Here is a 72,089-nt window from a genome sequence, read left to right as displayed (position 1 = left end):
TAGGAGGCAGAGACGAAGACCACCACCACCATCGGAGAGGTCTGGAGATGGGAACTCATCCTCCATCCATACCCAGCCTGAAGTTGTGAACTCTTCCATGCTCACACTGCCTACCTCCATAAGATCGGTCGAGGACCCACCAGATACCTGCTCTATCTGTCTGGATGACATTTTACCTGGGAATCGAGTCAGCTTCATGCAGTGCACACACTTTTTCCATACTGCCTGCATTGGAAGATGGCTGCTAAATAATACCACCTGTCCTCTCTGCAGGCACAATCATAGCCAGTCAGAATTTGGGATATTTGCATATCTGGAAAACATCGGGCAGATTTTGGTAATAACCACTGACCCCAATATCCGATATCATCCCCCATTTCCTGTTTATGTAAATGGAACGTGGAGAAGTATGGTGTTCCGTTGAGAAAATGTATTTTTCCACGAATAGATTGACAGGCTTATATTTATAGAAGAACATGGCAGAAATCCATTGGCCATTGCAGTTACAGCTTCATGGGTCACCGGACAACTGGATGCCAATCTCCAAACATCTACAGTATTTCATTGGCTGTTGCATTTATGGCTTTATAGGTCACCTGACAACCGGCTGCCAAATCCCATCACATCTCAACAGCTCTATTGGCCGTTGGACATACAGTGTCACACATCACTAAGCAGGCAGATAGTGATACTGTTGATACTTGTGAGTCAGGGACAACTTTATTTTATCTTTTCATTTAAAAGGTTTTTATCTTTTATGAACTTGTTGTCTTGTGTGTATTGTTTATATTATCGTTCTCATTTTATCATTTCCTGTGCATCCTGTAATAATGTCCTCCATCCTGGCCCCCATCCTATAACAATGTCCCCCCATCCTGTAGTAATTTCCTCTACTGAAAAAAAGAGAAAAGAGGTATGCAAATACAGGGATCACCCAATCAATAAATTGTATTTATTAAATACATAACAAGCCAAAAACATTAAATTAAAAACAATTAAAAAAGCCCATGGCTGTAAAATCAGACCATACAAACCTTAATGGGGTTGTGGGCTACCCCAGCTAACCAGAGATGTGGAGGAAATATTTAGTACACACGGAGGTACACTACTAAACTATTATTTTAGAGAGTCAGTCTACTCATACACAGATCATGCTCACAGACAAGAAAATACAGTATACTGTGCTATAAAAGAAATACCTTTATTAAACAGAACTACCACAACATGTAGCCAAGTAATCAAATCACATTAATATCAAATACCAACAGGTATATTAATACATCAGCACTACTTGATAAATATAGGAAAATGCATCAACGTAATCTACCCTATCATCCATGAGAAAAGTGCACAGTGTTGCTATCACTTATGACCCTGGTGGTGTCCTGACAAAATAGACATCCGCATCCTTAAAGGGTCAGATGGAAACATATCTGATGGGCACTTACATAGAGAGATGATCAGATCTACGTGGTTTTCCCTAGCGCCCCAACGCGCGTTTCGTCCCTTCGTCAGGAGGCGAACATTATAGGGAGAGTGTGTGCATCCTTTATAAAAGCCAATATCAAATGAGGGAGCTCGTTTCGTTTTCACATAGTTACGCCCATCTTAGTCCAAACATCATATCCGCTGTACACTGCGCGTGCGCGGCCGGCAAAACCCTCCGTCCAATAGGCGCCATGGTTTGCGGCCGTGGAACGCAAGCACATACCCAGGCTGTCATAGAGACAGCGCAGGCGTCCTGCTCCTAGTGCCCGCTCACCATCGCGTTGACGGAAGTGACAGCCGCCCACACGTCACAGCGGAATGAATGAATAAATACAGGTAAGAAATCCATCCCAAAGTTTAAAGTGCAATAGTGCATAATGAAGAAGTGCGGAATTGCTAAGACAAGCTGGTGACCGATGGTGATTCCACTTATTAACAAAGAATCCGTCCTAATGTGCCTATCAAGATAAAAGTGCTCACATGTAAGGCTGCCAAAAACTGACAACATTAAATAACAATATAAATACATACAGAAGTTATTATAAAATCATGACCCTACATAAGAATATAAAATATTAACGACATATGCAGCTTTTCATATAGTACAGAAAGTGGCTACTAAGAGTGAAAGACTACAGCTATATGAACTATGAAATGACCAATGATATGATGTCTGGTTCAAGAAATATATCGCTGTAGACACATGGATAAGAAAATTATAAACTGTCAGATAGTGGACGTTTTCTTCCTGTAACAATAGATGTCCAGATCCAGTATGGGCGCCACATGGTTACTTCCCATGTGTGACAGATGGAATATGTGAACCACCAACGATATTGGTATAAAGTGACCTATAACATGATTACAACAATAAATAGTTAAAAACAAGACAAGAAAAAACAACATCATTAATAAAAATGCAGTCCCAGTATCCTCCAGGTTATCTGCAATAAAAACACCCACCCTATGAATGAGAATAAAAATACCAACCCTGGACTACTTTGGTTAACCAAAAAAGAGACTTTACAAGAAAGAGCTGAATCCAAAATTCTCATTTAGCCCCCTTGGTGTTACTGTTTTTAGACGATAAATCCAGCGACTTTCGATCTGCGCCAATTTTTTAAAAAGGTCCCCACCCCTCTGTCCTACTGATACCTGATCAATTGCTCTTATTTTCAGAAGGCTTGAATCCGAGTTATGAAAGTCCTTAAAATGTCTTGGTATTGTTTTCAAGGATTCCTCACTGGTATTCGTTTTTGATTTGGACTTCTCAATATCCCGTACGTGTTCCCTAACACGGATTTTGAGTTCACGGGTTGTCATGCCCACGTATATTTTTGCACAAGGGCATTGGGCATAATATATGACACCCGTAGATGAACACGTAAGTCTGTGCCATATTTTGAATGTCCGTGTGCCCTCCGAATTTTGAAAGTCCCTACATTTGACCAAGTTCTTACAGGCCTTACACAGACCGCAAGGGAAAAAGCCTTTTAATGTCACCCGATCAGATCCTTTGTTTTGATGATCTGCCACATAGTGGCTATTTACCAGGAGGTCCCTGAGATTTCTGGATCTTCTTGCCGTAATCAGTGGTTCAGAGGGAATCACCCTTCTTAATATAGGGTCTGTTTTTAAAACACTCCAATGTTTGTGAAGGATTTCCCTCATATCATCCCACTGACTAGTGAAAGAGGTTATGAACCTGAGTTGATCCCTTTTTTTGTCCATTGGGGGAGAGGGTTTGTATAAGAGGGTATTTCTAGAGGACTGGTTAGCTCTCTGATAGGTCTGGGCGTGATTGCCACCCTTGTATCTACTGTTGTTACGCCCCTGATTATGTGAGTGCAAGTATGCAATTTCCATTCATGCTGTCACGTGCTGACTAGATGTTCACGGCCTCGCTCAATACAAGCGAAATTAGCAAAGCCGAGTACAATTAGTCAGAATGTGGCCGGAGGTGTGAACATCGCATACTTGTGGTCACACGACAGTGTGCGGTATGAGGATTCAGAAGGCTAGCGTTACATAGACTTTAACCTTAACCCCTATAGCAATCAGTATGGTGGTATTATCAATACTGTATATGTTGGTAATATTTGGTCATGGTTTGTTGGTATTTGTCGGTAGTATTGCAATGTTATTATTTTGATATTATAATTATTTAATCTTATATAGCAATATTATTGGTATTATTAGAAATATTGGTCTTGTAGTAAATATTGCTTTCCCCCAGGCAGAGTAATATTATTTATATAGGCTCATCTGGTGCTTGGGGATGGGGACACCATGGACCTGTGTAATTTTAAATGCCAGGGCTGAATTTCAGTCCCAGTCTGTCCCTGGTGGCATTTAACAGGTCACCCTTGGGCCGAGCTTCACTTCACCCGCAACTGTTAAAGGCACAGGATGGCTGATTAAATAATGTGCCCACATTAAAATCAGGGACACGATTTTTTACGTACATGTGGATCAAAGGTCTTGAGGTGGTTAAACGAGAACATTTTGGTGGAAATTTTAATATTTCATACCACAAGGTTTGAGCACATGGGCTTTCTGTTCATTTCAATTTCTTTTTTTTTTTGAGGGGCAATGCAAAAAAATAACCATTTCACCTTATTTAATGCTATTCACCATGTGAGAATAAAAACATGTTATTTAACTATTGATTTTTTTGTTTATAAAAGCTTTTTTATGTTTGTTTTTTCCCTTTCTATAAACGATTAGTTCTTAGACTATGTATAAGCACAGTAATATGCAGAGGATCAGGCATATACACCGTGTATTACAATGTGTGCTGCACATGTAGTATATGCGTTATGGGGTAGGCAGCGAGGTGGGCATTAGGACACATCACGGAACACGGACCATGGAATGTGAGCTAATGACATTGTGACACCATAATTGCCTCACCTATCTGAGGGGCTGCTGTTGTGTTGATCGGTGGATTCACATAGGAGAAGCATCTCTAGTGTGTGCCCCTTTTCATAGCTTTATTTTTTGGCTAAGACCAGAAAATATTTACCGGAAGTTTCTCAAGAAGTCTACAACTTCGCGTTCTCCAGCATCTTCAAGACTTACAGCATCTTGGCCCGCTGAGAGTAACATGTCCTCGCGGGACATTTCTAATGTACCGAACATCTCAGAAGAGCCTTCTGCAAATGGCATTGAAAGGCCTTCTATACCAGGTAAGACGGCAAAACACATAAAAAGCCACTAACACATCCATCTACAAGTCTGTAACAGTACTTTAACACTTGTCACTTTGTCTGATATCTTTTGATCCATTGCACATGATCTTATCCAATTATATTTATTTATTATTTATAGCTAAACACCTTCTGCACAAGCTACTTTTTATAATCCATTGATAACCCAAGAGTTTGTCTGTGTGTTTACCATGCATATATATATTTACTTTTTTATATTATATTTGATATATTTATTACTGTGGTACACCCTTATATAACACTTCTTTAACCAGGGGGAATAATATTCCACAGGGGAAAGTACTTATATGTGTCTTATTTCCCTTTTTTACATAGAAATATGGAGATATAGCAGAGAGGTTTCCCCTATTGCACGAAGGACAAGGAGCAGGTTCACCCGCCAAAGAAGGCTGGAGATAACACCAATAAATACAAGAAGTAGGAGGCAGAGACGAAGACCACCACCACCATCGGAGAGGTCTGGAGATGGGAACTCATCCTCCATCCATACCCAGCCTGAAGTTGTGAACTCTTCCATGCTCACACTGCCTACCTCCATAAGATCGGTCGAGGACCCACCAGATACCTGCTCTATCTGTCTGGATGACATTTTACCTGGGAATCGAGTCAGCTTCATGCAGTGCGCACACTTTTTCCATACTGCCTGCATTGGAAGATGGCTGCTAAATAATACCACCTGTCCTCTCTGCAGGCACAATCATAGCCAGTCAGAATTTGGGATATTTGCATATCTGGAAAACATCGGGCAGATTTTGGTAATAACCACTGACCCCAATATCCGATATCATCCCCCATTTCCTGTTTATGTAAATGGAACGTGGAGAAGTATGGTGTTCCGTTGAGAAAATGTATTTTTCCACGAATAGATTGACAGGCTTATATTTATAGAAGAACATGGCAGAAATCCATTGGCCATTGCAGTTACAGCTTCATGGGTCACCGGACAACTGGATGCCAATCTCCAAACATCTACAGTATTTCATTGGCTGTTGCACTTATGGCTTTATAGGTCACCTGACAACCGGCTGCCAAATCCCATCACATCTCAACAGCTCTATTGGCCGTTGGACATACAGTGTCCCATATCACTAAGCAGCCAGATAGTGATACTGTTGATACTTGTGAGTCAGGGACAACTTTATTTTATCTTTTCATTTAAAAGGTTTTTATCTTTTATGAACTTGTTGTCTTGTGTGTATTGTTTATATTATCGTTCTCATTTTATCATTTCCTGTGCATCCTGTAATAATGTCCTCCATCCTGGCCCCCATCCTATAACAATGTCCCCCCATCCTGTAGTAATTTCCTCTACTGAAAAAAAGAGAAAAGAGGTATGCAAATACAGGGATCACCCAATCAATAAATTGTATTTATTAAATACATAACAAGCCAAAAACATTAAATTAAAAACAATTAAAAAAGCCCATGGCTGTAAAATCAGACCATACAAACCTTAATGGGGTTGTGGGCTACCCCAGCTAACCAGAGATGTGGAGGAAATATTTAGTACACACGGAGGTACACTACTAAACTATTATTTTAGAGAGTCAGTCTACTCATACACAGATCATGCTCACAGACAAGAAAATACAGTATACTGTGCTATAAAAGAAATACCTTTATTAAACAGAACTACCACAACATGTAGCCAAGTAATCAAATCACATTAATATCAAATACCAACAGGTATATTAATACATCAGCACTACTTGATAAATATAGGAAAATGCATCAACGTAATCTACCCTATCATCCATGAGAAAAGTGCACAGTGTTGCTATCGCTTATGACCCTGGTGGTGTCCTGACAAAATAGACATCCGCATCCTTAAAGGGTCAGATGGAAACATATCTGATGGGCACTTACATAGAGAGATGATCAGATCTGCGTGGTTTTCCCTAGCGCCCCAACGCGCGTTTCGTCCCTTCGTCAGGAGGCGAACATTATAGGGAGAGTGTGTGCATCCTTTATAAAAGCCAATATCAAATGAGGGAGCTCGTTTCGTTTTCACATAGTTACGCCCATCTTAGTCCAAACATCATATCCGCTGTACACTGCGCGTGCGCGGCCGGCAAAACCCTCCGTCCAATAGGCGCCATGGTTTGCGGCCGTGGAACGCAAGCACATACCCAGGCTGTCATAGAGACAGCGCAGGCGTCCTGCTCCTAGTGCCCGCTCACCATCGCGTTGACGGAAGTGACAGCCGCCCACACGTCACAGCGGAATGAATGAATAAATACAGGTAAGAAATCCATCCCAAAGTTTAAAGTGCAATAGTGCATAATGAAGAAGTGCGGAATTGCTAAGACAAGCTGGTGACCGATGGTGATTCCACTTATTAACAAAGAATCCGTCCTAATGTGCCTATCAAGATAAAAGTGCTCACATGTAAGGCTGCCAAAAACTGACAACATTAAATAACAATATAAATACATACAGAAGTTATTATAAAATCATGACCCTACATAAGAATATAAAATATTAACGACATATGCAGCTTTTCATATAGTACAGAAAGTGGCTACTAAGAGTGAAAGACTACAGCTATATGAACTATGTAATGACCAATGATATGATGTCTGGTTCAAGAAATATATCGCTGTAGACACATGGATAAGAAAATTATAAACTGTCAGATAGTGGACGTTTTCTTCCTGTAACAATAGATGTCCAGATCCAGTATGGGCGCCACATGGTTACTTCCCATGTGTGACAGATGGAATATGTGAACCACCAACGATATTGGTATAAAGTGACCTATAACATGATTACAACAATAAATAGTTAAAAACAAGACAAGAAAAAACAACATCATTAATAAAAATGCAGTCCCAGTATCCTCCAGGTTATCTGCAATAAAAACACCCACCCTATGAATGAGAATAAAAATACCAACCCTGGACTACTTTGGTTAACCAAAAAAGAGACTTTACAAGAAAGAGCTGAATCCAAAATTCTCATTTAGCCCCCTTGGTGTTACTGTTTTTAGACGATAAATCCAGCGACTTTCGATCTGCGCCAATTTTTTAAAAAGGTCCCCACCCCTCTGTCCTACTGATACCTGATCAATTGCTCTTATTTTCAGAAGGCTTGAATCCGAGTTATGAAAGTCCTTAAAATGTCTTGGTATTGTTTTCAAGGATTCCTCACTGGTATTCGTTTTTGATTTGGACTTCTCAATATCCCGTACGTGTTCCCTAACACGGATTTTGAGTTCACGGGTTGTCATGCCCACGTATATTTTTGCACAAGGGCATTGGGCATAATATATGACACCCGTAGATGAACACGTAAGTCTGTGCCATATTTTGAATGTCCGTGTGCCCTCCGAATTTTGAAAGTCCCTACATTTGACCAAGTTCTTACAGGCCTTACACAGACCGCAAGGGAAAAAGCCTTTTAATGTCACCCGATCAGATCCTTTGTTTTGATGATCTGCCACATAGTGGCTATTTACCAGGAGGTCCCTGAGATTTCTGGATCTTCTTGCCGTAATCAGTGGTTCAGAGGGAATCACCCTTCTTAATATAGGGTCTGTTTTTAAAACACTCCAATGTTTGTGAAGGATTTCCCTCATATCATCCCACTGACTAGTGAAAGAGGTTATGAACCTGAGTTGATCCCTTTTTTTGTCCATTGGGGGAGAGGGTTTGTATAAGAGGGTATTTCTAGAGGACTGGTTAGCTCTCTGATAGGTCTGGGCGTGATTGCCACCCTTGTATCTACTGTTGTTACGCCCCTGATTATGTGAGTGCAAGTATGCAATTTCCATTCATGCTGTCACGTGCTGACTAGATGTTCACGGCCTCGCTCAATACAAGCGAAATTAGCAAAGCCGAGTACAATTAGTCAGAATGTGGCCGGAGGTGTGAACATCGCATACTTGTGGTCACACGACAGTGTGCGGTATGAGGATTCAGAAGGCTAGCGTTACATAGACTTTAACCTTAACCCCTATAGCAATCAGTATGGTGGTATTATCAATACTGTATATGTTGGTAATATTTGGTCATGGTTTGTTGGTATTTGTCGGTAGTATTGCAATGTTATTATTTTGATATTATAATTATTTAATCTTATATAGCAATATTATTGGTATTATTAGAAATATTGGTCTTGTAGTAAATATTGCTTTCCCCCAGGCAGAGTAATATTATTTATATAGGCTCATCTGGTGCTTGGGGATGGGGACACCATGGACCTGTGTAATTTTAAATGCCAGGGCTGAATTTCAGTCCCAGTCTGTCCCTGGTGGCATTTAACAGGTCACCCTTGGGCCGAGCTTCACTTCACCCGCAACTGTTAAAGGCACAGGATGGCTGATTAAATAATGTGCCCACATTAAAATCAGGGACACGATTTTTTACGTACATGTGGATCAAAGGTCTTGAGGTGGTTAAACGAGAACATTTTGGTGGAAATTTTAATATTTCATACCACAAGGTTTGAGCACATGGGCTTTCTGTTCATTTCAATTTCTTTTTTTTTTTGAGGGGCAATGCAAAAAAATAACCATTTCACCTTATTTAATGCTATTCACCATGTGAGAATAAAAACATGTTATTTAACTATTGATTTTTTTGTTTATAAAAGCTTTTTTATGTTTGTTTTTTCCCTTTCTATAAACGATTAGTTCTTAGACTATGTATAAGCACAGTAATATGCAGAGGATCAGGCATATACACCGTGTATTACAATGTGTGCTGCACATGTAGTATATGCGTTATGGGGTAGGCAGCGAGGTGGGCATTAGGACACATCACGGAACACGGACCATGGAATGTGAGCTAATGACATTGTGACACCATAATTGCCTCACCTATCTGAGGGGCTGCTGTTGTGTTGATCGGTGGATTCACATAGGAGAAGCATCTCTAGTGTGTGCCCCTTTTCATAGCTTTATTTTTTGGCTAAGACCAGAAAATATTTACCGGAAGTTTCTCAAGAAGTCTACAACTTCGCGTTCTCCAGCATCTTCAAGACTTACAGCATCTTGGCCCGCTGAGAGTAACATGTCCTCGCGGGACATTTCTAATGTACCGAACATCTCAGAAGAGCCTTCTGCAAATGGCATTGAAAGGCCTTCTATACCAGGTAAGACGGCAAAACACATAAAAAGCCACTAACACATCCATCTACAAGTCTGTAACAGTACTTTAACACTTGTCACTTTGTCTGATATCTTTTGATCCATTGCACATGATCTTATCCAATTATATTTATTTATTATTTATAGCTAAACACCTTCTGCACAAGCTACTTTTTATAATCCATTGATAACCCAAGAGTTTGTCTGTGTGTTTACCATGCATATATATATTTACTTTTTTATATTATATTTGATATATTTATTACTGTGGTACACCCTTATATAACACTTCTTTAACCAGGGGGAATAATATTCCACAGGGGAAAGTACTTATATGTGTCTTATTTCCCTTTTTTACATAGAAATATGGAGATATAGCAGAGAGGTTTCCCCTATTGCACGAAGGACAAGGAGCAGGTTCACCCGCCAAAGAAGGCTGGAGATAACACCAATAAATACAAGAAGTAGGAGGCAGAGACGAAGACCACCACCACCATCGGAGAGGTCTGGAGATGGGAACTCATCCTCCATCCATACCCAGCCTGAAGTTGTGAACTCTTCCATGCTCACACTGCCTACCTCCATAAGATCGGTCGAGGACCCACCAGATACCTGCTCTATCTGTCTGGATGACATTTTACCTGGGAATCGAGTCAGCTTCATGCAGTGCACACACTTTTTCCATACTGCCTGCATTGGAAGATGGCTGCTAAATAATACCACCTGTCCTCTCTGCAGGCACAATCATAGCCAGTCAGAATTTGGGATATTTGCATATCTGGAAAACATCGGGCAGATTTTGGTAATAACCACTGACCCCAATATCCGATATCATCCCCCATTTCCTGTTTATGTAAATGGAACGTGGAGAAGTATGGTGTTCCGTTGAGAAAATGTATTTTTCCACGAATAGATTGACAGGCTTATATTTATAGAAGAACATGGCAGAAATCCATTGGCCATTGCAGTTACAGCTTCATGGGTCACCGGACAACTGGATGCCAATCTCCAAACATCTACAGTATTTCATTGGCTGTTGCACTTATGGCTTTATAGGTCACCTGACAACCGGCTGCCAAATCCCATCACATCTCAACAGCTCTATTGGCCGTTGGACATACAGTGTCCCATATCACTAAGCAGCCAGATAGTGATACTGTTGATACTTGTGAGTCAGGGACAACTTTATTTTATCTTTTCATTTAAAAGGTTTTTATCTTTTATGAACTTGTTGTCTTGTGTGTATTGTTTATATTATCGTTCTCATTTTATCATTTCCTGTGCATCCTGTAATAATGTCCTCCATCCTGGCCCCCATCCTATAACAATGTCCCCCCATCCTGTAGTAATTTCCTCTACTGAAAAAAAGAGAAAAGAGGTATGCAAATACAGGGATCACCCAATCAATAAATTGTATTTATTAAATACATAACAAGCCAAAAACATTAAATTAAAAACAATTAAAAAAGCCCATGGCTGTAAAATCAGACCATACAAACCTTAATGGGGTTGTGGGCTACCCCAGCTAACCAGAGATGTGGAGGAAATATTTAGTACACACGCAGGTACACTACTAAACTATTATTTTAGAGAGTCAGTCTACTCATACACAGATCATGCTCACAGACAAGAAAATACAGTATACTGTGCTATAAAAGAAATACCTTTATTAAACAGAACTACCACAACATGTAGCCAAGTAATCAAATCACATTAATATCAAATACCAACAGGTATATTAATACATCAGCACTACTTGATAAATATAGGAAAATGCATCAACGTAATCTACCCTATCATCCATGAGAAAAGTGCACAGTGTTGCTATCGCTTATGACCCTGGTGGTGTCCTGACAAAATAGACATCCGCATCCTTAAAGGGTCAGATGGAAACATATCTGATGGGCACTTACATAGAGAGATGATCAGATCTGCGTGGTTTTCCCTAGCGCCCCAACGCGCGTTTCGTCCCTTCGTCAGGAGGCGAACATTATAGGGAGAGTGTGTGCATCCTTTATAAAAGCCAATATCAAATGAGGGAGCTCGTTTCGTTTTCACATAGTTACGCCCATCTTAGTCCAAACATCATATCCGCTGTACACTGCGCGTGCGCGGCCGGCAAAACCCTCCGTCCAATAGGCGCCATGGTTTGCGGCCGTGGAACGCAAGCACATACCCAGGCTGTCATAGAGACAGCGCAGGCGTCCTGCTCCTAGTGCCCGCTCACCATCGCGTTGACGGAAGTGACAGCCGCCCACACGTCACAGCGGAATGAATGAATAAATACAGGTAAGAAATCCATCCCAAAGTTTAAAGTGCAATAGTGCATAATGAAGAAGTGCGGAATTGCTAAGACAAGCTGGTGACCGATGGTGATTCCACTTATTAACAAAGAATCCGTCCTAATGTGCCTATCAAGATAAAAGTGCTCACATGTAAGGCTGCCAAAAACTGACAACATTAAATAACAATATAAATACATACAGAAGTTATTATAAAATCATGACCCTACATAAGAATATAAAATATTAACGACATATGCAGCTTTTCATATAGTACAGAAAGTGGCTACTAAGAGTGAAAGACTACAGCTATATGAACTATGAAATGACCAATGATATGATGTCTGGTTCAAGAAATATATCGCTGTAGACACATGGATAAGAAAATTATAAACTGTCAGATAGTGGACGTTTTCTTCCTGTAACAATAGATGTCCAGATCCAGTATGGGCGCCACATGGTTACTTCCCATGTGTGACAGATGGAATATGTGAACCACCAACGATATTGGTATAAAGTGACCTATAACATGATTACAACAATAAATAGTTAAAAACAAGACAAGAAAAAACAACATCATTAATAAAAATGCAGTCCCAGTATCCTCCAGGTTATCTGCAATAAAAACACCCACCCTATGAATGAGAATAAAAATACCAACCCTGGACTACTTTGGTTAACCAAAAAAGAGACTTTACAAGAAAGAGCTGAATCCAAAATTCTCATTTAGCCCCCTTGGTGTTACTGTTTTTAGACGATAAATCCAGCGACTTTCGATCTGCGCCAATTTTTTAAAAAGGTCCCCACCCCTCTGTCCTACTGATACCTGATCAATTGCTCTTATTTTCAGAAGGCTTGAATCCGAGTTATGAAAGTCCTTAAAATGTCTTGGTATTGTTTTCAAGGATTCCTCACTGGTATTCGTTTTTGATTTGGACTTCTCAATATCCCGTACGTGTTCCCTAACACGGATTTTGAGTTCACGGGTTGTCATGCCCACGTATATTTTTGCACAAGGGCATTGGGCATAATATATGACACCCGTAGATGAACACGTAAGTCTGTGCCATATTTTGAATGTCCGTGTGCCCTCCGAATTTTGAAAGTCCCTACATTTGACCAAGTTCTTACAGGCCTTACACAGACCGCAAGGGAAAAAGCCTTTTAATGTCACCCGATCAGATCCTTTGTTTTGATGATCTGCCACATAGTGGCTATTTACCAGGAGGTCCCTGAGATTTCTGGATCTTCTTGCCGTAATCAGTGGTTCAGAGGGAATCACCCTTCTTAATATAGGGTCTGTTTTTAAAACACTCCAATGTTTGTGAAGGATTTCCCTCATATCATCCCACTGACTAGTGAAAGAGGTTATGAACCTGAGTTGATCCCTTTTTTTGTCCATTGGGGGAGAGGGTTTGTATAAGAGGGTATTTCTAGAGGACTGGTTAGCTCTCTGATAGGTCTGGGCGTGATTGCCACCCTTGTATCTACTGTTGTTACGCCCCTGATTATGTGAGTGCAAGTATGCAATTTCCATTCATGCTGTCACGTGCTGACTAGATGTTCACGGCCTCGCTCAATACAAGCGAAATTAGCAAAGCCGAGTACAATTAGTCAGAATGTGGCCGGAGGTGTGAACATCGCATACTTGTGGTCACACGACAGTGTGCGGTATGAGGATTCAGAAGGCTAGCGTTACATAGACTTTAACCTTAACCCCTATAGCAATCAGTATGGTGGTATTATCAATACTGTATATGTTGGTAATATTTGGTCATGGTTTGTTGGTATTTGTCGGTAGTATTGCAATGTTATTATTTTGATATTATAATTATTTAATCTTATATAGCAATATTATTGGTATTATTAGAAATATTGGTCTTGTAGTAAATATTGCTTTCCCCCAGGCAGAGTAATATTATTTATATAGGCTCATCTGGTGCTTGGGGATGGGGACACCATGGACCTGTGTAATTTTAAATGCCAGGGCTGAATTTCAGTCCCAGTCTGTCCCTGGTGGCATTTAACAGGTCACCCTTGGGCCGAGCTTCACTTCACCCGCAACTGTTAAAGGCACAGGATGGCTGATTAAATAATGTGCCCACATTAAAATCAGGGACACGATTTTTTACGTACATGTGCATCAAAGGTCTTGAGGTGGTTAAACGAGAACATTTTGGTGGAAATTTTAATATTTCATACCACAAGGTTTGAGCACATGGGCTTTCTGTTCATTTCAATTTCTTTTTTTTTTTGAGGGGCAATGCAAAAAAATAACCATTTCACCTTATTTAATGCTATTCACCATGTGAGAATAAAAACATGTTATTTAACTATTGATTTTTTTGTTTATAAAAGCTTTTTTATGTTTGTTTTTTCCCTTTCTATAAACGATTAGTTCTTAGACTATGTATAAGCACAGTAATATGCAGAGGATCAGGCATATACACCGTGTATTACAATGTGTGCTGCACATGTAGTATATGCGTTATGGGGTAGGCAGCGAGGTGGGCATTAGGACACATCACGGAACACGGACCATGGAATGTGAGCTAATGACATTGTGACACCATAATTGCCTCACCTATCTGAGGGGCTGCTGTTGTGTTGATCGGTGGATTCACATAGGAGAAGCATCTCTAGTGTGTGCCCCTTTTCATAGCTTTATTTTTTGGCTAAGACCAGAAAATATTTACCGGAAGTTTCTCAAGAAGTCTACAACTTCGCGTTCTCCAGCATCTTCAAGACTTACAGCATCTTGGCCCGCTGAGAGTAACATGTCCTCGCGGGACATTTCTAATGTACCGAACATCTCAGAAGAGCCTTCTGCAAATGGCATTGAAAGGCCTTCTATACCAGGTAAGACGGCAAAACACATAAAAAGCCACTAACACATCCATCTACAAGTCTGTAACAGTACTTTAACACTTGTCACTTTGTCTGATATCTTTTGATCCATTGCACATGATCTTATCCAATTATATTTATTTATTATTTATAGCTAAACACCTTCTGCACAAGCTACTTTTTATAATCCATTGATAACCCAAGAGTTTGTCTGTGTGTTTACCATGCATATATATATTTACTTTTTTATATTATATTTGATATATTTATTACTGTGGTACACCCTTATATAACACTTCTTTAACCAGGGGGAATAATATTCCACAGGGGAAAGTACTTATATGTGTCTTATTTCCCTTTTTTACATAGAAATATGGAGATATAGCAGAGAGGTTTCCCCTATTGCACGAAGGACAAGGAGCAGGTTCACCCGCCAAAGAAGGCTGGAGATAACACCAATAAATACAAGAAGTAGGAGGCAGAGACGAAGACCACCACCACCATCGGAGAGGTCTGGAGATGGGAACTCATCCTCCATCCATACCCAGCCTGAAGTTGTGAACTCTTCCATGCTCACACTGCCTACCTCCATAAGATCGGTCGAGGACCCACCAGATACCTGCTCTATCTGTCTGGATGACATTTTACCTGGGAATCGAGTCAGCTTCATGCAGTGCACACACTTTTTCCATACTGCCTGCATTGGAAGATGGCTGCTAAATAATACCACCTGTCCTCTCTGCAGGCACAATCATAGCCAGTCAGAATTTGGGATATTTGCATATCTGGAAAACATCGGGCAGATTTTGGTAATAACCACTGACCCCAATATCCGATATCATCCCCCATTTCCTGTTTATGTAAATGGAACGTGGAGAAGTATGGTGTTCCGTTGAGAAAATGTATTTTTCCACGAATAGATTGACAGGCTTATATTTATAGAAGAACATGGCAGAAATCCATTGGCCATTGCAGTTACAGCTTCATGGGTCACCGGACAACTGGATGCCAATCTCCAAACATCTACAGTATTTCATTGGCTGTTGCACTTATGGCTTTATAGGTCACCTGACAACCGGCTGCCAAATCCCATCACATCTCAACAGCTCTATTGGCCGTTGGACATACAGTGTCCCATATCACTAAGCAGGCAGATAGTGATACTGTTGATACTTGTGAGTCAGGGACAACTTTATTTTATCTTTTCATTTAAAAGGTTTTTATCTTTTATGAACTTGTTGTCTTGTGTGTATTGTTTATATTATCGTTCTCATTTTATCATTTCCTGTGCATCCTGTAATAATGTCCTCCATCCTGGCCCCCATCCTATAACAATGTCCCCCCATCCTGTAGTAATTTCCTCTACTGAAAAAAAGAGAAAAGAGGTATGCAAATACAGGGATCACCCAATCAATAAATTGTATTTATTAAATACATAACAAGCCAAAAACATTAAATTAAAAACAATTAAAAAAGCCCATGGCTGTAAAATCAGACCATACAAACCTTAATGGGGTTGTGGGCTACCCCAGCTAACCAGAGATGTGGAGGAAATATTTAGTACACACGGAGGTACACTACTAAACTATTATTTTAGAGAGTCAGTCTACTCATACACAGATCATGTATCACCAGTAATACCATATGTGAACACGTAGACCCCACCTAATAGAGAATATTATATACAGACAATGTGCTGCCAGCACACTATACAGAAATAATTCATATGAAGAAAAGAGATTCCAAGAAAATACACAGATAAATACAGCAAGAAATTATTATATAGGAATCCTGGTGCATAAGGCCAAAACCTTAATGATTCCAAATAAAGGCTGTGCGCAAATAATCTGCAAGAGAAAGGGTAATAGGATACTTAGCCTTCCATGGCTGCACAAATTATCTGAAGACCCCAATGTACACAATATATACCCCAAAAAATATTTTCTAAATAAATAATTCAATCAATTAAATCATATTATTTTATTAGCATAAAATAATAAAAGGTAACATGACACAATACATAAATTAAAAAACAATATTTTATTAAAAATGATTAAAATTAACAATTAATAAATTTCTGTATGTGGAGGGTGGGGCACGTCAGACTAATTGGTAAAAATAAAAGATTAAATTATATAAAATATATAATAAAGAATACAATAATCATAAAAATTGATAATAGAATATAATAAATCTCACATGACTGGAGTAAAAGAAAATAATGAAGAATAAAGAAAACAATTAGCAGTAAAATCCTCTCAATATTTCATATTAAAATAAAGTGCAAATGGCGGTAGTGCAATAAAACTATATATTGGCAGACAAATGCATTCAGTGTTCCATATAAGAACAAAATCGAATTTTTAAAGTGCAATAAAAAAAATTTTATGCAAAAAATAAAATTGTGCAAAAAAGTGAAAAAAGTTGCAATGGCAATAGCGCAATAGAAGTATATATTAGCAATCAAAGACATTCAATATTCCATAAAAAATAAAATCCAATCTTGAGTATAGTAAAAAAATAATAAAAAAAATATATACCAAATAATACTGTGCTATAAGTGATGCTAAACAAAAAAATAATTGTAAATGATACTGTGTAAAAATATATATATTGGTATTAAAAAAGTGAATTTGATAAATTATTAAAAAAATACATATATAAGATATATGAAATATATGGTAATCACTGAATATATTAGATGAAATATCAAGAATGATGAGTGGATATACATTAATTTAAAAGTGCATTGTGCTAGAAAATAAAAGTTTTTTTGGTATGAAAGTAAATATAAATAAAGAGAGAACTCAGTGCATATAATTAATAGAGGATAATATATATAAATATCCCGAGAACATATGTCATAAAAAATATGTCATAAAGAATATATCCTGAAGAAATATATAAGGGCCAGAGAAAAAAATGAATCAGTAAAAAGCAATAATAACCAGTCATGTGTACCAACCAAAATGAAGTGCCACAACCCCCGCACACACCACTCCAACGCACGTTTCGCAACCGCTTCGTCAGGGAGTGGTGGGTGTAGGGTGCGACATCATTTTATAGGGCTAAAACAGCTGCTGAAGATTACAAATGAGGGACGCTATAATTACATGGTGCCGCATTCGAGCACACATCCACAGTCGCCAAGGAAGCCGGAACCGGAAGTGAGTCACCGAGTGCGGCCAAAGGTCACAGTCAGCGACGCGCCAACCCAATCACCGGCCCCCAAGACGGGGCGCACGCATGCGTGGTACGGCGCACAGCGCACCCGCAGCCATGTTTGGTGTGGGATAAAGAACACTGTGATAAGGGCAAGAGCGAGGTTAACTAAAGGGGATGGGTAACAGCACAGAATATACACACAATCAAGTATAATTAAAAAACACATAGGAACCATTGATGAATTGACAATAATTAAATTATATGGTGTAAAATCAATATAATGGATACAAAAAATAAATTAGATTCATTAATGGTGGTGTATGGTGTATATAAGCCAATATAAAATAAAGGATTAAGGATAATATATTATATATTTCTTTAATTAGTGATTTATTGTATGTATTGTATGTGTATGGGTATGTGTTTCTATATGTTGTAGGTATGTTTGTGTGTATGCGCTCATGCACACACATACAGTATAGACCAAAAGTTTGGACACACCTTCTCATTTAAAGACTTTTCTGTATTTTCATGACTATAAAAATTGTAAATTCACACTGAAAGCATCAAAACTATGAATTAACACATGTGGAATTATATACTTAACAAAAAAGTGTGAAACAACTGAAAGTATGTCTTATATTCTAGGTTCTTCAAAGTAGCCACCTTTTGCTTTGATGACTGCTTTGCACACTCTTGGCATTCTCTTGATGAGCTTCAAGAGGTCGTCACCGGAAATGGTTTTCACTTCACAGGTGTGCCCTGTCAGGTTTAATAAGTGGGATTTCTTGCCTTATAAATGGGATTGGGACCATCAGTTGTGTTGAGCAGAAGTCTGGTGGATACACAGGTGATAGTCCTACTGAATAGACTGTTAGAATTTGTATTATGGCAAGAAAAAAGCAGCTATGAAAAGAAAAACAAGTGTCCATCATTACTTTAAGAAATGAAGGTCAGTCAGTCCGAAAAATTGGGAAAACTTTGAAAGTGTCCCCAAGTGCAGTCCATCAAGCGCTACAAAGTTTCTAGCTCACATGAGAACCGCCCCAGGAAAGGAAGACCAAGAGTCACCTCTGCTTCTGAGGATAAGTTTATCCGAGTCACCAGCCTCAGAAACCGCAGGTTAACAGCAGCTCAGATTAGAGACCAGGTCAATGCCACACAGAGTTCTAGCAGCAGACACATCTCTACAACAACTGTTAAGAGGAGACTTTGTGCAGCAGGCCTTCATGGTAAAATAGCTGCTAGGAAACCACTGCTAAGGACAGGCAACAAGCAGAAGAAACTTGTTTGGGCTAAAGAACACAAGGAATGGACATTAGACCAGTGGAAATCTGTGCTGGTCTGATGAGTCCAAATTTGAGATCTTTGGTTCCAACCACCGTGTCTTTGTGCGACGCAGAAAAGGTGAACGGAAGGACTCTACATGCTTGGTTCCCACCGTGAAGCATGGAGGAGGAAGTGTGATGGTGTGGGGGTGCTTTGCTGGTGACACAAATTGAAGGCAAAATTGAAGGCATACTGAACCAGCATGGCTACCACAGCATCTTGCAGCGGCATGCTATTCCATCCGGTTTGCGTTTAGTTGGACCATCATTTATTTTTCAACAGGACAATGACCCCAAACACACCTCCAGGCTCCTTCAAGATTGTTGGAAGACCATTTCCAGTGACTACCTTTTGAAGCTCATCAAGAGAATGCCAAGAATGTGCAAAGCAATCATTAAAGCAAAAGGTGGCTACTTTGAAGAACATATAGTATATAAGACATATTTTCAGTTGTTTCACACTTTTTTGTTACGTATATAATTCCACATGTGTTAATTCATAGTTTTGATGCCTTCAGTGTGAATGTACAATTTTCATAGTCATGAAAATAAAGAAAAATCTTTAAATGAGAAGGTGTGTCCCAACTTTTGGTCAGTACTGTATATATACGATTCTACTTCTTATATACTGTATATATATATATTGTGCACACACTTGTGTGGCGTATATATATATATTGGTGACTATTAAGAATATAATTTATATTATATTCTGCACATTATATTTAGCACTTTATTATATTAATTAATTAATTTTTTATTTTATATTGGCTTATATACACCATACACCACCATTAGTTAATCTAATTTATTTTTTGTATCCATTATATTGATTCTACACCATATAATTTAATTATTGTCAATTCATCAATGGTTCCTGTACAGTTATATAAAAAAGTTTGGGCACCCCTATTAATCTTAAGCTTAATGTTTTATAAAAATTGTTTTTTTTGCAACAGCTATTTCAGTTTCATATATCTAATTTCTGTTGGACACAGTAATGTTTCTGCCTTGAAATGAGGTTTCTTGTACTAACAGAAAATGTGCAATCTGCATTCAAACAAAATTTGACAGGTGCATAAGTATGGGCACCTCACCAGAAAAGTGACATTAATATTTAGTAGATCCTCCTTTTGCAAAAATAACAGCCTCTAGTCGCTTCCTGTAGCTTTTAATGAGTTCATGGATCCTGGATGAAGGTATTTTTGACCATTTCTCTTTACAAAACAATTCCAGTTCAGTTAAGTTTGATGGTCGCCGAGCATGGACAGCCCTCTTCAAATGATCCCACAGATGTTCAATGATATTCAGGTCTGGGGACTGGGATGGCCATTCCAGAACAGTGTAATTGTTCCTCGGCATGAATGCCTGAGTAGATTTGCAGCTGTGTTTTGGATCATTGTCTTGCTGAAAGATCCATCCCCTGCGTAACTTCAACTTTGTCACTGATTCATGAACATTATTGTCAAGAATCTGCTGATACTGAGAGGAATCCATGCGTCCCTCAACTTTAACAAGATTCCCGATGCCGGCATTGGCCACACAGCCCCAAAGCATGATGGAACCTCCACCAAATTTTACTGTGGGTAGCAAGTGTTTTTCTTGGAATGCTGTGTTTTTGCCGCCATGCATAACGCCTTCTTGTATGACCAAACAACTCAATCTTGGTTTCATCAGTCCACAGGACCATCTTCCAAAAAGAAATTGGCTTCTCCAAATGTGCTTTTGCATACCTCAGCCGACTCTGTTTGTGGCGTGCTTGCAGAAACGGCTTCTTTCGCATCACTGTCCCATACAGCTTCTCCTTGTGCAAAGTGCCTTGTATAGTTGACTGATGCACAGTGACACCATCTGCAACAAGTTGATGCTGCAGCTCTCTGGAGGTGGTCTGAGGATTGTCCTTGACTGATCTCACCATTCTTCTTCTCTGCCTTTCTGATGTTTTTCTTGCCTGCCACTTCTGGCCTTAACAAGAACTGTACCTGTGTTCTTCCATTTCCTTACTATGTTCCTCACAGTGGAAATTGACAGGTTAAACCTCTGAGACAGCTTTTTGTATCCTTCCCCTGAACAACTATGTTGAATAATCTTTGTTTTCAGATCATTTGACAGTTGTTTTGAGGAGCCCATGATGCCACTCTTCAGAGGAGATTCAAACAGGAGAACAACTTGCAATTGGCCCCTTTAAGTAGCTTTTCTCATGATTGCATACACCTAGCTATGAAGTTCAAAGCTCAATGAGGTTACAAAACCAAAAAAAGTGCTTTAGTAAGTCAGTAAAAAGTAGGTAGGAGTATTTAAAACAAGAAAATGATAAGGGTGCCCATACTTATGCACCTGTCAAATTTTGTTTGAATGCAGATTGCACATTTTCTGTTAGTACAATAAACCTCATTTCAAGGCAGAAACATTACTGTGTCCAACAGTTATTAGATATATGAAACTGAAATAGCTGTTGCAAAAAAAACAATTTTTATAAAACATTAAGCTTAAGATTAATAGGGGTGCCCAAACTTTTTCATATAACTGTATGTATTTTTTAATTATACTTGATTGCGTGTATATTCTGTGCTGTTACCCATCCCCTTTAGTTAACCTCGCTCTTGCCCTTATCACAGTGTTCTTTATCCCACACCAAACATGGCTGCGGGTGCGCTGTGCGCCGTACCACGCATGCGTGCGGCCCATCTTGGGGGCCGGTGATTGGGTTGGTGCGTCGCTGACTGTGACCTTTGACCTTTCACACTAGCGTTGTACGACGCACGTTGCAATGCGTCGTTTTGGAGAAAAAATGCATCCTGCAAAATTGCCTGCAGGATGCGTTTTTTCTCCATACACTTGCATTAGCGACGCATTGCGACGGATTGTCACACATTGCATCCGTCGTGCGACGGATGTGTCGTGTTGTGGCGGACCGTCGGGACAAAAAAGATACATGTAACGTTTTTTTGTGCGCCGTGTCCGCCATTTCCGACCGCGCATGCGCGGATGGAACTCCACCCCCTCCTCCCCGGACATTACAATGGGGCAGCGGATGTGTTGTAAAACTGCATCCACTGCCCCCGTTGTGTTTTTTTTTCACAGCATGCTTCGGTATGTCGGCACGTCGCATTACGACGTGCGTCGTACGGCGCTAGTGTGAAAGTAGCCTTCCTTGGCGACGGTGGACGTGTGCTCGGATGCGGCACCATGTAATTATAGTGTCCCTCATTTGTAATCTTCAGCAGCTGTTTTAGCCCTATAAAATGATGTCGCACCCTACACCCACCACTCCCTGACGAAGCGGTTGCGAAACATGCGTTGGAGTGGTGTGTGCGGGGGTTGTGGCACTTCATTTTGGTTGGTACACATGACTGGTTATTATTGCTTTTTACTGATTCATTTTTTTCTCTGGCCCTTATATATTTCTTCAGGATATATTCTTTATGACATATTTTTTATGACATATGTTCTCGGGATATTTATATATATTATCCTCTATTAATTATATGCACTGAGTTATCTCTTTATTTATATTTACTTTCATACCAAAAAAACTTTTTATATTTTCTAGCACAATGCACTTTTAAATTAATGTATATCCACTCATCATTCTTGATATTTCATCTAATATATTCAGTGATTACCATATATTTCATATATCTTATATATATCTTTTTTTAATAATTTATCGAATTCACTTTTTTAATACCAATATATATATTTTTTTTTACACAGTATCATTTACAATTATTTTTTTGTTTAGCATCACTTATAGCACAGTATTATTTGGTATATATTTTTTTATTATTTTTTTACTATACTCAACTTTGGATTTTATTTTTTATGGAATATTGAATGTATTTTATTGCTAATATATACTTGTATTGCACTATTGCCATTGCAACTTTTTTCACTTTTTTGCACAATTTAATTTTTTTGCACAATTTTTTTTTATTGCACTTTAAAAATTTGATTTTGTTCTTATATGGAACACTGAATGCATTTGTCTGCCAATATATACTTTTATTGCACTACCGCCATTTGCACTTTATTTTAATATGAAATATTGAGAGGATTTTACTGCTAATTGTTTTCTTTATTCTTCATTATTTTCTTTTACTCCAGTCACGTGAGATTTATTATATTCTATCATCAATTTTTATGATTATTGTATTCTTTATTATAAATATTTATATTATTTTATATAATTTAATATTTTATTTTTACCAATTAGTCTGACGTGCCCCACCCTCCACATACAGAAATGTATTAATTATTTAGTATAATTATTATAATATAATTATTAGTTATTAAATTTAATAATTTTTAATAAAATATTGTTTTTTAATGTATGTATTGTGTCATGTTGCCTTTTATGCTAATAAAATAATATGATTTAATTGATTGAATTATTTATTTAGTAAATATTTTTTGGGGTATATATAGGAGGGAGACTAAGGGAGACTTTTTTGTGAAATAATGAATGAGAATCATGGTTTAAAATGTAATTTCTATTGGCAATCTAAGCACTGGCACTTTAAAGGGTACATATACAGCGTTGATAGAGAATTTAACCTATTATTTAAATATACACAATTATTTTTAACATAAAATGCAGCACTGTGCTATTTAATATTAGTGCTTTGTTTCTGTCTGTTGCCTTTCTACCTGCACGTGTAATCTTGCAGGTATATGACCTTTTCAGTGCATGGGCTTTTTTATTGTTTTTAATTTGATGCTTTTGCCTCGTTATATATTTAATGAATAAAATGTATTTCTCAGCTGATGCCTGTATTTCCATACCTCTTTTCTCTCTTTTTTTTCTATTTGGATACTAATATACAGTACACATTAGACATCCCATTATTATTTGGTGGTGCCCACTATTCTATTTTTCTTCAATTTCCTCTGTACTATAATAATGTCCAACACACTTAATTGATATTAAAGCAGGATATGCTAACCTGATTCAGTAGAAGTTTGCACATTGGAATCGGTGATCCTCTGCTGCAGATCCACGGGCCACCAGACTGTTAATCTTCAAAAGGTGGATTTACAAAATACTACAAAAAAATAAAATTTCAGTTTAGATTTTTAGTAGCAAAACAGTAACAATGCAGTGGCATGACAAGAATCTGCATAACTAATCATATTCTACATAATTGCAAGTCAAATTTAGCAATGGTAGCTATTTTTATTTTGGCATCATTATAGTGACACTATTAATTTGAATGTAACAATGTTGGGATGTGCTGCAGAAGACCGGAGAAGAGAGAAGTCTGCAGAGACAAGCTGAGGCTGTGAAAAGTGATTATGGCACCAGGACCTATAAGCAGAGTCAGTGTTAGGGGAAGGCAAACAGGCATTTGCCTAGGACCTCCACTATCCTTGGTGCCCCCAACCAGTGGTGTGCCACTAATAGCCACATACTCGGCCTTTATGGGGTTCGTGAGTCTGGGGGGCCCTGTGTCAGCACTACCCCCACACCACCACCCCATCATAGATGCTGATACAGTTGAAAGCAATGATGGAGAGAGAGCGTCTCCCACCATCCCCCCTTTGCCTCTTGCGCAGTGGGCATGATGACATCATCGCGTTTTGCAGGACAGTGGAGCCGCTAAAGTAAGGAGATGTGCTGCAGAGATCGAAGGAGCGTTAGAATAGGAAGAGGCGAGTATTGTATTTATTTTTTAAATCAGTGAGTACGTGGTGACCACAATACTGGAAGACTATGGCATTGTACTCCTGCGGGGCTGCATTATACTCCTGCGGGGGTTCCTGCATTATACCATATGGGGGCTGCGTTATATTACTATAGGGCTGCATTATACTCCTGTGGGGTGGAATTATCCTATACGGGGGCTGAATTATACTCCAGTGACGCTGCATTATCCTCCTGAAGGGCTACATTATCTTACATGGGGGCTGTATTATACTCCAGTGAGGCTGCATTATACCATATGGGGGCTGCATTATACTCTTGTGGGGTTGCCATATGGGGGTTGCAGTATACTCTTGTGGGGCTGAACTATGCCATATGGGGTTGCCTTATACTCCTGTGTGTCTGCATTACACTCTTGTGGGGCAGCATTATAACCATGAGGAGAAGCATTATACTTCTGTGGAGCAACATTATACCATATGGGGGTTGTATTATACTCCTGTGGGGCTGTATTATACCTTTGTGATGCATTACACTATATGGAGGACTATGGGGAGGGCATTATACTATATAGAGTACTATGGGGTGTGCATTATACTACCCACATGCTCAAAAATGTTGGTACCCCCATGTAATGACAGAGAAACCCTCTATGGTTACAGAAATAACTTGAATCTGACAAAAGTAATAATAAATAAAAGATCTATAAAAATGAACAAATGAAAGTCAGATATTGCTTTTCAGCCATGCTTCCACAGAATTTAAAAAAAAATAAAACTCATGAAATAGGCCTGGACAGAAATGATGGTACCCCTGAAAATAATGTGACAAAAGGGACATGTTAAATCACGGTTGTAGTGAAATATGTATATATCGATCTCACACGGCGCGCTGGACTGTGGCTGCTGGGCGCTGCTGCCGCTCCCTGCCTCCGGTGCTTAGCGGGGAAGAAAGAGGCCGTGCACGTCGGCAGGTCTGCGGAGTGGGCTCACCGTCCTTAGCGGCGCTCTGTGTCCCCCTCGACTCGGCGGCTACATCGGAGGGACAGCGCGCCCCTAGGAGTGGGGTGAAGGATCCTTCCCGCCAAGCCTGGCGCCATCTTGAACCCTCCGCATGGTACAGGGGAGAAGAATTCCTGTGGGCTGTACACAGGTCAGGATCATTCCCCCTCTATAGCTCGTCTTTGTGCCTACCCCCCTGCTGCCCCATACTCATATATTCAGCATAAATCCCACAAAGCAAAAATCTGTTGGTGGGTTACATTGGGGAGACAGCTTGACATTGTGCCCTGATCTGGTTGTGCTAATATTCGGGCTTAGCTTTTGTGACATAAACTGGAGATTTTACTGATCTTTTCTAGTACTATATGAGCCATTATCTATTATATCTTTTGGATTCTTCAGTAACAACCAGTCTGCCTGATCTTACATAAAAACGCTGAAACAAACATTAAGGGCCTTTGCTGACATCTTTTGGCGAAATTTGGAATAACGCCAGATTTACATTATACTCATTACTCTAAAGGTACTGGGACTCAGCTTACAGGATCTTGTGCCTGTTCCTACTGAAAAACGGGATCTCGGCCCGGGATGGGCTTGCTGATGGGGGACTAGACCGCGTGGGGTGACTGACCCTCCCCCCTGTATCCCAATGTCATTCTAGACACATGGTATTAATCCCAGACACCTATGGGGAAAACCAGAAGGATTCCGGATCAGAAAGCAAACTCAATTGGGGAGACCACCTCTGAGGATATGAAACGCTTCTTGAATCCAACCCCCCAGATTAGACACACAAGGTCTGCAATGACACCTACTGCTAATCGCGACAATTCACCGCTAGAGGAGTCAGTGGGTGCACGTAGTTCGCTGGCCGATGACTTCGTAGAGGATAACACGGATTCTGAAGAAATGAGCATCGTAGAACTCAGCAAATATATCAAGGCTTTACCTACAAAAAAAGATCTCGAGGGTTTTGCCTGTAGGCTTGAAAATTCATATAAACAAGAAATTCACAACCTACAGAAGGAATTTACTACGCGAATAGAGGATGTAGAAAAAACCCAGGAGAACATCTTCCGAGAATTGCAAGCTCATAGAGACATCTTAATAGACCATACTCTTAAGCTAGAAGACATATCATCTGGCTTGGAAGACCTCGAAAACTGCAATCGACGAAATAACATTCGTATACGAGGTCTACCAGAATCTATTGGCTACACTGATCTAGACCGCACAGTACAAAGAATCTTCCTGGACTTGCTGGACGATAAGGAGGGCAACTCAATTGAGTTTGATAGGATCCATCGCTCTCTGGGTCCCAAACCCACTTCTGACTCACGTCCACGCGACGTCATATGCAGGATTCACTATTACAGGATTAAAGATGCCATAATGATGGCTGCCAGGAAAAAAGAAGTTGTCCGATTTGAGGGTCATCAAATTCTAATTCTCTCAGACTTATCTAGACGCACCCTACTGCTGCGCAGAGCACTGAAACCATTACTGGCAGAACTTAAAAAGAAAGACATCCCATACAGATGGGGGTTTCCTTTTCAATTAACAGCGTTTAAGGGAGGCAAAACGGCTTCTTTTCGAAGATTATGTGATTTGTCTACTTTCCTAGGCACCTTCGAACTTCCCATGGTGAATCTCCCTGAGTGGCCCGTGAGTCCGATGCTTCCGGAAGCCCCACCAAAATGGCTCAAGGTCCAGCAGGCTAAAAAACGAGATAATAAACGTTCTTCAACTGAGCCGCCATGAAAACTCCTTGTTTCTGCTCGTGTGTCCTGGTGGTTGGGTCCTGCCTATTGATAGAGTGGGCTCCATGCGACGGCTTTTATAGTCTGGTTTTTCTCCTTTATCTGTCCTGCTAGACATGGTTGTCTGGCTATCACTGTATAGTTCTATCCTGTTAACATGTCATTTCTATATTCTTAGTTTCTCATGTGCAGATGTCGCGGACCGAGGGAAGTCCTAGGTTCGTAGAATGAGTTCTCCCTCCAAACCCCCTCCCCCCCCCCTTCCAGTTGTCCCCCTTTTTCGCACCCCCCCCCTTTTTTTTTTTTTTTCTTTCTTTTTTTCCCCCTCCTTTTTTCTCCTTTCTTTTCTTCCTTCCTCCTCTTCTCTCCTTCTTTTTCCCTCCTTTCCCCTCCCCCCTCCCCCTTTTTTTTTTTTTTTTTCTTTCTCCTCACTTATTCGGGAGATTTGAATGCATAAATAGGCCTATATCAATATTTTCTATAGCATATAAACAGCCTCGACTTTACACCTTGTTATCTGCACAGATTATTACTTGTCTTGTTTTCATATACAATGTTTATGGATAGTAGTGTTGACATGTGTCCAATTGTTATCCTTTATGTTCTTTGGGGTTGGGGGGGGGGGTTCATGGTCCCTCTTTGGGCTTCCTTCCCTTTGGCTGAGATCTCGGGTAGCATGCTACCAGAACGCGTCTTAGCGTTACAAGAATCACTGAGCCTAGGCTCCATTGTAACTATGGTCGTGTTTCATTTTTTTGTTGTTGTTTCTTCTTCTTTCTACTCTATACTCTTCCCCTTTCTTCTCCTTCCTAAATGTCTCTTACTCATGCGGGTTTTTCTCTCGGGTGGACCGATGAAAATTTACCGTATCATGAAACATTTGGACCATGGGTAAATTAAGGTTTTGCTCCTTTAATGTAAAGGGGCTAAATATCCCTGAAAAAAGAAGGCAGGTTTTATACACAAGCCACAAACAGCAAGTTTCGGTCTTAATGCTACAGGAGACCCATTTTAAGACTGGGGTTGTTCCTCTATGTACTTCAAAATATTATCCCAAATGGTACCACAGTTCCAATCCTTATGCTAAGTCCAAAGGGGTTTCGATAGCTTTCCATAAAAATTTTATGCCTGAAGTGCTGAGTTCCTTAATGGACCCAGAGGGTAGATATGTGTTTTTAAAAATTTCCTGTGATTCACGTCAATTGGTCTTAGCTAATGTTTATTTCCCAAATCAGGGTCAGCAAAGTTTCGGTGCGGAGTGTGGAAGGCGCCTCGGGGAGTTTGCTGGCTCCTCTCCTGCGATACTGGGGGGCGATTTCAACATCCCCATGAACCCAACGGTAGACGTCTCTTCGGGTAGGACTTCCTACTCACTTTCTTCTATTAGCCGGATCCGCAAGCAAATGCGCGATATGAGATTAGTAGACATATGGAGGGTTCTCCACCCTGACACAAGGGATTACAGCTTTTTTTCACAAGTCCACAACATATATAGCAGAATTGATTATTTTTTTATTTCACACAACTTATTGGATCTCCCAGTGGAGGCAGAGGTGGGTTCGATCCTGTGGTCGGATCATGCACCGATTTATTTTTCAATTCTGCTTCATTCTAACTTAAAACCGGGATTTTCATGGCGCCTTAATGAGAACTTACTTCAGGATACACTATGCAAAGCCGATGTGGTGAAGGCGATTTCTAACTTTGTAACAGATCATGAGGGGGATTCCACATCCCCTCCTGTGAAGTGGGAGGCTCTAAAAAGCGTAATACGGGGTGTTCTCATTTCGCATGGTGCACGCCTGAAGAGGGAGAGGGTTGCGGAAATAATTAAACTATCAAACCAAATCAATAAATTAGAAACGCAACACAAAAGAGATCTTAATGATGTCACGTTTGCACATCTGTCTACAGCCAGGCAAAAGTTGCTCGCCCTATTAGACCAAAAATCACGATACCTCAGGGAAAGGCTCCGAAATCGCTTTTATCAATTTGGAAATAAAAGTGGCAAGATTCTGGCTAGATGTATTAATCCACGCGGTCCAAACACATTTATTCCCTTTATTAAAAATGGGAGGGGGGAAAAGGTGCACAACACCAGGGACATCATTTCGGGCTTCAGTGACTATTATAAAGACTTATATAACATAGAGGGTCACTATAAAGATATGTCCTCATCCTTACTCCATAATAAAATTAATACATATCTTGGTCAAAATAATATACCCCTTCTATCGGAAGATAAGGTATTGGATCTAGAAAGGGAATTTACTCTGGAGGAGGTATTGGAAACTATTAAAGATCTGAAGCAGGGGAAAAGCCCAGGTCCAGATGGGTATTCAGCTGGTTTTTATAAGTTATTTTCCACATCATTGAGCCCGATCTTCCTTGCAATGTGCAATTCTGTTTCCTCCGGCGGTTCATTTCCTCCTCAGGCCTTAGCCGCCCACATCACGGTCTTGCCAAAACCGGATAAGGATCCCTCGTTATGCAATAACTATCGTCCAATATCCCTAATAAATCTAGACGTAAAAATCTATGCAAAAATGATTGCAAAAAGAATGAGTCCTCTCCTTCAGGACTTGATAAATCAGGACCAGGTGGGCTTTGTCCCGGGTAGGGAAGCACGGGATAACACCATACGGACCATCTCTTTGATAGACCAGGTGGGGCGGGAGGGGGGAGTTCCTATGTGCATCCTGTCGATTGACGCCGAAAAGGCCTTCGACCGGGTGCATTGGGAGTTTCTATTCCAGGCTTTGAGGGGGATTGGCTTAGGAGAAAACATGCTACATAGAATTAAGGCCTTGTATACCTCCCCTAGTGCCCAGGTAAAGGTAAATGGCGTCCTCTCTGAGGCATTTGCAATTAGGAATGGCACGAGGCAGGGGTGCCCACTTTCCCCTCTCCTGTACATTTTGTCAATGGAATATCTGGCCACCGCCATACGCAATAATCCCTCAATCAGGGGAGTTAAACTAAGATCGGAGGAACATAAGTTAGCGCTTTTTGCCGACGATATCCTTTTATATATTACTTCCCCTATAACTAGTATACCAAATATTATATCAGAATTAACAAAATTTGGACATCTAAGCAATTTTAAAATTAATTCCCACAAATCAGTGATTTTAAATATATCACTACCATTATCTGAGGTGGGTCAGTTACGCGCCTCCTTCCCGTTTGGGTGGCGCTTTGACTCGCTCACGTATTTGGGGATTAAAATAACAGCCAAAACCTCCGGCCTGTACGACGCAAACTTTAAAACGGCGTTACTAAAAGCGGAGCGGGATCTGGAGAAGTGGCATAAGCTTCAATTGTCCTGGTTTGGCAGAGTCAACGTAATCAAGATGGACCTGTTGCCACGTCTTTTATATTTTTTCCAGACCATCCCATTATACCTTCCTGCCTCCTTCTTCTCGCGTCTTAAGAAGGCGGTCATACGACTTGTCTGGGCCCACACCAGATCACGAATATCATATTTTGTCTTGAGTAGACCCAAGAAGGTGGGGGGAGTTGGCCTACCAGACTTTTTGGTTTATAGTCGTGCCTCAATCGGAACCTGCATTCTAGATCTATACCATAGCAGAAATAATAAGAAGTGGGTTGGTCTGGAGAGTGATCTTGTTGATGGGGATCCTCAGACAATATTGTGGAACGCGGGGGGGGGGGGGGTCTAGCTTACCCTTCATGACTAGAAACATGCTCATGCTTGTCCGGCAGAGTGGCAGGAATATAAAAACCTCTACATCCCCGGGACCACTAACACCAATATATGACAACCCTCACTTTCCTGCAGGGATTCGTAGGGAGACATACCTGAACAGGAACAGGGCTTCAAGGCCTATCATACATGACTTCATAGATCAGACTGGTATTAAGCCCTTACATGAAATTTATCAGGGGGGGGAGCCTCCTGAGGGCTCCTGGTTCTTCTATGAGCAGTTAAAAAGCTATATAGGCGCAACATTCAAACATAATAAGTCCATGGGAACACTGAACCCTTTCGAGAAAATTTGTCTCGCTGGGGAGCCCCCGACCCGCAAGGTCTCCTTGTTGTATAATCTTTTTCAGGAGAGTCAAACCCCAACACATGATTTCCCGGGGTTCTTTTCGAGATGGGAGGACGACCTGGGGAGGTCTTTGTCTCGAGAGGAGAGGGACAAGATTTTATTATTTACTTTTAGGACCTCGCTGTCTGCTGTGTCACAGGAGAGGAGCTACAAGATTCTGTCGAGGTGGTATAGATGCCCTTGCCGGGTTCATGCTATGTTCCCGGTGATCCCAGATATCTGCTGGAGATGTACAACAGAAAAGGGGACATATGTCCATATCTGGTGGGAGTGCCCGCCTGTAAAGAAACTGTGGATGTTAGTCTTTGATCTCTATAATAAATTATCTATTCGCAAATTACAGCCCACGGTAGAATTAGCCCTTTTGTCTCTGTGTGACCTATCTATCTCTGGGTTTAAGAGGAGTCTTCTCAGACACTTTCTCACAGCAATCAGGAACTTGATCCCCCGATACTGGAAGCAGGATTGTTGCCCCTCGGGCTCTGACTTTGTTACGGAACTGAATGATATTTACAGAATGGAACAATTGATAAACCAGTCCACTGGGGATCCCGAAAAATTTTATAATGTTTGGGCGCCGTGGATTGTGTTCAGGGAGACTCCGGAGTTGGACATGTGGTTATCTGGATTTTAATTTACATGTGACACCACCCCGGACGCGTCCACAGTGTGGATGCTATTTCTTTATCTCAACTTGCCACCATGGCTTGAATCAATATCAGCTTTATATTAGCTTCCCCATTGCTTCATGGGACTGGGACCCACCCGAGGGAGGGCCCGCATTCCCCATATTCATCATAACCTTTTATTTTTACCCGCATTCCCCTCTTCCCCCCTTCTTCCTCTTTCCTTTAACTTTCCCCTTCTCTAGCTGCCCTTTCTTCTTTGTGTCGTTTTCTTTTAAAACAAATGACTTAATATATTAAGTCACGTTTAGTTTTCCTCGTTATTGTTCATGTGCTATAATAATAAAAGTTATTATTATCATAAAGATTGTGATAACATTGGCATTGGCCAATAACACTCGGCCACTGCTGGGACTTCATCTCTATGTTTGTATTATGGGTTATACCTTATTGCTTTGACCAATTGTGTTTCAGCTTTGTTCCATTTCTGTATTGTTCATATGCTTCAATAAACTTGATTTATACGAAATATGTATATATCTATATGTGTGTAGTGACATATGTCTAGGGTTATATGTGTATATAGCAGTAGTTGAACATCTGTCCTAAAACTGCAGGCCTCACAAAGGTCACAGCAGACTACTGTCTCCACTCTCGCCAGGGGGTCGTGCTGGGAACCAAGAAAAATGGAAACATTTGACACCTCCTAGCTCTTTGAAGAGAGATGTCAATTACAGCCTGACACTATCTATTTGTGAGAACTTTTACACAGGGAATCTCAGAGCAAATAATATATTCATTGGGGGAGGAGCAGCCGCGGTCCAATCAAAAAACAAGCAATTATGATATTAACCTGAGGGGCTGGTCTAGAAATCTGACCTCCAGAGTAAAGCTATGAATTAGACCTGTATACATAGAATCGTGTTCACATGTGAGGGCAGCCTGGGAAGCTGGTGTGTTCCACCAACTCCATATTCACCCCCCTCAGGGAGCAGAAAGCAGACTACAAAGTTAGACGTTTCTGTAAGTTTTCTCCTGTTTATTTTATACTGTTTTGCATACCTGTATGTCTTTTTATTATCATATTTTTATACCTTTTTCTTACTGTAAGCACTGAACCTTTTTGTATTAAAGCATAAAACTTTAACAAGTTGAACCTTGAATGTTCTAAAAGAATTCATAGCCTTAAACTGTACTGTATGATCCATATGAGTGGTAGATAGTATTAGTAATTTCCAGGACTCATTGCCAGTGTATTCGGTGAGTGGTGGCAGCGTGTATGAGCGGGTGTGTGGCCTGGGTCAGTGTGTGATTTATGCTCCCATTAGAGCATAGGACAGAGGTTGAATGCTGGACTGAGAGAGGGGAGATAGATTTACCCTTGCAGGCACAACCCCCAAGTCACGTGCTGAGAGCGAGTGCATGACAAATTAGTGACACCACAGAGTGGCATCCATGACAACGGTGTGTCCACTAACTAGCATCACAGGTGTCTGCAATCTTGGAATCAGTGAGTGGGCCTGTATATAGGGCTACAGATACTCACTGTTCTGTTTGGTGACATGATGTGAATCACACTCAACATGGACCAAAGGAAGATAATAATAATAATAATCTTTATTTTTACATAGCGCTAACATATTACGCAGCGCTTTACAGACATTATCATTGCTGTCCCCAATGGGGCTCACAATCTAAATAAGGAAAGAGTTGTCTCAGGAGATTAGAAAGAAAATTATAGACACATGTTAAAGGTAAAAGTTATAAGACCGTCTCCAAGCAGCTTGATGTTCATGTGGCTACAGTTGTACAAATTAATCAGGAGTTTAAGATCCATGGGACTGTAGCCAACCTCCCTGGACGTGGCCGCAAGAGGAAAATTTATGACAAATCAAAGAGACGCATAATACGAATGCTATCAAATGAACCCAGAAAAACTTCTAAATAAATTAAAGGTGAACTTCAAGCTCAAGGAACATCAGTGTCAGATCGCACCATCCGTCGTTGTATGAGCCAAAGTGGACTTCATGGGAGATGACCAAGGAGGACACCATTGTTGAAAAAAAATCATAAAAAAGCAAGACTGGAATTTGCCAAACTACATGTTGACAAGCCACAAAGCTTCTGGGAGAATGTCCTATGGAGAGATAAGACAAGATAAGACAAAAATTGAACTTTTTGGCAAGGCACATCAGCTCTATGTTCACAGACAGAAAAATGAAGCATATCAAGAAAAGAACACTGTCCCTACTGTGAGACATGGAAGAAGCTCTGTTATGTTCTGGGGCTGCTTTGCTGCATCTGGCACAGTGTGTCTAGAATCTGTGCATGGTACAATGAAATCTCAAAACTGTCAAGGGATTCTAGTGGGAAATGTGCTGCCCAGTGTCAGAAAGCTTGGTCTCAGTCAAAGGTCATGGGTCTTGCAACATGATAACGACCCAAAACACAGCTAAAAACACCCATGAATGACTAAGAGGGAAACATTGGACTATTCTGAAGTGGCCTTCTATGAGCCCTGACCTAAATCCTATTGAGCATCTTTGGAAAGATCTGAAACATGCTGTCTGGAAAAGGCAACCTTCAAACACGAGACAACTCGAGCAGTTTGCTCTTGAGGAAAGGGACAAAATATCTGTCGAGTGATGCAGACGTCTCATTGACAGTTTCTGGAATTGTTTGATTGCAGTGATTGCCTCAAAAGGTTGTGCAACAAAATATTAAGTTAAAGGTACCATCATTTCTGTCCAGGCCTATGTCATGAGTTTTATTTTTTTAATTCTGTGGAAGTATGGTTGAAAAGCAATGTCTGAATTTCATTTGTACATTTTCATACATTTTTTCTTTTTTTTTTCTTTTCCCAGATTCAAGCTATTTCTGTGACCATAGTGGGTTTTTCTGTCATTAAACGAGGGGTACCAACAATTTTGACCATGTGTGTATATGGAAGACTATGGGGGTGCATCATACTATATGGAGTACTATGAGGAGTGCATTGTACTATATGGAAGACTATGAGGAGTGCATTGTACTATATGGAGGGCTATGGGGTGTGCATCATACTATGTGGCCCCACTTTGTCTAAAACCGGCCCTGCTGTAAGGTAGCTAAATTTAAGGGTGCAGTAACATTGGATACACACATGCTTTAAGCAGCCACTGATCTGCTACTGATCTGCTACATCAAGGAAATCGGCAGTCATTTGATTTAGTCCATGAGCCAAGAACCAAATTTGACGATATCGGTACCAAGCGGAGTGACTAATTCTCTTTGGTATTTTTAGGTAGATGCATGTCTGTAGTTTATTTTTTGATATGATAGCCCTTACATATACGTAGCTTATTAACCCCTTCAGCCCTAGGCCTATTTGTACCCAAGTGCCTAAGCCAATCTGACCTGTGCCACTTCATGGGCTAATAACTTTGGAACGCTTTCACCTATCCAAGCCATTCTGAGATTGTTTTCTCGTGACATATTGTACTTCACGTCAGTGCTAAATGGGAGTCAATATATTTTACCTTTCTATATAAAAAAATGCTAAATATTCGGAAATTTTGGAAAAATCGGCAATTTTTTAACTTTGAAATTCTCTGCTTTTTACAAAAATACTGATACCCCCCATAATAGTTATTAATTTACACTCCCCACATGTTTACTTCATATTGGCATCATTTTGAAAATGAAACCTTATTGTTTTACGACGTAATAGGGCTTATAGTTTTATGCGCAATTTTTCACATTTACAGCAAAACCCACTTTTCAAAGGACCAAGTCACTTCTGAAGTCACTTTAAGGGGCTTACATAACAGAAACCACCCATAAATTACCCCATTTTGCAAACTACACCCCTCAAGCTGTTCAAAACTCATTTTTAAAAACTGTTAACCCTTTAGGTGTTCCACAGGAATTTTAGCATGAGCCAAGAACCAAATATGACGATATCGGTACCACCCGGAGTGACTAGATGTAGTATTTGTAACAAAATTTAATCCAAGTTATGTAAATACACACTGAACATGTCATGTGCATATATATATATATATATATATATATATATATATATATATATATATATATATATATATATGTTACTCCATAATATCTTCAACATCGGACTCTGAATCTGACTGTTGTTCTACTGGCTCGTCTTCAGTACCCTTGTTCTGGCATGTCTGTAATCTGCACATGTCTGTGCACTTCAGGCCATTGCTGAGGCAAGTACACTGAGGAAGTTCACATGACCGCACACACTTGCAGGACAGTAGCTGTATAATAGCTTCTGGTGCTGGTGCCCCTTGCATCCACTTGACAACAAGCTTTCCGTCGTTATCTATCATCCAACCGCAGTCTGTTGGGTTTGCAACCCATGGCTGGCTCTGCAGACTTCTCCTCCAGATCGCAGCCTGGTAGTTTGCACGCAGTGCATGCATGAAAAGGCAGTCCTGGCAAGGAGGGAGTTGACTTGACTCTACCACTCCACGTCTGGCACAGAACAGCTGATAACGGAGCCTGTTTACCTCAGTTGTTTGGGTAGTTGGCAGGTACATGTGGCAGGTGATTTCCTGTAACTTCTCAAAAAGTTCGGTAGACACTTCCCATGAACGACCAACTTCCTGAAAGGCATCCTGGTATGTCTTGTTCATCTTCAACTGCTTGAGTGTCGTCATCTTCCCACGGCCAGCGAATGCACTGACGGTGTCACAGCCTGTAAATGCATGCATACCAATCAATGAATCACATACGCTGCCTCCCAATGTTCGGCTCAGAGTGGTGATATCCAGGAATCTTGTCCGGTTCTGTGTACCGCATTTCTGGAACAGGTGGGATGGGATTTTGTGGCACATGCCCAGACACAGGACCATGACATCAGTATCCTCCGAAGTGATGATGACCGACTTGTAACCAGATTCTGCTGCATGAAGAGCATGGAGAAGGAGGCGTGTGTCTGCTTCTTCTTGATTTGACTTAAGGTCAGCAGCCTCTTCCCACTGTTCTTTGGTGATCTTAAAGCAGAGCTGCTCACATGTGACATACAGCTCCTTCTCCTCAAGCTTCTCCCTGTGGTGTTTCGCCTTCCATTCTTCTACCAGAAACTTTATGAGACTTGCCTTGTTGGAGGAACTACTTAGAAGCTTTTTCCACTGCTGGATGTTGTGCCCATGTTGAATGTTCTTGAAATGGATCCCTGTGCCTTCATATCTGTTGACTCTTTCTGTATCTTTGATGGATGTCTCCTTGTAGACGTCAAAGACAATATCAATGCGCTTGCTCTTAGCACCCTCATGGATAGCGCGACTCATTGCTGTGCCTGCTAGCTGGCCAAATGTTGCATTGTTTCCCTTCAGTTTCTGAACCAGGCTCATCCCATCAATGATGGTTGCAGAGGGCTCGGGGATCACTTCTGCAGGACGAGCATTCCTCTCCAACTCCCTTGCGAGGGCAGCCTTGTTGGTCTTGCGGATAGACCCATCACCATTGGCAAGTGCCCATGGCAATGGACCCAGGGGATGAGTCAAGACATCACTCATTTGTAGCTTTCTGTTCTCAGCTACAAGTATCATCTGGCCAAATAGGTTTCTGTCAGCCTTCAAAATTACCTCCTTGCCAAGACCTTGTCTGCGTGTCTTCATTTGGATGTTAGAGAACGTTTTAAGTTTGTTCTTCGTCATCTTGTCATGAAACAATGTAGTTGGCTTATCGGTACCCAAACGCTCATCCTTGAATGTTTGATATGCATCCTCTCCTATACTGTATGCCCCTTGAAGGTCTTTGGCTACATCTGGTGGTGCTACAGTCGCTGTTGACAAACTGATAAGTTCACCATTATGCTCTTTGTTGAAGGGGTTCACCCAACCTGTCTCCAGCAGTTGAACGAAAGATTGGACATCGGCTTCATCTCTTCTAATCCTAGACACCTGTAGGTCTGAATGGCTGAAGTCAGTATATTGTTGGCCTACCAGGGCCCTCAGCTGCCTCAAGTACATACTGCGGTACTCTGATGTCAGGTAGAACCTGGAAACAGCTCCAACTTTGAGGCTGAAGCCTTTTGTGCCCCCTGGTGTCTGGGTGTCTTTGTTGATTGTCTCTTCAATGGTCTGGTCCACAGGAATTCGTCCAAAAGGATTCTTGCTACCGATCTGGACCGAAAAGCCACCTTGCATGAAGTATTCATGGACCTCTGGGTGTTCTATGGGCAGCCGAGACATTGTGGCATAGTAATAGGTTAGGTATCGGGCATAGTTGACCTTGTCATAGGCAAAACACCATGGTATCATCTGTCGGATTGCTCCTAGGTGAAGCATCCAGTTGCCTTCTCTTGAAGCTCGAACCAGGGCCAGCATGGTCTCGACCATGTCCAAGTATGACATCCAGAATGCTGAGAGTTGTTCATTTCTGAGGGTCTCAAGATAAACTTGAAAGAGCTTCAGGGTAAGTGTGCAAGATTCATTATCCAAGAGCTTTTCGAAGGATCCCTGCGACACACTGATGCGAAAGTTTGTGATGTTCTTCAGTGTTTCATCCAGATGGTGAAGGTCCCTTGCATGGTTTTCTTCTAGCCATGGAAGGAAGTTTTTCCATGCAAGCCTCATAAGTGCTTCATAGACCAGCTTGTGTAGTCTCACTGCTCTGTTGTACCTCCGGCCGTCCATCACTCCAGACACTGATCCTTCAGCGATTACACCGGATTCAACACACAGATCTCTAAGGCCTGCATCCTGAAATCTGTTCCCTATGATAGAGAGGAGATTACAGATTGTGTGGAAGACACCCATTCTAATTATAATGTTCTTGAACTTCTCCTGTTTCCAGATAACCTCGGCAGCTTTGGCATAGAGTGCTTGATCAAACACACACACAATTCTGTTAAGCTTCAGGGTCTGCATGATGGCATGTGTTTGCTCCAAGACTTCATTCACAGTGGACATGGCTGTTGCAGGAGCATTGATAGTGGGCAGGTAGCTTACAGTGTCCTGGGCCACTACAATGTCGCTGCGGATTTTTATGTTGAACCCAGTCCAACTGCTGGTGGTCTGATCCTCATGGTCTGACATTCTAGCCAGAAGCCAGATATGGTTTTTGGTTTTTGAATCCTGGACCTCCTTGGTAGTGTTAACATTCGAAGTCTCAATCCTGGGTGGCTCTCCCCGCTGCCCAACATTGTATATCGGTAGCATTAATTCTGTCAGAGTTATGCTTCTTTTCTTCGACTTGGTTACATCTGGCAGGACTTTCTTTGTCACAGAGCATGCAACATTGGACTGAACAGCAATGCCATTGACTCTATGAGATGTACCTGCTCCACTTAGTGTCTCCTCAAGTCTGTCAATGTTATCCCAGGCCAGGGTTGTGAACACACCTGGGTAGATACTTGCTGGCATTGGGATGTCATCCTTTGAACATTCCAACTTCTGGATACAAAGGGCTGTATCGATCTCCTCAGCCATTGAATATGACACACAGTGGCCAAGACGATTCAGAGTTCGAATCAGTTCTGTATTGCCGGTCAAAGACTTAACTGCAAAGGATAGCAGTACGTGCTTTGGTGGCTTTGTCTTTCCATTGGTAACAGCAAAAACCAAGTCACTGCCGAAGGATGTGGCAAGACGTTGAGCTCTTTCACAGGTAGTTTGGCACTCACAATCTCCTGTAAGCAGGGTTTGCAGGAATTGAGTGACTAATGCAGGAACGACATTCTGATCTGTATTGGGAGGCCATGGCTGACTCACATCTTGCTTCTTGATCTCATTCCTTAGCTGCATTGCTGCTTTGGTTACGATATCTCCAGAGTTAGCAGCTCTTGCTTCTTGCAGATCTTTTGTCATGCTGTGTACTTGCCGGACAAGGTCGTCCATTGATAGGCTACATGGATAGACTAGAAGCTTACCTTTCTCATCTGAGAGAAAGCGGAGTGATTCCCCAATCTCTGTTTCAAGTTTTCGTCGAACATGTTTCTTTGTCGATGGTTTCAGTTGGATGATACCACGGGATATCATTAATCTCTCAAGCCTAGATGTGAGGTTTATCATAGGCAGTACTTCTGGGTTTGGGAACAATTTAGTCCTTATATACAAGAAGAGTTCTTCAAGGGCCTCTTTCTCTGCCTCTTCGTAGCGTACTTCCTCGCTTTCGACCTGATTTTCAGCTGCACTAGACCTACAGGCCACTTGGGAATCATCTTTTGTGAATAGTTTGTAGCACGACTTGTGGTAGTGCCCCTCTGCAGCAACAAGGTCTCTGCTAAGTAAACCAAGTATTCTCTGTGTGCCTTTCCTTATCGCTGCTCTGCGGATCGTCTCATCTGCTCGTAGCTCAACACACTGGACAATTGGCTCCCTTGTTTGTTTTCCTTTTAGGTACTTGCTTGACTTCTCACAGAAGATACATACTTTGGCATACACCCTGCTATCACTGGGGGCACCCCTCGGTAGCTTCCTCATGGAGATTTTGCTTGCTGTTTCGACATTGACACCCTTGCCAAGGATAGAATCCAGTGACTTCTTCATTGTAAAGATACTACGACATTTACGGTGATATTGTATGTGTGGTATTTCTCCTTCTTCAAGGCCCTTAGCTGCTACCAGGACTGATTCATGCTGCCTGATCTCTGCAGCCCTAAGCAATGTTTTCCAGGAGTCCAAATCCTTAAGGGACGCCAGATCATCGCTGTCATCATTAGAGCAGTGTATGATACAGTCGATCCGTGATTTCTTCCTTGCTGGTACTTCCATCATGCCGTTAGATAGTCAGTAAACACCTGCAAACACAAAGAAAAACATTAAAATTTTATTTACCGTATTTCCTGGCGTATAAGACGACTTTTTAGCCATGAAAAACATGGCTCCAAGAGGGCGGTTGTCTTATACGCCGAATACAGCCGCCGGGGGGAAAGGCCGCCGCGCAGGGAAGGAGGAGGCAGGGGCCCACCTTCATGAGGCGCTCGTTCTTAGAGCTGGGAGCGCTGGTGCTAGGTGACTGTTCCCCCTCTCTCCACAAGTTCCTTACCAGCAGCAGCACACAGTACAGGACTACAGGACCTGTGGTGATGTCACGGCCATGTGATCAGTCACAAGCCTGGGAGGTGTCAGCCTCTACAGAGGGAGATAGGAGCTCTGCAGAGAAGACCGGAGAGTCCTGTTCAGCACAGAACGTGTATGTGTCAGTGTGTGTGCGTGTGTTGGGGCACCTCAGGGTGTCTTCAAATGTGACATAGCCCCCTAGATTTCTTCCAGTAAAATTTGCACTCCAAAAGTCATTTGGCGCTCCTTCCCTTCCGAGGCCTGCCGTTCCCCAATACTGCAGTGTACGACAACATATCGGGTGTTGTTGTGTTCGGGAGAGATTGGTGAACAAATAGTGGGGTGCATTTTTTGCTGGTACACCTCTTAAAAATAAAAAAATGAGCCTAAAATGACACCTTCATGTAAAAAATGCACTTTTTCCATTTTCTCAACCAAGTGTTTCCAACTACTGTGAAACACTGGTTGGGTCAAAGTGGTCACTATACCCCCTAAAAGATTCCTTGGGGGTGTAGTTTCCAAAATAGGGTCACTTTTTGGGGTTTCCACTGTGGGGGTACCTCAGGCAGCCTTCAAATGTGACATGGCCCCCTAGATTTCTTCCAGTGAATCCGCCACCCAAAAACCACATAGCGCTCCTTCCGTGTTGAGCTGTGCTGTGTGCCCATACTTTAGTTTACGAGTACATGTGGGGTGTTTCTATAAACTGCAGAATTAGGGTAACCAAGTTTGGGTTTGCCGTTAACCCTTGCTAGGTTGCAGGTAAAATTGGATTACAATGTAATATCTGGAAAAAAAATGAAATTTTGAAATTTCGCCTTCATTCTGCTAAAATTCCTGTGGAACACCTAAAGGGTTAACAGTTTTTAAAAATGAGTTTTGAACAGCTTGAGGGGTGTAGTTTGCAAAATGGGGTAATTTATGGGTGGTTTCTGTTATGTAAGCCCCTTAAAGTGACTTCAGAAGTGACTTGGTCCTTTGAAAAGTGGGTTTTGCTGTAAATGTGAAAAATTGCGCATAAAACTATAAGCCCTATTACGTCGTAAAACAATAAGGTTTCATTTTCAAAATGATGCCAATATGAAGTAAACATGTGGGGAGTGTAAATTAATAACTATTATGGGGGGTATCAGTATTTTTGTAAAAAGCAGAGAATTTCAAAGTTAAAAAATTGCCGATTTTTCCAAAATTTCCGAATATTTAGCATTTTTTTATATAGAAAGGTAAAATATATTGACTCCCATTTAGCACTGACGTGAAGTACAATATGTCACGAGAAAACAATCTCAGAATGGCTTGGATAGGTGAAAGCGTTCCAAAGTTATTAGCCCATGAAGTGGCACAGGTCAGATTGGCTTAGGCACTTGGGTACAAATAGGCCTAGGGCTGAAGGGGTTAATAAGCTACGTATATGTAAGGGCTATCATATCAAAAAATAAACTACAGACATGCATCTACCTAAAAATACCAAAGAAAATTAGTCACTCCGGGTGGTACCGATATCTGGCCCGGCTCATGGACTAATTGCTGTTTAGACAGGTTGCGACCACACTTTCGTATGTTCAGTACGATTTTAACATGATCGTTCTGTTTGTGGCAGCACGTGTTCACAGGACCATGTGCTGCGAAGAAGGATGATATGTACAGAGAGTGTGTCACCCTACCAAATGAGAATTAACCCCTTCACAACCTTGGGGTATTTCGTTTTTTGCTCCCTGTCCTCCCAGAGCCATAACTTTTTAATTTTTCTGTCAATATGGCCATGTGAGGGCTTGTTTTTTTTGGAACGGCTTGCACTTTTGATCCACACTATTGGTTCTACCATATAATGTACTGGAAAATGGGAAAAAATTCAAAGTGCAGTGAAATTGTAAAAAAAAACTGCAATGCCACAATTGTTTTTTTTTTTTTTTTTTGCCATGTTCACTAAAGGCTAAAACTGACCTTCCATTATGATTCTCCAGATAATTACAAGTTCGTAGATATCAAACATGTATAGGTTTTATTTTATTTAAGTGGTGAAGAAAAATCCAAAATTTACCCCCACACCAAAAAAATGTTGCCATTTTACAATACCTTTAAAGTCTCCATTTTTCTGGATCTAGGGCAGGCTGGGTGAGAGATCATTTTTTGCGTGCCGACCTTATGTTTTTATTGATACCATTTTGGTGTAGATACAGTTTTGATTGCCTACTATTGCAATAATACAGCGACCAAACACACGTAATTGTGGTGCTTTGATTTTTGTCTCGTTAAACCGTTTACTAATCGGATTAATTCTTTTTAGATTTTGATAGGCATTTCTGAAAGCAGCGATACCAAATATGTGTATTTTTTATTGTTTTACTTTGAATAGGGTGAATAGGGGAAGATTTGAACTTTTATATTTAAAAAAAAATTAATTAAAAAAAAAAAATTTACCTTTCACTGGCTTCAATCATTTCCATGGGAGACTAGAAGCTGTGATCATCCGCTCACCTGTGCTACACATAGCAAAGCTGCAGCCCTGCTACGTGTAACTAAAACGATCATCTGCTATGAGAGCAGGCCACAGTGTGGCGCTCATAGCAATCCAGCAATGACAACCACAGAGGTCTCCTGCAGACCCTTAGGGTATGTTTCCACGGTCAGGAAACGCTGCTTGTTTGACGCTGCGCAGAGCTGCAGCATCAAACACGCAGCGTCCAGATGTTCCTGCATAGTGGAGGGGATTTTATGAAATACCGTCTCCACTATGCGTGGAAACCCGCACGCGGCGGCCCTGCGACTCCGGACATGCTGCGCGTCTTTTCAGATCGCAGCATGTCCGTACACCTTGCGGGGACGCAGCGTCCCCGCAAGGCATATCACAGGGCCCTATGGGAGAGAGCGATCATCCCGGATGTGAAGAGTTAACACATCCGGCATGATCGCGTCCCAGAAAGGGGGCGGGGCTTAGCGCCGAGCGGCGATACCGCCGGCCATCCTGACCGTGGAAACATACCCTTAGTTGTCATGCCAATCCATCGGTGACCCGCGGTCATGTGACACGGGCGCCGATGGCCATGTTAAATACCACTGTAAGGCCGGTTTCACACGTCAGTGGCTCCGGTACGTGAGGTGACAGTTTCCTCACGTACCGGAGACACTGACACACGTAGACCCATAAAAATCAATGCATCTGTGCAGATGTCATTGATTTTTTGCGGACCGTGTCTCCGTGTGCCAAACACGGAGACATGTCAGTGTTCGTGGGAGCGCACGTATTACACGGACCCAATAGAGTCTATGGGTCCGTGTAAAACACGGACCTCACACGGACATTCTCCGTCTGGGGTCCGTGTGCGTGCAGGAGACAGCGCTACAGTAAGCGCTGTCCCCCCCACATGGTGCTGAAGCCGCGATTCATATGTTCCCTGCAGCAGCGTTTGCTGCAGAGAAAATATGAATAATAGTGTTTAAAATAAAGATCTATGTGTCCGCCGCCCCCCCACCCCCTGTGCGCCCCCCCGCTGTTCTGAAAATACTTACCCGGGTCCCCCGTCGGCTGTCGCTCCTTCCTGGTCTGGCCGCGGCTTCCACTGTATGCGGTCACGTGGGGCCGCTCATTTACAATCATGAATAGTCGGCTCCGCCCCTATTGGAGGTGGAGCCACATATTCATGAGTGTAATCGACCGCATACAGTAGAGAAGCCGCGGCCAGACCAGGAAGGAGCAACAGCCGACGGGGGACCCGGGTAAGTATTTTCAGAACAGCGGGGGGGGCGCACAGGGGGTGGGGGGGCGGGGGACACATAGATCTTTATTTTAAACACTATTATTCATATTTTCTCTGCAGCAAACGCTGCTGCAGGGAACATATGAATCGCGGCTTCAGCACGATGCAGAGTGGGTACCACACGCTCTGTGTGGTACCCACTCGCCATACGGGCGGCACACGTGTGCCGCACGTATGGCCTACGTGAGTTCCCAGGCACACGGACACGGATAACTCCGGTACCGATTTATTCCGGTACCGGAATTATCTGGACGTGTGGGACAGCCCTAAGAGATTGAAAGTGGCATTTAACATGTTAACAGTCGCGGGTGGATCGCTATTCCACCCGCGGCTGTTAAGGGCACATGTCAGCTGATGAAATAACAGTATATGGGCCCTTTACAGTCCAATAACTCATCATAATACATAATTCTATCTTCTTTGGCGGTGGAAATGGAGCACCTTATCTCTTGTGACCCAGAGCATCTGCAAAGGTTACACCAATGATATGTCAGCCCCTGAGTTTATTCACAGGCTGACAACACAAACAGTTTTTAATTTTTTATAAAAAAGAATAAGCAACTATTTCTTGTGTATTAAAAGTTTTATCAAAGATTTAACCCCTTATTGCTAAAACCTGTTTTCACCTTCATTATAGTGCCCCATTTTTCAAAACTTTATGCAATAACTTTTGAATGCTTCTTACAATCCAAAACAAACAGTTACAAAACAAAGCCAAAACCTGGCGACTTGAACAGCTTCTCCATTCTTGACACAAAAGCATATAACTGTGTCATCAAGTCTCTTTACTGTATTGACGCAATTTGCATATTAAATTTTTCAGAGGAGCATTGTCTCCTTACCTGGCATGCCAGAGCCGATATGTCACTCTACTCAAGGAAAAAAATTACCCTCTTAGTCCTCAATCCAGCGCCTCTCATCTAGCCAAATCAGTTCTCATACTTTGCACTGACGAGGTGTAATACCCTGAAACGCCGCATCTGCAAATTGAGATTCTGATTTGGCATTTATCATAAGTCACATTTCAAGGCTCATTAAAGGGTTAATATTGACTTGTAGGATTGTTGCTTCAAACAATCTGAAGAGGCAATTTGCATATTACATTTCCTGTATCTTGTAATCCAAGTGACTCTGAGATTGTTTTTTTTTTGTGACGCATTGTACTTCACAAAAGTGTTAAATATAAGTGGATAAAACATGTTTATGAAAATATCGGAAATTTGCCACAATATTTAGAAAAAAATGCAATTTTCAAACTTTGATGCCCTTGTAACAGATAGCATACAACACACAATCGTTAGTAGTGATGAGCGAGTGTACTCGTTGCTCGGGTTTTCCCGAGCATGCTCGGGTGACCTCCGAGTAATTTATGACTGCTCGGAGATTTAGTTTTCATCGTGGCAGCTGAATGATTTACATCTGTTAGTCAGCATAAGTACATGTGGGGGTTGTCTGGTTGCTAGGGAATCCCCACATGTAATCAAGCAGGCTAGAATCTGTAAATCATTCAGCTGCCATGATGAAAACTAAATCTCCGAGCAGTCATAAATTACTTGGAGGTCACCCGAGCGTGCTCGGGAAAACCCGAGCAACGAGTACACTCGCTCATCACTAATAGTTAGTAAACAACATTTCCCATAAGGCTACTTTACATCGCCATCATTTTAAAATGCACTTTTATTTTGTCAGGATGTTGGAAGAGTTAAACATTTAGCTGCAATTTTCAACAAAATTTGCAAAATCTATTTTTGGTTCAGACCTGTTCAGTTTTGAAAGAACTTACCGTAAGTTTGAAGTGATTCCATTTTAAAAATTGCACATCACAGGAATTAATACAGAGTGAAAACAAAATAAAAATTATATTATTTCCACTAAAATGCTGCTTTTTTATTTTTACAAGCCGTAATTTTAGAAACTGCATTGAAAAAAATTGTTTAGCAATTTATGATTAAAGTGGCAATCGCCCAATATGGCCAGAATAAACTGTTTGGGTACACGGCATGGCACAGAAGGGAGAGTGCGCTATTTGAGTTTTGGAGCACTATTTTCAATGTAACAAATTGTCGACACCATGTTTTATTTGCAGAGCCCCCGAGGTACCGAAATAGCAGATACCCTCAAAAAAATGACCCCAGTTTGGAAACTACACCTCACAATTAGGTCATCTAGGGCTGTAGTAACCTTTTTGGACCCACAGGTGCTCCTCAAAACTTTATAACATCTGGAAGCAGACATGAAAAATTATGTTTTCCTTTAAAATTATGCTTTAACCCCAAATGCTTCACTTTCACAACGTGTATTAGGAGGAAAAGAAATACTACATCCGCATAGATCATGGAATCACAAGAATGGCAAGGAAACACCAAAATACTGAAAGAGGTCATGTTGCCTTACGCTGAAGAAGAAATGAACTTGAAATAGGTCTTTCAACAGGACAATGACATCAAACACACCAGCAAGCGGTGAACATTCTGGTCCCAGACCAACAAGATTGATGTTATGACATGACCAGCCCAATCGCCAGACCTCAATCCAATTGAGAATTTGTGGAGTGACATCAAAAATAGTGTTTTTGATACAAAACCTAAGAATGGAAAAAAATGTGAAATGTAGTCCAGTCATCTTGGGCTGAATTATGTGTTTGCAGGTGTCAGATGTTAGTTGAATCCATGCCACACAGATGTAAAGCAGTTATCAGAAAGAAAGGTTATAGAACTAAATATTAGTTCATGATTAACAGAAAAGCCAAGTCTGGAAACAAATTTCAGTTTATACTGTAAGTATTCCAGTTTGTAAATAAAAATGCAGACATTGCTATTCTTGAGCAGCCAACCATTCCTTTTTCTTCATGTTCAGTTTCAAAATGTATATTTTGTTAATGATGTCATTTGGCATTGGATGGGCAGCTCCCAGGGCCTTTGTGTAAATGAGGATTGAACGTTTTCTCAGTTGTTATAAACACAATGCTATTATTTTGCACATCAATATATGAAGTCAAAAAGTACTATGTGGATACACAGTGTCACGACTTGGTGTGACTTTAGACCAACAGACGGCTATCACATGCGCAGGGGGGCTTATTTTAGTTACCCCTCCACTGCCACAATGTGATGAAAAACACACACAATGCTATTGACCTCTTAGTTTACAGCAGGGGCTTATTTTAGGTATCCCACTGCTCTTCAATATACCATGAACTGCAGGGATTTGGGTATATCCCGCTTACAGTTCCACTTAACACTTGCAGCTCTCTGGCGCCCCCCTTACTGTCAGGTCAGATTAGGTACTGCACCTAGGGTACTTAGTCGCCAGAATGGCTGCCTGCTATGTACTGGCTATTGGGCAGGCTGCAGCGACGCGATAACTACTCCCGCTCAGGCAGGAACAATAATTATCAAGCCGCAGTCGCTACAATCACCCAAAAGTCTGCACACGGTCGCTGCCACCAGCTCCGATCAAACGGGTCCGGAGCTAACCCAAAACAGTAGCGTAATTTCCCTTCAAAGACAGGGTACGTTTTTAGAGCATGGAGAAATAACTGGCATGAAATAATATACCCATAAAGTTTATGCAGTGTTTATCAAAATATTTTACAAAGATGTTACAAATGAGACAATTGCAAATATGTACAAGGTAATTATGAAAATAAAAGGATTAAATGAAGAAAAAAGATAACACTCACATATTCTCAGTTCATATCAGTTCAGGCAACCACACGTCCCAGCTCAATGGACGTGCTCCGGGCTCTTCCAGGAAAAGACTCAAAATCTGCCTCCTGAAAGTCTCCCAGCAACTTAAAACCTGCAGTCTGTGACCTCACAGAAAGGGCTGGCTTTTCCAACCCCTCCTACTTCTTCAGTATTACTCACTGGGCATTAAATATATCTGATACCCGTAACTTCGCCACAGAACATATCATAATCGTACCATACCCAGCATTCATCTCGTATTATTGCTGGCATTCTAGTGAGATCAAATATGTCCTATTATTTACAGAGCAATCCCTACTTCTTCCCCCCGATGGAGTTAGACGACTGTGTTTAGAGTGATGGGTAGATGCTTCGATGGAGATCAAGGATATGTATTTATCATTCTCCTATCCTAAATAGTTTGCCTAATATCTCACAATAACAGAACAAAGGACCGCATGGTTCTAGAGACTTAGAATCCAGTTCTTGCTGGGCACTTTCTACTACAGGAAATGCCGGTCGTAAATACCTTAGTGCGGGGGATGAGGGCTTGTGAGCTGAAAGTCAGGTCTTGGCAGCCACAAGCTGCTACAGAATCACTCCAAGAAGGGGGGCTTAGCCCACAGCAGGCTAGCAAGAGAACTAAACTTATATGATTTCCTACCATATCGTGACACCTCCCCCTTTTAGTGTGCGCTACGGCGGCAGAACCTCTCGGTATGCCTCCATGCGCACCTCCGTGGGTTCACCCTGGCGGGAGAGTCCATCGGCATTCCCATGCTTTTTGCCCGCTTTGTGTTTAATGGTGAAGTCAAATTGCTGAAGGGCAAGGCTCCAGCGTAGCAACCTGCCATTGGTTCCACACATGGTGCTTAGCCAGCGCAGAGGGTCGTGGTCGGTCACCACAGTGAAGGTGCGACCGTACAAGTAGGGCTGCAAGCGCTGCAGGGCCCAGACTATGGCCAGGCACTCCTTCTCAATGGTGGAGTAGGCCACTTCCCTCGGCAAAAGTTTCCGGCTCAGGTACAACACGGGGTGCTCTTGGTCCTCCGAGTCAACCTGGCTGAGCTCAGCACCAAGGCCAAACTCGCTGGCGTTGGTCTGTACCAAGAACGGTCGACTGCTGTCGACTGCTTTCAACACAGGGGCGTTGCACAGTGCTGTTTTCAACGCCTGGAAGGCCCCCTAACAGCCATCTGTCCAGTTGACGATGTGGGGTAGCTTCTTCCTGGTGAGGTCCATCAAAGGTTTTGCCAGGCTACTATAGTGCTGCACAAAGCGCCTATAGTACCCTGCAGTGCCCAGGAAGGACATCACCTGTTTCTTGGTCCCAGGAGTGGGCCAGTTCACGATCACGCCCACTTTGTCAGACTCCGGTTTCAGGGTGCCTCCGCTTACCCGGTGTCCCAGGTAGTGGACCTCCCTCATGCCCATCTGGCACTTTCCCGGCTTGATAGTCAGGCCTGCTTGGTGAATTCGCCCGAGCACCTCCTCGAGATGCTGCAGGTGTTCATCCCAGGAGGGACTGAAGATGGCAATGTCATCTAAGTACGCCACGGCGTACTTCTCCAGTCCCTGAAGCAGGAGATTGACCATCCACTGGAAAGTGGCAGGGGCATTCTTCATGCCGAAGGGCATGACCGTGGACTCGTACAGTCCAAAGGGTGTGATAAAGGCGGACTTCTCCTGCGCCTCGGGGCTCAGGGGAATCTGCCAGTATCCGCGACTCAGATCCATTATTGTCAGGTATTTTGCGCCCGCTAACTTCTCAAGCAGCTCCTCGATGCGCGGCATTGGGTGCGCGTCAGAGGCTGTAATGGCGTTGAGCCCCCTGTAGTCAACGCAGAACCGGGTGGTCCGGTCCTTCTTTGGCACGAGAACTACAGGTGAGGCCCACGTGCTCTTTGACCGTTGAATCACCCCCAGCTGTAACATCTCATCGATCTCCTGGCGCATAATCTGCTGCACCTGGTCAGAGATTCGATAGGGTGTTCGCCGTAGTGGGGCGTGATTCCCGGTGTCCACCTCGTGGACGGCTAACTCAGTCCTTCCAGGCCGGTTGGAGAACACGACCCGGAAGGGTTCCAGTGTGGTTTGCAACTGCAACCGCTGTGGTTCATCTAGCGAGGCGCTTACCTCCACGTCCTCAATGGACCCACGGGCCTTGGCTTGGGCCAGCATGTCCAGGAGGGCGTCTTCCTCCCCTTCTTCGGGTGCGCTGCAGACCGGTAGGACGAAAGGTTCACGTTCGTGATGAGCCTTCATCATGTTGACGTGAAAGGCCTTTTGCCTACCCCGAGTGTGGTCAAGTGTGACCACGTAGGTGACCGGGTTGAGCTGTTGGTGGACGACGTACGGGCCCTCCCAGGCTGCCTGAAGCTTATCCGTTGGTACGGGAACCAGCACCCACACCTTTTGACCCACGTGGTAGGTCTGCTCCCGGGCGTTCTGGTCGTACCAGTGCTTCTGATCAGCCTGAGCCTGCGTCATGTTGTCATGCACCAACTGCGTCAAGGTCTGCATCTTGTCACGGAAGCGCATGACATACTCCACTATGGACACTTCAGAAGGGTTCGGCTCCTCTTCCCAGGATTCTCTTACCAACCCAAGGGGTCCCCGGACTCACCTGCCGTACAGGAGCTCGAAGGGGGAGAACCCCGTCGAGGCCTGCGGAACCTCTCGGTAAGCGAATAGCAGGTGTGGGAGGTACCGCTCCCAGTCGCGCCCTTGTGTCTCAACCAGCATGCGTAGCATCTGTTTGAGGGTACCATTGAAGCGTTCGCACAAGCCATTGGTCTGTGGGTGATACGCACTCGATACCAGGTGCTTCACCTGCATTTTCTTACAGAGAGCCTCCATTAGGTGAGACATAAATTGGGTCCCTCGATCAGTAAGCATTTCCCTGGGAAATCCTACCCGTGAAAAGATGGCCAACAGGGCATCCGCCACCTTATCTGCCCTTGTTGACGACAGAGCTACTGCCTCTGGGTACCGGGTAGCGTAGTCTACCACAGTAAGAATATATCGCTTTCCAGAGCTGCTGGAGACGGCCAGCGGGCCCACAATGTCCACCGCAATCCTATGGAAAGGCTCCTCTATCACTGGCAAAGGGATCAGGGGAGCCTTAAGAGCAGGCCCCGCCTTCCCCACTCTTTGACAGGTGACACAGGAGCGGCAGTAGTTTGACACATCTGTCCCCATCTTAGGCCAATAGAAGTGTTGAGACAGCCGGGCCTTAGTTTTGCTGATCCCCAAGTGTCCAGCTAGCGGGATCTCATGGGCAATCCGCAACAACTCACCCCGGAATTGCTGTGGGATGACCAGCTGTCTTTCCCTCAACCACTCCTTTTGTGATTCTCCGGGTACTGTCTCCCGGTACAACCTTCCTCCTTCCCAGAACACCTTCTCCTTATCAGTTTCGGAGAATGACGTCCCGGCGAGTTGTCTCAAACTCTCTAGGCTCGCATCTGTGTGCAGAGCAGCCTGAAACTCCTGGCTAGGGGAAGCCAGAAGCGATGTCAGGGTCCCTTCCCCACGGGAACCCTCTTGGACCTGCTCTGGGTCCACCTCTGGTTCAGTCACACTGATGACTGAGGAGGGTCCGGGAGGCAGACAGTTATCTGCGTTCCGGGCACTCTGACTGCGGGTGACAGCAGCTACGTAGGCTGTCTCCCCGGGGGTTTCTACAGACCCATCAGCCGACGCTGCTACGGGTTCTACCTCCCCGTCCACCCCCATTACCTCAGGAGCATTGCTACTTATGGGCCAGTTACCTTCCTCAGTGGCACTGGTCAATTGCATGGCATCACCTTCCTCACGGTTCCCATGTATCTCCCCATTTCCGGTAGCACCGACACTTGCCCCTGCTAGGGGTTCCTCAGCCGTCTCACTCCGCGGAGCGACGTGGCTGAGCACTCCTGTACCTACGGACACATCAACTTTCATAGAAACATCATTATTAGGTACAGTTGGCACAGGTACAACATTTCCACCATCAATCCTAGGGAAAAAATGGTTATCAGATGCAACATTACAAGATAAAGCATGGTCAGGTAACACATGCGATTTCCCATCATCATCATCATCATCATCAGGGTTAACTTTACCCTCATTAGTAGATTGGGGAGGAGGGTCATCCACGAAGTATGCAACCAACCTCCCCAAATCAGTCCCCAACAAAACATCAGTGGGCAAATTATCAGACAGCCCCACTTCCTTCACCCCGCTCCCGGCACCCCAATCAATAAAAACCCGGGCCATCGGTAAGGGACAGCTGATGCCCCCAATCCCAGTGACAGTTAGGGTTTTCCCCGGAATGATTTCTTCAGGGGCCGCCAGTTCGGGTCGGATGAGGGTTCGTTCCGCCCCGGTGTCCTTGAGGCCTGTAGCAACATGACCTCCCACAATGACATGCTGTACGTTATCACACCCCCTCCCAGCCACACCACCCACCAAAAGAACTGCTGCATTAGGCCCTGGGGCCTTGGATGAGGGGTTCTTCTGCTTGGCTGGACATTGGTGACTGAGGTGTCCTGTCTGCCTGCAGTGGTAACACTGGCGAAGTTCGGTGGTAGGTCTGGTGCTGTTGGCCACGGGGACAGGACCTCTGGTGTGTTGGCTGGCAGGGGTACTGGCGTTGGCTGCAGGCTTACCCCCTCTCCAGCTGGTGGTGACTGGCTTCCGCACTTCCGATTTACGGTTGGCCTCATAGGCATCGGCAATCTGCGCTGCTTTCGTCACGTCTTTGGGTTCTCTGTCCATCACGAACTGTCGCACCTCAGTTGGGCATAGATGGAAGAACTGGTCTTTGATCATCAGGTCTCGCAGCTGGGCAAAAGTGGTTACTGACAGTCCTTGGGTCCACTGGTCAAAGTGGGTCCCCAGTCCATGCACCACATCACTGTAGCTGTCGTGTGGGCCACGTTGGAGGGTCCGGAACTTCTTACGGTACACCTCGGGTGTAAGCTGGTACTTGGCTATCAGAGCCTGCTTGATGGCCTCATAGTCACCATCTTGTTCTTGAGGGAGGGCAGCAAACGCCTCCAGAGCTTTTCCTCTCAGCCCTGGTGTCAGGTACCATGCCCATTCTTGTGTAGGCAGCTGGTACTGTCTGCAGGCTTTCTCAAAGGCCCGCAGAAACGTGTCCAAGTCCCCATCCTTTTCCATAACAGGAAAGTGGTCAGGCCGGGGCTTCGGTATCTGAGCGCTGCTGGGCTCACGACTGGACTGGGACGACCCCTGCATTTGTAGTTGGGCCATCTGCAGCTGGTACTCCCTCTCCGCTTGGGCCTCTCGCTCGGCTCGCTGGGCCTCTCGCTCGGCTCGGGCCTCTCGCTCGGCTCGGGCCTCTCGCTCAGCTCGCTCCTGGTATTGCTGGATCAGCTGCAGACGTCGGCCCAGGTCATCTGCGGAGCATTGTTGCAGAGCCAGCTGCAGGAGGTGGTCTGCACCCCCCTGGTTGCCAGTAGGGCCCGTATTCCGTGGTTGGACCTCTGCTGCAACACCATGCTCGCTTGTGCCGGCTTCTGCGGCCTCTGGGCTCTGTGGCCTGGCTTGGTCTGCTTCAAATTGCACCAGTTCAGCGACCATTTGAGCCTTGGACTTGTCCTGGGGTTTCAGGCCATGGTACATGCATATCACAGCAAGAGTGTCCCTCTTCTGCTGGGTGTACCAGGCTTCTCCTTTCGTTGCCATGGTTGCCAAATAAAAGAAAAACGAAGAAAAAGGGAGGGGATAATCACCAGTACACCATTGTCTCACAACTAATAAACACTGAGTTCTTTCTCCAAACTTATTTGCGCAGAGTTCTCGCAAGAACTTTCTGCAAGTTTTTAGTGAGAGGAATGATTGCTCAAACCAAATCACTAATGCTCTAATATCCCACCGCTGCCACCAATATGTCACGGCTTGGGGTGACTTTAGGCCAACAGACGGCTATCACATGCGCAGGGGGCTTATCTTAGTTACCCCTCCACTGCCACAATGTGATGAAAAAAACACACACAATGCTATTGACCTCTTAGTTTACAGCAGGGGCTTATTTTAGGTATCCCACCGCTGCCACCAATATGTCACGACTTGGTGTGACTTTAGACCAACAGACGGCTATCACATGCGCAGGGGGGCTTATTTTAGTTACCCCTCCACTGCCACAATGTGATGAAAAACACACACAATGCTATTGACCTCTTAGTTTACAGCAGGGGCTTATTTTAGGTATCCCACTGCTCTTCAATATACCATGAACTGCAGGGATTTGGGTATATCCCGCTTACAGTTCCACTTAACACTTGCAGCTCTCTGGCGCCCCCCTTACTGTCAGGTCAGATTAGGTACTGCACCTAGGGTACTTAGTCGCCAGAATGGCTGCCTGCTATGTACTGGCTATTGGGCAGGCTGCAGCGACGCGATAACTACCCCCGCTCAGGCAGGAACAATAATTATCAAGCCGCAGTTGCTACAATCACCCAAAAGTCTGCACACGGTCGCTGCCACCAGCTCCGATCAAACAGGTCCGGAGCTAACCCAAAACAGTAGCGTAATTTCCCTTCAAAGACAGGGTACGTTTTTAGAGCATGGAGAAATAACTGGCATGAAATAATATACCCATAAAGTTTATGCAGTGTTTATCAAAATATTTTACAAAGATGTTACAAATGAGACAATTGCAAATATGTACAAGGTAATTATGAAAATAAAAGGATTAAATGAAGAAAAAAGATAACACTCACATATTCTCAGTTCATATCAGTTCAGGCAACCACACGTCCCAGCTCATTGGACGTGCTCCGGGCTCTTCCAGGAAAAGACTCAAAATCTGCCTCCTGAAAGTCTCCCAGCAACTTAAAACCTGCAGTCTGTGACCTCACAGAAAGGGCTGGCTTTTCCAACCCCTCCTACTTCTTCAGTATTACTCACTGGGCATTAAATATATCTGATGCCCGTAACTTCGCCACAGAACATATCATAATCGTACCATACCCAGCATTCATCTCGTATTATCGCTGGCATTCTAGTGAGATCAAATATGTCCTATTATTTACAGAGCAATCCCTACTTCTTCCCCCGATGGAGTTAGACGACTGTGTTTAGAGTGATGGGTAGATGCTTCGATGGAGATCAAGGATATGTATTTATCATTCTCCTATCCTAAATAGTTTGCCTAATATCTCACAATAACAGAACAAAGGACCGCATGGTTCTAGAGACTTAGAATCCAGTTCTTGCTGGGCACTTTCTACTACAGGAAATGCCGGTCGTAAATACCTTAGTGCGGGGGATGAGGGCTTGTGAGCTGAAAGTCAGGTCTTGGCAGCCACAAGCTGCTACAGAATCACTCCAAGAAGGGGGGCTTAGCCCACAGCAGGCTAGCAAGAGAACTAAACTTATATGATTTCCTACCATATCGTGACACACAGTATGGTTTGAAAGGGAAAAAGTGCTATTTTGGCTCTTTGGTGTGGTAAGGATTTCACAAAATTTTAGAATGCTGGGTTATTAATATACCTAAGTTGGATTTGTCCGTGTGTCTGTGCACAATCAGTCATCCACAGCTCAACCGTGTGTCTGTGCGCAATGAGTCATCCACAGCTGAACAGTAACGTAGGTATCCATAGTTACTACCACTAGCAGCTAACTGCATGGGCGTAACCATGGATACCTAAGGAGAGGAGCTCTCCCTGGTGGTTAATTAAGGCATAAGCCTTTTTTGAATGTTAGCCTGTGAGGCAACATTGTGAGGCTACACTGTGAGGCAACATTGTGAGGCAAAACTGAGGCAACAGTGTGAGGCAACATTGCAAAGATGGATCAAATTGAGCGCGCTGCTGCACGTAGAGAAGCAATCGCATATGAATGCGTCTTAATGAAACAAAAGTTGAACAAAATTGTCGAAGAACTGCTGATGCAGCCCGACAGAGGGCGGCCAGAGCAAGAGAAACAAATGAGGTAACTGAATCATGTAGAGCATCTAATGCTGCATGACAACGAGCAACACGCAATGCACAAAGTGATACACATATTTCACAAAAAGGATAACAAGATAGAATACATGTCCAAAATGCAAGAGCCACTCGACGACGGCAAGTTTCATTTGCCGCTAGAGGACTTCTCAATCAAATTGATGAGACAAGTATTGAAGAGCACTATGCTGGTGAACTGACATTTCGATGTCAGTTCTGCCAATCTAAAAATTTCAAAGACGAAATGGCGCAGGACAAAACATTCCCCTCCTGCTGCAAGAGAGGTCGCATCCAATTACGTCCCATTCGTATGGATGATCAATTAGTCAAGTTGATGACAGGAGAGCATCAGCACGCCAATAACTTTATGGCTAATATAAGGCAATACAATGGCTCGCTTGCTTTGGCATCAATGGGAGCACAAGTAGCGCCACCTCCTGGGCATGGTCCATACTGTTATCGAATTCATGGACAAATTTACCACAGAACTGCCCCATTGCATCCCGCTGTGGGTAGTACTCCCAAGTTTGCCCAGATTTATATCTTGGACAGTGAAGAAGCATTAAGTACAAGAAGTCAAGCAAATAAAAAGTGCCTCCCAGCACTGCTATCATCTCTTGGAGAGGAAATGAAAGCAATTAACCCACTCGCAAGAGCCTTCACAATGATGAGGGAATTTGAAATAGAGGAAGAGAGGATTGCTGAATTAGAAAATCACAATCCACTCGAAATAACAATGTCAATTATAAATCACTACAATGATGACCAGAGGTGCTACAATGCACCAAGGTACAATGAAACAGCTATAATTTATAAAAATGTAATGGGTGAACCCCCATTTAATAGGGACATCAAAGTTCATCTCAAAAGTGAAAACCAAACTGTTCAAATCAGCTTTCTTCACAGAAAGTGTGATGCAATGACATATCCACCTCTATTCACATATGGGGACAGTGGATGGATAATAAATTTGACAACTCCAATTGCCCTAAGTGTGCAACATCAAGGAATTGGTGACATTCATCTACCATCCATACCAGTGCATCAAGATCGACAAGAAAAAATCACCCTGTTGCAGTACTATGCATACAGGCTTGCCATTTGTGAGGAGTTCAAAACCCTTTAAAAAAGTTGGGAAGTTGACACAACAATTTATGACAGTTACGTCAAAATTGAATCCGACAGGATCAAATATATAAAACAAATTCAAAAGGCATTACTCGTCAACAGTTATGCCGGCGTTATGGATCACATCCATGATGCTGCGTTACACCAATGGCTAAAAGCTGGGACACCAGTAATTTTACCATCCACTTTCATTGGCAGCCCAAGAGCTATGCAGAAAAATTACCAAGACACCATGTAGAGTGTAGAGTTTAAGTCCTCTTTTTCTCAGAAGAGGCAATTTGCACGATACCCCTTAGACCCCATGTCCAGAGCCTCTCACCTAGCCAAATCAGTTCTCATGCTTCGCACTGACGAGGGCCAACAGCCCGAAACACCGTGTCTGCGAATTGAGATACTGATTTGGCTTTTATCCTAAGTCATATTGCACGACTCGTTAAAGGGTTGATTGTGACTTGTAGGATCGCTACTTCCAATAGGTGGCGCTGCAGAGTTTAAGTCCTCTTTTTCTCAGAAGAGGCAATTTGCATATTTAAATTCCCAGAGGAGCATTGTACGGCAAATAAGCCTCCTTACCTTGACAAGCCAGAGATGGTATGTCACTCTCCATAAGGAGAAACGATACCCCTTAGACCACATGTCCAGAGCCTCTCACCTAGCCAAATCAGTTCTCATGCTTCGCACTGACGAGGGCCAACAGCCCGAAACACCGTGTCTGCGAATTGAGATACTGATTTGGCTTTTATCCTAAGTCATATTGCACGACTCGTTAAAGGGTTTATTGTGACTTGTAGGATCGCTACTTCCAATAGGTGGCGCTGTAGAGTTTAAGTCCTCTTTTTCTCAGAAGAGGCAATTTGCACAAGACACCATGACAATTGTCTGAAAATTCGGAAAGCCAGATCTTTTTGTTATGATGACCTGTAACCCAAAGTGGAAATAAATTAATGAAAACTTAGAATCATTGCAAAGGCCAGAGTTCAGACCAGATTTGGTTGCACGAGTATTTACAATCAAACTCCAAGCCATGCGTAACGAGATTTTGAAAAAACACATTTTTGGCTGTGTAGTTGCCTATGTGCATGTAATAGAATTTCAAAAGCGTGGACTACCACACGCTCACATTCTCTTAATCCTCGGAGAGGAAGATAAACCGAGGGACAAAGAAATAATTGACGAATTGGTCTCTGCTGAAATCCCAAATGAGACAGCAAATTCAAAACTGCATGAGGCAGTGATGAAGCACATGATTCATGGCCCATGTGGTGAAGATCAACCTGGTGCTATATGCATGACAGATGGTCAATGTGCAAAAAAATTCCCAAAGGAATTTAATACAGAGACAAACCCCAATGTTGATGGTTGCCAACAGTACCGTCGACGCAATAGTGGCAAACCAGACAAGGAACGCGAGAAATCGACAATAGATGGGTAGTTCCATACAACGCCTATTTATTACTCAAGTACAATTGCCATATCAATGTTGAGATATGTGCTTCAATAAAAAGTGTTAAATATCTTTTCAAATACAGTATGTATACAAAGGACATGACTGTGTCAATATCAAGTTTGATACCTTTAACTGGAATGAACTAGACATGTACCTAGATTCTCGGTATATAAGCGCCCCTGAGGGCATGTGGAGAATCAGAAAAAATAAAATGCATGATGCTTCACATACTATCAAAAGGCTTGCTGTTCACCTTGAAAACATGCAGCAAGTGTTTTTCGAAGATGGTAATGTGGATATGGTTATTTCAGACTCAAAAGCCTCTACTCTGCAGGCTTATTTTGAGCTAAACAGAGTTGACTCTCCCGCCCGTCAGTACTTGTACAGTGAAATCCCTGAACACTATGTCTGGGATAGAAAAGCTGTACCAGAAGGATGAAAAAAAACGACGGGCTCAATTTGGGAAAACAATTGCCCGAATGTATACAGTCTCTTGAACAGATGATGAGCTGTATTACCTAAGACTCCTTTTACTTCACGTAAGAGGAGCAAAGTCTTATGCTGACTTAAGGAATGTCAATGGAGTTGTACATGACACATATAAAAATGCGTACATTGATCTTCATCTTTTGGAAGACGATTCCCAAAGGGAAGACGGTATAGCGGATGCAATCGCTTTCCAAATGCCCTACCAACTTCTCAAATTATTTGCTATAAATTGTGTATATGGGGAACCAGCTAAACCATTGGCATTATGGCAAAAATATAAAACCGAATTTATGGAGGATTACACCAGGCAGTATACTCCAGAAATTGCTGAGCAACTGGCTCTTCATGATATTAATGAAATGCTCTTAAGCAATAAAAAGTCCTGTGCTGACTATGGATTGCCAACTCCAGTAAATGTTCCAGATGAAATTCTGGACCAAATGAATTATGCCGTAATAAAGCAGGAGGCTGAGCAATTGAAAGCTATGCTTAATGAAGCTCAGAAATCAGCTTTTGATGCAATTATGCAAGCAGTCAATGCTGCATCACAGCCAGACGACACTAGCTCACATTGTTTTTTACTGGATGGCCCAGGAGGCAGTGGGAAGACATTTTTGTACAACTACTTGCACAAGACACTACAAGCAGAAAAGAAGTCTATTTGCTCAGTAGCCTCCACTGGATTGGCGGCTACATTACTACAAAATGGCAGCACCTACCATTCCAAGCTTGGCCTTGGAATTACAACAAATGAGACCACAGTATCAAAAATTAAGCCAACCTCACTTCAAGCAAAGGAGCTTAGGGAGTCATCTGTCGTTATTTGGGACGAAGTAACAATGACTCCCTGTTTTAATATGAACGCTGTGGATAATTTGTTCCAAGACATATGTGGAAAAAAGACCATTTGATGGAAAAGTTTTCATAAACGGTGGTGACTTTCGTCAAACCCTACCAATAGTGGAAGGTGGAAAAAAGCCCATATTGTACAGTCCACCATTAAATACTCAAAATCCTGGAATCAGTTTTCATGGTTCCAGTTACAACAGAATATGAGAACGTCTCAGGACAAAGTTGAGTACATCTCATAGTTACTGAAACTTGGCAATGGAGAGTTGTCAAATGTATATGGTCTACCAGAAGACACAATTGAAATCCCGAATTCTTTTATTGAAGAGGGTGAACGGTAGAAGCATTTGCCAATAAAGCAAATCTTACGCCATTGAATGATGACGTTCACGCCTTGAACGACAAAATTCTTAGTCAAGTTCAAAGTGACCACTCAACATATCGCGCTGTCAACACAATTGCGGAAGAGGAGGGTGTAATTCTCACAGATTACCCTGTAGAGTTTCTTAACTCTTTGAATCCCACTGGGATGCCTCCACATGAACTAAAGCTGAAACCAGGAGCTGTAATTATGCTCCTGCGTAATCTTAACAGAAAGCCAGGCCTTTGTAATGGCACAAGGCCTTATGTGAAAAGCTTAAAGAAGTTGTCCACTACTATAACTTTTTTTTTTCATAAATCTTGCTATTATGTGCCACTGAAAACATCTACTGTGTTTATTTTAGCAATATTACCTTTTATCATGCAGTAGCAGCACATCTTCAGTGCTGGATCCAGCTCTCATGGAGTTAATCGACAACTTCCTTTCTCCTGAGTTATTGTAATGACTAGAGGTCTGAATAAGATCCAGTGAGTCACAAACCAAGACTAAGGCAGAAATCTCCAACAGTTGTTTACTCAAAGGCAAAATAACTAAGGTAGTATGGAGAATATCAAGGCAGATGCACCCCAAAGATACACCAATTCAGCATCAGCTGAAATCACTGTGCCACTCCAAGGTCTCCTGAGAAGTGTATGCTCCAACAGACTAATAATCAATTTACCTAACAGAACAACTCAATACAAGAACAAGTGTAAATTGATTGTAATGCAATCAAGGGAGCCCCTGGAATGGCACACTGAGTATAACTTATACACATCTAATATTAACGATTAAACACTCTGAACAGGGATACCCGGGTATCTATGACTATGGTACCGTATCCTGAGATAGATCTCGTCTCAGGCAGGAATCTGCACAGGCTGCAGCCAGTCCATATCTTCAGCGCCAATAAATTACAGCAAGCTCCTCTGTCTTGTCGGCCGATGCCGAGCCCAAATGCCGGGGACTTAGTTTGGTGGTCTCACGATGTTGTCTCTGCTTCTGTAGCTCCTAGAAATGCTCCACAACAACCCGTCCGTCTCTATATCAGCAGTCTGTCCAAACTTGTTTCTCCACTCAATGCACCGAGACTCCACAGACTCTCAAATACGTACTGGGTTTTCAGTAAAGTCTCAGTCTTCCAAAATAAAAGGTTAGCTCTTCTCCAGAAAACATTAGCAACAAAAGTCTCTCACAGAGTTAATTCCTCTCAACAGCTTTTTCTCCAACACACTCGCAGTAAATCCACACAGTCTCTTTCTATATCACTGCAGCTGCTTCTTCTCTTCCCGCCTTTTCTTCTTTTTTCTCCCTTCCTTATCTGACACTTTACACACAGGACACCAGACCCCACCCACCAGCACACATTGTCTCCGGGAGTCTGGCAGTGTCTGTCCCTTGCTGCAGCAGGCAAAAACCACAGGGTCCTAGTGCTCTCTCAGTGGGACTACAGTTCACCCTCTTACATGCCACCCCACTAGAGGTTGGCGTCCTCGACACACCTTCCCACTCAAATTCATCCTGAGCATATCGCTGAGGCGGTATTCCTGCCGTAGATCGTGTAGTTCTCCTGAGTCCTACATCAGCAGGTGCAACCCTAGAGGGAGCTAATGTCTCTTCCGTGGTCGTGTTAGTGGACGCAAGTGGAGTTGTCTCCTCCTGCGGCTCGTCAGGACCCAGCAGTTGGCCTGATGCACTCTCCTCAACAGCATCCTCCACATTCCCAACATTCTCATCACACAAGGCCAGATTGGTCACAGGGGGCAAATAAGCAGGCGCAGGAGTCAGCACACCATCAAATTCAAGATCATTCAGAGTTCCCGCCCCTTGGGACATGGCCTCTGGCTCTAGGGGGATAGGCGCCGAATCTTCAAACCAGCACCGTTGTAGCATGTTACGGTGTAAATTACGGGTTGGCCCCCCTGTCCCCACCGGTTCGACCTCGTACACTGGAATCTCAGGATTCACCTGTTTTTTTATCAGATACGGTATCGCCTCCCATCGGTCACTCAGCTTTCCTGACCGTCGTTTTGTCCTCACCAACACTCTGTCTCCCGGAGAGAACAATTCTGTTTGTACGGGTCGCGTGTCCCTATGAACCACCTGGCGAAGGCGGTCGCCCACCACCTGATGCACCACCCTCAACCGCCGCCGATGCTCTCGTACCCACTCGGATGCAGTCCGAAGGGGGACGGAGGAGGGATCTGGCATGTTCAAATCCTCAATGTCTCGGCCAGGTATACCAAACATCAACATGTGTGGCGAATAACCAGTAGTACTGTGCACCCTGTTATTGTAAGCCCACATCAATTCGGGAAGATACTCAGGCCAGCGTGTCTGTTGCTGACTCTCTAAGGACCTCAACATTTGCAACAAGGTCCGATTAAAACGCTCACACGCCCCGTTACCCTGAGGACCCAGCGCTGTCCCTCTCAAAAGTTCGTTCAAGGGACTCACCACTTGTGAGAATTTAGGCACAAACCGCCGATAGTATCCTGCTAGGCCCAGGAAGGCCCGCACTTCTCGCAGGTCACAAGGAGGTGGCCACTCTTGTACCACCTTAATCTTACTGGCTATCGGTAGTACCCCGTCCGGAGTCACCAGATGCCCCAAATATTCAATCTGGTTTCGTAACAGTTGACATTTTTTTGGCTTTATTTTCAGGCCGTAGCTCTTTGGCCGCCGGAGAACTTGACGCAGCTTCTCCAGATGATCTTCAAATGAGGTTCCGAACACCACAATGTCGTCTAGATATATCAGGACTGATTCAAAATTTAGATTGCCTAAGCAATGTTCCATCAGGCGTTGGAAGGTTCCCGGGGCGGTAGCGAGGCCAAAGGGCATCCGGTTGAACTCAAAGAGCCCCATTGGCAAGACAAACGCCGTCTTGGCCCGATCTTTTTCAGCCATTGGGACCTGCCAGTACCCGCTTGCCAAATCCAACGTTGAGAAATACTTGGCCCGACCCAGGGCCGACAGGGATTCTTCAATACGGGGTAAAAGATATGCGTCCCGTACGGTGTGGGCGTTCAATTTTCGATAGTCCACACAAAATCGGAGTGTCCCATCCTTCTTGCGGACCAAGACTACAGGGGCCGCCCAGGGACTCCGGCTCTCTCGGATCACTTGGTTGTCCAGCATACTGGCCACCATGCTCTTCACCTCTTGATAGAGCGCCGGAGGAATTTGACGATATATTTCTCTAATGGGTGGAGTATCCCCGTTGGAATCTCATGCTCAATCGTCTGGGTACACCCGAAGTCCTCTCCATGTCGGGAAAAGGTCTCTTGATGTTCCCACAAAACTCTCTCCAACTGCTCCAACTGTACGGGGGTCAGCTTCTCCCGATCCACTCCCATCTGCTCCATGATCACATGACCATTCCATTCCTCCGTAGGGGGCTCTGTCCGGCCTACCTCGACCGCAAATGTCCAGGATGACTGTTGGTCTGGTCGCAGTTCGAATCCTGGATTTTCCGGCACCTTCTCTGCCGGCACAAACAGTTCAGCCAGTATGGTTCCAGCGGGAATTGCAACAGCTTCATCTAAAACATTGATGCATCGGACCGTCACTCGTCCATTCTTCACAATCGCCAAAGACCGGGCCACATGTACCTTGGCAAATGAGGAACTCTCTTGGGCGGGTTCAAGTAGCACTTCAAGCCCATTCAATCTCTGTGCAGCTCCTACCGGCAGCATTAAGAGTTCCTCTTGTCTGGGTCCCAGCAGGATCGGGGCCCACGATGGCACTCGGACCCGGCCCACCCGGCCACCTGGGACCGCACTTTTCAGCAAGTCGCAACTCAGCACTAGACGGTGTAGAATTCTCTGTGTGGGTCGGTGTCTTGTCGCACGGGCCCAGTATCGGGGTCCTTCACTGGCATACATCTGGTGATTCAAGTCTCGCAGCACGTTCATTCCAAGCGTCACCTCCATCCCTCTTCTAGGGGGGTGATCCACCAGTACTACCCCTTTCTGCCCCAGCTCTTGACCAAACATTTTTAGTTGCATCCACACGATCCCCTTGACTGAAAGTTGACCATTATTTGCGGCGGTCAGTCGTATCACTCGGCCATCCTCTGGAATCACTAGTCGACTGAAGTATCTCTCATATACTTCTAGAGGCATTATAGTACATTCGGATCCCGTGTCAACCAAGCACCTCATCTTCCGCCCTTCAAACTCTGGACTACATGCAAACAAGTCTTGCTCATCCCGTCGAGGGCTTTGTGCGGGTGGGGCCGCTGCTGCTTGCCCTCTCATGGCAGCGGCCGGAAGTTTAAAGCCGGCGACGGGGTTTCTGGGGCTGCAAGCGTCCGGCAGTAATGAGAGATGTGTCCCTGGCGCCCACACTTCCAGCAGGTGACTGCTCCTCGTGGACGAGGGCTTGACTCATTCTGATAGGACGACCTGGCCGTCTGTGGGGTCACCGTTCCAGGGGGTGGGGCAGGAGGCTCCCATGAGGGGGTAGAGGTGGGATCAACTGTCAGTTGAGACAATTTCAGCTTCAACTCCTTCACCTCAGCACGCAAAGCTTGTACCACGCTTACCAGCCCCTCTCCCCCTGACCCTGATGACCCACCTTCCTCCAGCTGGGCACTGTTCACTGACCCCTCGGGCACATTGGCAGATTTCTCTTCCCTTTCCACTGCAGCTCGGTAAATCTGCCAGAAGGATAATTCTGGTGCAACCCGGGCCATTTCCAACAGTTTGTCCCGAAGAAGTCTATTGGCTAAACCGGTGATGAATTGATCCCGGAGCAAGCGGTCTACCTCCCGGAACGCTCCCATGGCCCCCGGGTCTAGTCGCTGCATCTCATTCAGCGTCTCTTGCAAGATATTAGAGTACTGCATCAGGGACTCACACTCTCTCTGGGGACGATTAAAGAATAGGGACCGAAGCTGGGCCACACGCGCTCGGCCCCCCAAACTCCCCTCTAACAGTTCCAAAATCTTTTCTAACGTATCCCTCTCTGATTCTGGGCGCACCATCACCATACGTCTAATATCGCCCTCCAGTGCATTTAATGCCAGCTCAGCGCGTAACGCGGGGGTCAAATTACACATGCGCAGAATACTCCGGATTCTCTCAGCCCAATCTTGCAACGCCATATTGCGCCCGTCGTATTTCGGCATGTGCTGAAGTAAAGCTCCTACAGGCACATACCCTCCCGGGGTCGTCGCGGCTGCCAGGGGAACCCCAACCCCCGATGAGGATGCGGATACAGCGGGGTCATTTCTACCCTCGCCCTCGTCCATGACAAAGACTGGATCCTGCCGACTACGCCAAAAATGTAATGACCAGAGGTCCGAATAAGATCCAGTGAGTCACAAACCAAGACTAAGGCAGAAATCTCCAACAGTAGTTTACTCAAAGGCAAAGTAACTAAGGTAGTATGGAGAATATCAAGGCAGATGCACCCCAAAGATACACCAATTCAGCATCAGCTGAAATCACTGTGCCACTCCAAGGTCTCCTGAGAAGTGTATGCTCCAACAGACTAATAATCAATTTACCTAACAGAACAACTCAATACAAGAACAAGTGTAAATTGATTGTAATGCAATCAAGGGAGCCCCTGGAATGGCACACTGAGTATAACTTATACACATCTAATATTAACGATTAAACACTCTGAACAGGGATACCCGGGTATCTATGACTATGGTACCGTATCCTGAGATAGATCTCGTCTCAGGCAGGAATCTGCACAGGCTGCAGCCAGTCCATATCTTCAGCGCCAATAAATTACAGCAAGCTCCTCTGTCTTGTCGGCCGATGCCGAGCCCAAACGCCGGGGACTTAGTTTGGTGGTCTCACGATGTTGTCTCTGCTTCTGTAGCTCCTAGAAATGCTCCACAACAACCCGTCCCTCTCTATATCAGCAGTCTGTCCAAACTTGTTTCTCCACTCAATGCACCGAGACTCCACAGACTCTCAAATACGTACTGGGTTTTCAGTAAAGTCTCAGTCTTCCAAAATAAAAGGTTAGCTCTTCTCCAGAAAACGTTAGCAACAAAAAGTCTCTCACAGAGTTAGATAAAAGGTTAGCTCTTCTCCAGAAAACGTTAGCAACAAAAGTCTCTCACAGTTAATTCCTCTCAACAGCTTTTTCTCCAACACACTCGCAGTAAATCCACACAGTCTCTTTCTATATCACTGCAGCTGCTTCTTCTCTTCCCGCCTTTTCTTCTTTTTTCTCCCTTCCTTATCTGACACTTTACACACAGGACACCAGACCCCACCCACCAGCACACATTGTCTCCGGGAGTCTGGCAGTGTCTGTCCCTTGCTGCAGCAGGCAAAAACCACAGGGTCCTAGTGCTCTCTCAGTGGGACTACAGTTCACCCTCTTACATGCCACCCCACTAGAGGTTGGCGTCCTCGACACACCTTCCCACTCAAATTCATCCTGAGCATATCGCTGAGGCGATATTCCTGCCGTAGATCGTGTAGTTCTCCTGAGTCCTACATCAGCAGGTGCAACCCTAGAGGGAGCTAATGTCTCTTCCGTGGTCGTGTTAGTGGACGCAAGTGGAGTTGTCTCCTCCTGCGGCTCGTCAGGACCCAGCAGTTGGCCTGATGCGCTCTCCTCAACAGCATCCTCCACATTCCCAACATTCTCATCACACAAGGCCAGATTGGTCACAGGGGGCAAATAAGCAGGTGCAGGAGTAAGCACACCATCAAATTCAAGATCATTCAGAGTTCCCGCCCCTTGGGACATGGCCTCTGGCTCTAGGGGGATAGGCGCCGAATCTTCAAACCAGCACTGTTGTAGCATGTTACGGTGTAAATTACGGGTTGGCCCCCCTGTCCCCACCGGTTCGACCTCGTACACTGGAATCTCAGGATTCACCTGTTTTTTTATCAGATACGGTATCGCCTCCCATCGGTCACTCAGCTTTCCTGACCGTCGTTTTGTCCTCACCAACACTCTGTCTCCCGGAGAGAACAATTCTGTTTGTACGGGTCGCGTGTCCCTATGAACCACCTGGCGAAGGCGGTCGCCCACCACCTGATGCACCACCCTCAACCGCCGCCGATGCTCTCGTACCCACTCGGATGCAGTCCGAAGGGGGACGGAGGAGGGATCTGGCATGTTCAAATCCTCAATGTCTCGGCCAGGTCTACCAAACATCAACATGTGTGGCGAATAACCAGTAGTACTGTGCACCCTGTTATTGTAAGCCCACATCAATTCGGGGAGATACTCAGGCCAGCGTGTCTGTTGCTGACTCTCTAAGGACCTCAACATTTGCAACAAGGTCCGATTAAAACGCTCACACGCCCCGTTACCCTGAGGGTGGTAAGGTGTTGTTCTCGACTGCTCGATACCATAGAGCTGGTGCAACTCCTTCATCAGCGTCCCCTGAAAGCAGGCCCCTTGATCTGAATGTACTCTCTGCGGACACCCGAACACATGGAAGAAATGTCGGCACACAGCCTCAGCCGCCGACTTGGCCGTCTGATCTCTTGTCGGCACCGCTACAGCATACTTGGTAAAGCGATCTGTCATCACCAGGCAATAGGAGTACCCTGACGTAGAGTACCCTATCAACACGTAGTCAATCATGAGTAGCTCCAGCGGAGCTGAAGTCTTAATAGACTGTGTGGGAGCCCACTGCTCAGGGCTTTTGTTGAGCCCACAAATTTGGCACTGCCGACACGCGTCAGCCACCATCCCTCCCAACTCAGGGCAGTAGAGGACTCGCTGCAACCACTGAAGTGTCTTTTCACTTCCAAAATGGGCACCCTTCTCATGCGCCTCACGAGCGACCACTGGACCCATCCCCACAGGAATTATCAGTTGGTACCGATGCTGCAGCTCCGATGGCAGGTACACCTTACGATACAAAAGACCTTGTTCCACACACAATTTATCCCATTGTCGAAGGAGTTTCATTCCTTCCATGGACAACTAAGCCTTGTCCTCTGCACTGGGCCAGACCTTGTTTTGTACCCAACGGCGCACAAGTGCAACGTCCGGACACTCATCCTGGACTTTTGTCCAATCTGAGGGTGTTTTACCCATGACACAGGGCATCCCGGTGGCCATCCCACTTGAGTGTACCACACTTTGGAAGATAGGTATCTGCCCCAAAGCTGGAGTTTCAGTGTCCTCAAGTTGTTCGTCAACATCTTCCCCTGATGACCCAAGGGGCACTCTTGACAATGCATCTGCATTGCCGTTTTCTCGACCAGAGCGAAATTTAATGCGGTAATTGAACTTGGCTAGCCTGGCTACCCACCGCTGCTCCAACGCTCCCAGCTTTGCATTCTCTAAGTGAGCTAGCGGGTTGTTATCTGTCATGACTAGCACCTCAGCCCCGGTAAGATACTCGGCGAAGCGTTCTGTCATTGCCCACACCAGGGCCAGCAATTCCAGCCAGAATGAGCTATAGTTAGCCGGATTTCGCTCGGAGCCTCTTAAAGACCTGCTGCCATAAGAAATCAATCGCTCTCGGCCGTCCTGCACCTGTGCTAGTACTGCCCCCAACCCATGAAGACTACCATCGGTATATAACAAAAAAGGGGTGTCAAACCGGGCGTATGCCAGCAATGGGGCACTTGTTAGGGCGGTTTTCACTTCATCAAATGCCTTTTTCTGTAGGGGTCCCCATGGAATGGGGCGGATTCGAGGACCCAGCGCTGTCCCTCTCAAAAGTTCGTTCAAGGGACTCACCACTTGTGAGAATTTAGGCACAAACCACCGATAGTATCCTGCTAGGCCCAGGAAGGCCCGCACTTCTCGCAGGTCACAAGGAGGTGGCCACTCTTGTACCGCCTTAATCTTACTGGCTATCGGTAGTACCCCGTCCGGAGTCACCAGATGCCCCAAATATTCAATCTGGTTTCGTAACAGTTGACTTTTTTTGGCTTTATTTTCAGGCCGTAGCTCTTTAGCCGCCGGAGAACTTGACGCAGCTTCTCCAGATGATCTTCAAATGAGGTTCCGAACACCACAATGTCGTCTAGATATATCAGGACTGATTCAAAATTTAGATCGCCTAAGCAATGTTCCATCAGGCGTTGGAAGGTTCCCGGGGCGGTAGCGAGGCCAAAGGGCATCCGGTTGAACTCAAAGAGCCCCATTGGCAAGACAAACGCCGTCTTGGCCTGATCTTTTTCAGCCATTGGGACCTGCCAGTACCCGCTTGCCAAATCCAACGTTGAGAAATACTTGGCCCGACCCAGGGCCGACAGGGATTCTTCAATACGCGGTAAAGGATATGCGTCCCGTACGGTGTGGGCGTTCAATTTTCGATAGTCCACACAAAATCGGAGTGTCCCATCCTTCTTGCGGACCAAGACTACAGGGGCCGCCCAGGGACTCCGGCTCTCTCGGATCACTTGGTTGTCCAGCATACTGGCCACCATGCTCTTCACCTCTTGATAGAGCGCCGGAGGAATTTGACGATATCTTTCTCTAATGGGTGGAGTATCCCCCGTTGGAATCTCATGCTCAATCGTCTGGGTACACCCGAAGTCCTCTCCATGTCGGGAAAAGGTCTCTTGATGTTCCCACAAAACTCTCTCCAACTGCTCCAACTGTACGGGGGTCAGCTTCTCCCGATCCACTCCCATCTGCTCCATGATCACATGACCATTCCATTCCTCCGTAGGGGGCTCAGTCCGGCCTACCTCGACCGCAAATGTCCAGGATGACTGTTGGTCTGGTCGCAGTTCGAATCCTGCATTTTCCGGCACCTTCTCTGCCGGCACAAACAGTTCAGCCAGTATGGTTCCAGCGGGAATTGCAACAGCTTCATCTAAAACATTGATGCATCGGACCGGCACTCGTCCATTCTTCACAATCGCCAAAGACCAGGCCACATGTACTCTGGCAAATGAGGAACTCTCTTGGGCGGGTTCAAGTAGCACTTCAAGCCCATTCAATCTCTGTGCAGCTCCTACCGGCAGCATTAAGAGTTCCTCTTGTCTGGGTCCCAGCAGGATCGGGGCCCACGATGGCACTCGGACCCGGCCCACCCGGCCACCTGGGACCGCACTTTTCAGCAAGTCGCAACTCAGCACTAGACGGTGTAGAATTCTCTGTGTGGGTCGGTGTCTTGTCGCACGGGCCCAGTATCGGGGTCCTTCACTGGCATACATCTGGTGATTCAAGTCTCGCAGCACGTTCATTCCGAGCGTCACCTCCATCCCTCTTCTAGGGGGGTGATCCACCAGTACTACCCCTTTCTGCCCCAGCTCTTGACCAAACATTTTTAGTTGCATCCACACGATCCCCTTGACTGAAAGTTGACCATTATTTGCGGCGGTCAGTCGTATCACTCGGCCATCCTCTGGAATCACTAGTCGACTGAAGTATCTCTCATATACTTCTAGAGGCATTATAGTACATTCGGATCCCGTGTCAGCCAAGCACCTCATCTTCCGCCCTTCAAACTCTGCTTCTATCACTGGACTACATGCAAACAAGTCTTGCTCATCCCGTCGAGGGCTTTGTGCGGGTGGGGCCGTTGCTGCTTGCCCTCTCATGGCAGCGGCCGGAAGTTTAAAGCCGGCGACGGGGTTTCTGGGGCTGCAAGCGTCCGGCAGTAACGAGAGATGTGTCCCTGGCGCCCACACTTCCAGCAGGTGATTGCTCCTCGTGGACGAGGGCTTGACTCATTCTGATAGGATGACCTGGCCGTCTGTGGGGTCACCGTTCCAGGGCGTGGGGCAGGAGGCCCCCATGAGGGGGTAGAGGTGGGATCAACTGTCAGTTGAGACAATTTCAGCTTCAACTCCTTCACCTCAGCACGCAAAGCTTGTACCACGCTTACCAGCACCTCTTCCCCTGACCCTGATGACCCATCTTCCTCCAGCTGGGCACTGTTCACTGACCCCT

This window comes from Ranitomeya variabilis, chromosome 8, assembly GCF_051348905.1.
Source record: "Ranitomeya variabilis isolate aRanVar5 chromosome 8, aRanVar5.hap1, whole genome shotgun sequence".
Taxonomy (NCBI): domain Eukaryota; kingdom Metazoa; phylum Chordata; class Amphibia; order Anura; family Dendrobatidae; genus Ranitomeya; species Ranitomeya variabilis.
Note: the sequence above shows the minus strand (reverse complement) of the source record.